Source organism: Capra hircus, chromosome 18, assembly GCF_001704415.2.
Source record: "Capra hircus breed San Clemente chromosome 18, ASM170441v1, whole genome shotgun sequence".
In the NCBI taxonomy this organism is placed as follows: Eukaryota; Metazoa; Chordata; class Mammalia; order Artiodactyla; family Bovidae; genus Capra; species Capra hircus.
The window spans coordinates 56,774,023-56,827,038 of NC_030825.1; the positions used below are offsets into that span (position 1 = coordinate 56,774,023).

The window sequence follows — 53,016 nt, forward strand, 5'->3', positions numbered from 1 at the left end:
CACATCTGCCAACACTTGTTATCTTGCAACTTTTTGATAATAGCCATATTAACAGATGTAAGGTGAGATCTCATTGTACTTTTGACTCGCATTTCCCTGATTAGTGATTTTGAGCATCTTTTCATATAACTATAGGCAGCCATTTCTATGTCTTCTTGGAAAAAATGTCTATTTTTGAAGTTGGATTTTTTTTTTTGCCAGAGTTGTATGAGTTCCTTAGTATATTTTGAATGTTAATACCTTATGGATACATGGTTTGCAAATATTTTCTCCCATTTCATAGGATGCCTTTGTATTTTGTTTATTGTTTCCTTTGCTGAGGAGAAACTTTTAAATTTAATGCAGTTGTTCTTGCTTTTGTCCTGTGTTTTTGGTATCATAACTCCCTCCCTCCAAATCATTAGTTCTAGGAGTTTTATGGCCTCTGGTCTTCAAACAACATAGAATTGTTTTGTATGGGGTTAGATAAGGGTCCTATTTCTTTTGCATGTGAAAATCCAGCTTTTCCAGAACCATTTATTGAACAGAATATCCTTTTCCCACTGTGTATTCTGGGATCCTTTGTTTAAGATTGGGGATTCTCTGGTAGCTCAGCTGGTAAAGGATCCGCCTGCAATAAGGGAGACCCCGGTTCAATTCCTGAGTTGGGAAGATCCCTTGGAGAAGGGATAGGCTACCCAATCCAGTATTCTTGGGCTTCCCTGGTGGCTCAGCTGGTAAAGAATCCACCTGCAATGCAGTATACCTGGCTTTGATCCCTGGGTTGGGAAGATCCCCTGGAGAAGGGAACAGCTACCCACTCCAGTATTTTGGCCTGGAGAATTCCATGGACTGTATAGTCCATGGGGTTACAAAGAGTTGGACGTGACTGAACGACTTTCGCTTCGCTTGTTTAAGATTAGTTGACTGAATATGTGTGGCCTTATATCCAGGTTCTCTATTCTGTTCCACTGGCCTAGGTGTCCATCTTTATGCCAGTACAATATTGTTTTGATTTACAATAGCTTTGCAATATAATTTGACATTAGGAAATGTGATGCCCCCAGCATTGTTCTTCTTGCTCAAGATAGCTGTAGCTATTTGAGATCCTTTACAATTCTGTACAAATTTTAAGATTGTTTTTCCTATTTCTATGAAAAACCATCATTGGAATTTTGATGGGGATTGCATTGAATTTGTAAATTGCTTTGGGTAGTATGGACATTTTGACAATATTAATTCTTTCAATACATGAACACAGGACATATTTCCATTTATTTGCATTGTATTCAATTTCTTTCATCAGTGTTTCATAGATTTCAGTGTATAGATATTTTACCTCTTTTTTTTAAATTGCATTTTTTCCTACAAACTGAAGGTTTGTGGCAACCCCACACTGTAAGATGATGGCTAACATTCTTTAGCAATAAAATATTTTAAAATTATGTACAACTTTCAGACACAATGCTATTGCACACTTAATTATATGGTAGTTCTACTTTAAATTTTTGAGGAAAATTTTTTATAAAAATAGAAAAATTCATCCTAAAATTCATATGGACTCTCAAGGGATCCCAAATAGCCAAAATAATCTTGGCAAAGAAGAATAAAGCTGCAGGACTCATACTTCCTGATTTCAAAACTTACTACAAAGCTGCAATGATCAAAACAGTGTGATACTGACATAAAGATAGACATATAGACCAGTGGAGTAGAATGGAGAACCCAGAAATAAAACCCTTACATATACAGTAAATTGATTTTCGACAAGGGTGCTAAGATCATTCAATGGGGAAAGAATAGTATTTTCAATAATTTGTGCTGGAAAAACTGGATCTCCACATGCAAAAGAATGAAGTTGGACCTTTACCTAAATACCCTATACAAAAACTAACTCAAAATGGATCAAAGACTTAAATATAAAACCTGAAATTATAAAACTACTAGGAAAAAACGTAGGGCAAAACTTACATGACACTGGATTTCATTTCTTGGATATGATACCAAAGGCACAGGCAATAAAACTATATGTAGATAAACTGGACTCCATAAAACAATTTTTGATTTGTGTATAAAAAATAATACCAACAAAGTAAAAATGTAACCCGCATAATAAGAGAAAATATTTTCAAAACCATATGTCTGACAAGGGATCAATATCCAGAATATACAGTGTGTATGCTAAGTCGCTTCAGTTGTGTCCGATTCTGTGCAACCCAATGGAGGTAGCCTGCCAGACTCCTGTGTCCATGGGGTTCTTCAGGCAAGAATACTGGAGTGGGTTGTCATGCCCTCCTCCAGGGGATCTTCTCAACCAGGGATTGAACCCATGTCTCCTGCTTTGGCAGGCAGGTTTTTTTTACCACTAGAGCCACCTAGAGAACACCACAAATTCACTCAAAAACAGTGAAAGGATTTGAATAAATATTCTGCCAAAGAAGATATATAAATAAATGATCAAGAAGCACATGGAAAGATGCTCAACATTGCTAATGTTGGTGGTTTCGTCGTTAAGTCGTTGCCATTTCCTTCTCCAGGGGATCTTCCCAATCTACGGATCAAACCCGGGTCTCCTGCACTGCAGGTGGACTCCTGCACAGGAGGTGGATTCTTTACCAACTGAGCTATGAGGGAAATACAAATCAAAACTACAATAAGATACTATATCACATCCATGAGAATGGCTACTTGAAAAAAAAAAAAACAGAAAATAACAAGTGCTGGCAAAGATGTGGAATGACTGGAGTCCTTGTGCACTGTTGGTGGGAATGTAGAGTGGTGGCTCAGATGGTAAAGCGTCTGTCTACAGTGCAGGAGACCTGGGTTCAATCCCTGGGTTGGGAAGATCCCCTGGAGAAAGAAATGGCAATCCACTCCAGTACTATTGCCTGGAAAATCCCATGGACAGAGGAGCCTGGTAGCCTACAGTCCATGGGGTCACAAAGAGTCGGACACGACTGAGCGACTTCACTTCTTCACTTCGCTTCATTGTCTGTAAAATATTATGAAGGTTCTGCAAAAAATTAAAAATACAAGTGCCACATGATCCAACAATTCCACTTCTGGCTATATACCTACAGTAATTGAAAATAGGGTCTTGAGAATTTTGTAGATTCATATTTATAACAGTATTATTCTCATTAGCTAGAACATGGAAGAAATCCAAACGTTCACTGACAGATAAATTGGTAAACAAAATGTGGTATATCCATGTAATGGGATATTATTCAGCCTCAAAAAAGGAAGGAAATTGTGACATATACTACAGCATGGATGAACGTTGAGGACATTATGTTCATTGCTAAGCCAGCTACAAAAAGACAAAGACTATATGTTTCCACTTGTATGAGACACTTAGAATAGTCAAAATCATAGAGACAGACGGCTGTAGAATGGTAATTGTTAGGGTTAGAGGGAGGGAGTAATAAGGAATATACTGCTTCATGGGCAGGGTTTCAGTTTCACAAGATGAAATAAATTATGGAGATGGATGATGGTGATGGTTATACAATATTATGAATGTATTTAACCACTGAACTGGACACTTGAGAATGGTTGAGATGGTAAATTGTATATTATGTGTATTTTTCCACAATAAAAAAGAGTATAGCCAGCTTAGAACTAGATAAGATTGCAGTTTTAAAATGGACCTTAGAACAGATTTTTAATGAACGAAAATGAGAAATTAAGGGATGTGGAACACAGGAAGAGAAAGTCAACATAAAGGTGAATATAATACTTGGGGGAAAACAAATCTTTTCATATTTGTAGTTTACCACTTCAGACTGTTAAAGAGGTTTCCTTTTTTTAATTAAGAGAGAAATAAAATTTGAAGTGGAAAATTCTGACTTTTAGACTGGCAGCTGCTTTTACCTACTTAAATATCAACTTCTGGGATTAATCTGTTCACTGAACAAATATTTGACTGTCTGTTTGTCCTTGAAAATATATGTCTGACACTGTTCCAAGCCTTATAGACAGAGCAGTAAACAAACAAAAGTCCCACCTTCCTTGAGCTTACTTTCTAGTAACTTAAAGTTATCTGTGTATAAAACCTGAAAAAAAATGTACAGATATAGAGAAAATTACATAATCTTAGCATACTATCACCTCTGTTAGCTCTTTAATTTTGTGATAATTCCCTTATGCTTAAACATTAAATTTACCCAACAAATCTGTGGGATTGTTTCACCATCTCCATTTGACACATAAGAAAGCTAAGAAAAAGAAGAAAAAGCAGCTTGCTGAGAGACTCAAGAGAATGACCTAAGGATATGGTGTAACATATAAACACAGATTCGTTTATCTCCAAATGCTATGTTCTTCCCACCAGGCCCAGAAGCCTCTCAAGACAGGGAGTGGAACAACAGAACCATCAGTGAGTACCTCTGGGATTAGTCTTGCTGCCCATGGACCTCTAACACAGTGAGAGAACATGTGAACATTTCCATTTCAGATGTGTACAAACCCTACCACAAAGAGTCTTAAAGCACGTTTGGCTCAATTTCCTACCTAGACTCTAGGCCCACCAGGTCTAGCTCCACCTGCCCTGCTTCCTAGGTGGAAACACACATGTAGGTCTGGGAACGGGGAGATTGATAAGAGACAACGATAAGAGACAATTTGGGGAGATGATGAGGGTGAGGGCATGTGGGCGCCAACTTCTAACTGAGAAACAAACAACAAGAGCCTCAACTGGTGATTTCCCTGGTGGTCCAGTGGCTAAGACTCTAAGCTCCCAATGTGGCATGGGGGGCCTGGATTCAGTCCCTGATCGGGGAACTAGATCTCACATGTTGCAACTAGGGGTTCACATGCCTCAACCGAAGATTCTGCAACTAAAGATCCCACATGCTGCAAATGAGACCTGGTGCAGCCAAATAAAGAGATTTTTTAAAAAGAGAGAGAATCTAAAACCACATAGAGAAAAAATATATAAAGTAAGATCCAAGAGGCTAAGTAAAAACTCTATGTCTTAAATTTGAATTGAAAAAACATAAGTAAGCATTTATTATATATTTTTAGGGGAAAAAGGATTTCTTACCTGTATCTATTAAAATGGCTTACAATGATCAATGCAATACAACAAACACTGCAAGCACAAAACTGTAATCTCTAAATAGAAAAAGGAGGATGTCAAGGCTGTATATTTTCACCCTGCTCATTTAACTTATAAGCAGAGTACATTATGAGAAACGCTGGGCTGGAAGAATCACAAGCTAGAATCAAGATTGCTGGGAGAAATATCAATAACCTCAGATATGCAGATGACACCACCCTTATGGCAGAAAGTGAAGAAGAACTAAAGAGCCTCTTGATGAAAGTGAAAGAGGAAGTGAAAAAGTTGGCTTAAAGCTCAACATCCAGAAAATGAAGATCATGGCATCCGGTCCCATCACTTCATGGTAAATAGATGGAGAAACAGTGGAAACAGTGTCCAACTTTATTTTTCTGGGCTCCAAAATCACTGTGGATGGTGAGTGCAGCAATGAAGTTAAAAGACGCTTGCTCCTTGGAAGGAAAGTTATGACCAACCTAGACAGCATATTCGGAGAAGGCAGTGGCAACCCACTCCAGTACTCTTGCCTGGAGAATCCCAGGGACGGGGGAGCCTGGTGGGCTGCCGTCTATGGGGTTGCACAGAGTCGGACACAACTGAAGCGACTTAGCAGCAGCAGCAGCAGCAGTCAAGGCTATGGTTTTTCCTGTGGTCATGCATGGATGTGAGTTGGACTATAAAGAAAGCTGAGCACCAAAGAATTGATGCTTTTGAACTGTGGTATTGGAGAAGACTCTTGAGAGTCCCTTCGACTGCAAGGAGATCCAACCAGTCCATCCTAAATGAGATCAGTCCTGAGTGTTCATTGGAGGGACTGATGTTGAAGCTGAAACTCCAATACTTTGGCCACCTGATGGGAAGAGCTGACTCATTTGAAAAGACCCTGATGCTGGGAAAGATTGAGGGCAGGAGGAGAAGGGGACGACAGAGGATGAGATGGTTGGATGGCATCACCAACTCGATGGACATGGGTTTGGGTGGACTCCAGGAGTTGGTGATGGACAGGGAGGCCTGGTGTGCTGTGGTTCATGGGGTCGCAAAGAGCTGGACATGCCTGAGTGACTGAACTAAACTGAACTGAGCTGAAATAGCATTTTCTATTAAAATAAATTAGGTATTCTTGGAAAAATAACTGATTTCAGATTTGGGCCATGAAATGTACAATAATTTCAAGGTTAATTTCATTGACCATTCAGTTAATACCAGAAGGCAAGGAAATTTTTATATATACTTGGGTCTTGTCAAAAGGACTCAGGAGTCAACTTGAAGATACTCCCATGGGTCCAAGATGAGATGATTTGAGCATCAATAAGAATGACTGCAATGGACTGAAATACATCAAATAAGTTTAAATCAATGAGTTCAGAGAGATACTAAAATAAAAAATCTCAGTGATCACATTCAGAGGATATTAGGCAATGAACTCTTTTTAAGCTGGTAAATAAAGGGAAAGAATAAAAATTTATTTTGCTTTTCCTGTACAAACTGTATGCCAGTGTAATGAATGTTTGATTTGACACGAAGTTCTCTTCCTAGGATTATTCCAACTAAGAAAAAAAGAAGGAATAATAAACTTAGAAGACCACATCTTATCTCTCGTTGAAAGGCGAATCTAGACAATGATCATCAATGGCTGCTAACACCACAAAAGGAGAGCCATCTGGGCATTTGAGGGGTTTTTTTGTCCTCCTAACTGAAATATATAAAACCAATCATGAAGTATTCTTGCCAGAATATTGAACCTAGAAGTAATAAACTTCTTCACCTAATTACCAATTTACTCGAAACACAGGAAACAAAAGAATATACTAAATAACATCACAAGAGGTAATCAGCAAATTCCAGATGGCCAGAAATTGTACAGGACAAATAACCCAGTTTTACCAATAAATACATTTCAAGGGGGGAAAAGAGAGGGAGGGAGACCTACCATTAAAAGATGCTTAAAAGGTATAGCAATGGATTGCCACATATAAATTTTATTTGGATAATGATTCAAACCAACTTTTTAAAAAGTTATGAGACAGTCTCTCAAATAGTTACACATAGAGTTAGCATATAATCCAGAAATTTCACTCCTAAATATACGTCGAGAAATAAGAACATATGTCCAGCCAAAAAAACCCACTTTTACATAAATGCTCATAATAGCATTATTATTATAATAGCCCCAAAGTGGGAACAAGCCAAATGCCCATCAACTGATAATTGGATAAATAAAATGTGTTCTATCCATACAATGGGCTGTTATTCATCAATAAAAAGAAATGTGTAACGATACATGCTACACATGGGTCAATTTGAAAACATGCTATGTAAAAGAAGCCAGTCACAAAGAATCACATATATCGCATGATTCCATGTACATGAAATGCGCAGAATAGGTAAATCTACAGGACAAAAAGATTAGTGTTCATCTAAGGCTGAGGTTGCCAGCTGGGACAGTTACAGTGCTGGCTAAGGAGTGTGGGGTTTATTTTGGGGGTAATGAAAATGTACAAAAGCTGTAATGATAGATGTACAACTCTGAATATATTAAAAGCCATTGAATTGCACATTTTAAAACGAGTGGATTGTATGGTGTAAGAATTATTGATATGTCTCAATAAATCTGTTAAAAAATATAAAGCTACCAGAAAAAAATTATGAAACAATCAGAAAATTTTAAATATTGAGTGGATATTTAATGATATTAAAGGGTTACTGTTATTTGTTTTTGGTGTGATAATAGTTTTGCCAGGTTTTTTTAAAGTGTTATTTTTTTAGAGAATATACTGACATCTACAGGTGAAATGATAAATTTGGGATTTGCTTCAAAATAATGGAGAGGCATGTAGTGGGGAAGGAGAGAGAGAAAATCATATTTGTCGCAAGTTGGTCATTATTGAAGATGTGTGATAAGTGCAAAGCAATTCACTACATTATTTTTTCATATGTGTTTGCAAATTTCCAAAATAAAATGGCCAGAGGCCACAAGTCAAGAATCTTTCTCAGGTTTTACCCCTGACTCCCCGTGTGAACCTCTTACTGCAGGGTTCCCGATTAAACTTGAAAATGACAATACCTTTATCTCACACCACTCTCGTGAGGAATAAATGTGAAGACGTGTAAGGTTCCCTCCCCAAGTAACAGGGCTCCATTTTGTCTAACACAGACAGAGATTCCCAATAACAATCCAAAAGAAAATCCGCTCATCACATATACTGTGTACGAAACCCAATTTCAGACCATATGAACCAGAGAAGAGAAACACTTACTGTAGAAATCAGTCTGCCTAACTCTAATCACTTTCCTTTACAGCAATGTGAGATATTCTCAATTTAAATATCCTTGACGTTAGGTGTCAACGGACATTCAACAAGCGGTGTGAGGAAAGATTTAGAGTGGGAGGCAGAAAAACACCAAGATCTTCATTCCTCTCCCTTTGGTTTATCCTGTAAAACCCTACTTTTCAATCCTCCCTGCACCGACAGGTTCTATTCCCAAAACTGGAACTGGAGCAGCGGGGTGTAAGCACAAAGGAGGATGAGCTCCCGGTTTCCCAGATAGGAGGAGGCTGAAAACTCAAAGACTATTTGATCATGAGACGGTGACTGCCTCCTCTCTCTGATTCCCACCTTACCCGACTCAATAGAACGGGACTTGAAGCGGACGGATCGTTTGGATTGGGGTGGGGAGTGGGGAGGCGCGGCAGGAAGGAAGGAGCTTGGGAGGGTGGGGCTACCAAGGTACCGGAGCCAATGGGTGATGACCTGGAGGCTCACATCCCTTCCAGCCCTGCAGTCCTCAAGCTTGAGCTCCAAACGTCCGAGGTCCAGAGATATCTGGGATCTCTGCTCTTCCCATTCACCAGACTCACCTAGGGGTCCCACGCTCCAGTGGTTGAGGATGTCCGCTCTTTCTTCTTTTGGCACATAAACTTAAACAGGGACAACCTCCCTGTGAGTCCTAAGCAATCTGAAGTCCTGGGATCTCTTGAGCGTTTAAGGGAAACCCATTCCCTGGATCTTCGGAAGTCTCCAAAACCTCCACCCACAGCCTCCAATCCCCAGTTCCTAAGGGACTGACTCCACCTCCTCCTGCGAAGTGCTTCAGCTGTTATGGAGTCACCCCCCCCACCCCCCCCACACACACAAGTTTTGAAATACTCAGTTATCATCCACTGTGGGGGTTCCCCAGCGGCTCAGCTGTAAAGAATCCGCCTACAAATGCAGGAGACACGGGTTCAATCCCAGGGTCGGGAAGATACGCTGGAGAAGGAAACGGCAACCCACTCCAGTATTCTTGCCTGGAGAATCCCATGGACAGAGGAGCCAAGTGTGTTAGTCATTCAACAGTGTTCCGCTCTCTTGCGACCCCATGACTGTAGCCGTCCAGGCTACTCTGTCCTTGGAATTCTCCAAGCAAGAATACTGCAGTGGGTTGCCATTTCCTCCTCCAGGGGATCTTCCTGACCTAGGGATCGAAACCCAGTCTTCTGCATTGCAGTCAGATTCTTTACCGTCTGAGCCACCAGGGAAGCCCTATCATCCACTAGGCAAATTCATTTGACGTAGCTCTGTGGTAAAACCTGCCATGTTTCTCTTACCAAGCAGATATGGGACCCTGATGGGCTCAGCAATACAATTTGGTAGTTCCCCAAGCTGGTTGTGTGTCAATTCACAGATACAGAGTCTGCAACAGTTCTGGAATCTATTGAAGATTAATTTTTAGACGAATGATAGGGTTACCACTTCCCATCAGCAAGTGTATTAATACCCTTTACATCTTTATTGAAGTCACTATTTCCTGGGTTTCTCCTGGCTCAAGGTCAATCCTTGGATAAAGCAAGTCGAGTAATCTAGCATTTAATTTACCATGGCAAGGAAAGGCAGGAACTCAGGGCTGGACATTTGGCTCTCAAAACAATGGAAGCCTCATGAGAGGAAGACTGAACATCTGAGATATTTATAGAAGAAAAAAAAATCTGCTCACACCCAGTGCTTAGAATCCCAGTGGACTAATTTATTGACCAACAGCATTATTCCTCTAGATTCATTCCAGAAACTGGGTAGACCCGTTGAGAAGCATGTTCTGTAGGCATCACCAATGGCATATAAAATGGTAAGTGTATATACTGAGGAAGGGATGGGGAAAACACAGTGAAAGCAGTAACCAGGGAAGATGTGGTCTAGGAGACAAACTGCAAAGCCAGGCTCCATGAGCTCTCCCACCCCACCCAAAAATGTCCCTATCCTTGGGAATAAAAGCAGCTCTGGGTCTAGAGACATCAACAGTTGCAATTTGACATTGACTTGCCTATTAAAAGCTGTTTTGAGGGATATATGATGTCAGGCCAAATAAATAGTTAGGAAGTCACACCACAGGTTGATCAGCAATTTCACTATCACCTTGGAGGATTTCTTCGTTTTCAACCTCTTTAATGGGTGTCAGTTGGAAACTTAGGGGTAAGGACTTGGAGGATATCATAGGCTTGTCCCAGCTGGTGGAGTTGAAAGGAATCCCATGAGTGAAGCAATATACAAAGTATATAGGGATGGGAAGGATGACAATGAGTAAAAAGCTGAACAATATGAATAGCCCCCATGATGGGTATTGTCGAACCATTTCTTTTGACTGTGGAGAGACGGGAAAGGGGTTCAGAACGTAGAAGTTCCCAGAAGAGGAAGGACTGGGGAAGGGGAGGGTCAGAGGAGAACCAGGACAGAGGACTAAGAGTTTTCAGGGAATCGGAGAATGAGATGATAGTCTTTAGACCAAGAGTGGATTGAAAAATCTAGCCCCCCACTCCCTATGAAGGTCAGGGGTCTGAAGAGGGCGACTTACAGTGCTTGAGTCCCAGGCCAGATACGTGACATTCTTCAGAGATAGTTGAAATACAGTGGTCGCAGACAGGGTTAGCAGCACAACTGGAATTAGACAGGACCACAGCCAACAAATGATGGAGTACATAGGACGGCCCCACAGGTTAGCCGTGTCTGCAAAGAAACTGGGAGGAAGGGCCACAAGACTGTAGAAGGCCCAGTTGGGCCTTACCCAGTCTTGGAGGACAAGATCAGCCAGACCTTAGCCCCTGCCTCAGCTCAAGCCTCATCCTCTATCTTCTTCTCAGTCAATCTTCTATCCCTACTCAAGAAAAAATTTCAAATATTCCTCTACTGCTCAAAAACATTTCATGGATATCAATGCCCTCAGGATAAAGGCCAAGCCCCTTTCATTCATTCTGTGAATATAAGAGTGTCTATGACACACCAGGGATTCTTCTAGTTGCTGGGTATTCATCCATAGTGAACAACACAGACTCTAAAAGAGTAACATTTGACCCTCCTTCAGCTTTTCTTCCCTGGAGAAGGAAATGGCAATCCACTCCAGTACTATTGCCTGGAAAATGCCATGGACAGAGGAGCCTGGTAGGCTGCAGTCTATGGGGTCGCAAGCTTTTCTTAGCTTCTTCCAGCCAATATATTCATCGTCCTTTACTGCATGTTCTCAATCTCAATGAATACACAAATGGAGTCCTTTGGTCTAGAGTGCCCTTCTCTCTCCCTCTTTGTCTGCATATTCATCTGTCCAGACTAAGCTCAACCATCCTCTACCTAGGATGCTTTCCCCGACTCTCCAGATGCCCCTAAATGTCCCAGGCTACCTCTACTATAGACTTTCCTTCTTGTACTGGGATTGTCTGCTCATACATGTCTTTCTCCTTGGACTCTGCACTCTTTGAGAGGAGCTTATTCCATTCATTTGTACCCCAGTACCACAAGACTTTCTTGACACAAAGACTCAAGATACATGTGAGTGAGTGAATGAGTGAGTAAACTGACTCCAAGAACCACTGTCAGCTGAAAACGCTGCCACCTGAAACTTCTACCCTTAAATTATACCATGTGGATGACTACACATCTGCCTGTTTAAAAATTGGGCCTGGGGGTTGTTTGTATTCCTTGTATTTTATTTGGATTTTCCCACTCTTTCTTCCACAGTTATGCTTAATGTTCCTGATTATCCTATTCCCTCTTCCTTAGTAGCTTTTCCTTGCAGAATTAGACCACATCTCTCAACCTACACCTCTCCCACCTTAGCCCAAGCCATTCATTAACTCCCATTTGGAATATTACAATAGCTCCTAACTGCTCTCCTTGCTTCACTCTTGATTCCTCATAGTCTATTCATCATACAACAATCAATCATAGGTATCTTTTTGAAAAAACAAACCTGATAATGTCAATCCCCTTCTCAAAACCCTTCCATGCCTCCTCTCTCATTCTACATAAAAAACTAAGTCCTGCCTTAGCTAAAAAGTCCTACATCATCTCCCATTACCTCTTTGGCATCAGCTCGTAACATTCTAATCTCTGATTTCCTTGTTGCTCAAAAACTTCAGGAATGATGCTTCCTCTTGCTTTGGTACTTACTGTTTCTCTACGTGGAATGCTCTCTCAAAATCCTTTCATGCTTCCTCCTCTCATTTCATTCAGGAGTCTGCTCAAATGTCACCTTACCAGAGAGGCCTTCCCTGTGATCCTATCAAAGTTATTGATAGCACATACTCCCACTCTTGATCATCTTACCTCACTTTTTGATTTTTCTGTCAGTTATCACCTCTTGCCATTTGTATTTGTTCATTTGGTTATTATTATGAATCTCTACCACTAGAATGTAAACTCCCTGGGGACAGGGAGTTTTACTCAATGCTTGTTTTACTCAATGCTCTGTCCTTGATTACTGAAACAGTTCCCAGAACATATTAAGCACCCCAGAAATATGTTAAATGAATGAATGAATAAAAAGGTTTTTCAGAGGGCCCTGGAGTTCCCTGAAGTTAAGGGTCCCTATGTCACTCTTGTCAAGTGAAAATAGAGGCAATAAGAAAGGGATCAACCTTCCCTATAGACCCAAGCTATCACCTGTTGGCCTCTCTGGACCATTTCACAGCCAAGTTTTCCAATATGATGACGATGATTATAGGGAGGATTGTCCAGTAGTCAGATAGCAGTCTGATGTAGTAGCTGCCTGACGGTCGAATGAAGAAGAGGCCACACAGGAACATGAGCATTAAGACAACCACTGGAGGGAACATTGGATTTAGATCAAGGTCAGAGGTTTGGCTGGGTAACAAGGGCTAAGCAGAGGTGATAGACTAGGGCCGTATAACAATCTGAATGAAGTCAGGGTCATTGATGGGTATACACATGTAGGTCAGAGTACCTGTAAACAGCTTTGTATATTTCTGGACAGAAATAAAGATGTCCTGGAGAGAGGTAATGATGCTCTCCACGATCCCTATCATGGTGGACATCTCCAGGTTCAGCAACATTACGAAGAACAGGAAGGACCAGAAGACAGACCCAGGAATAAAAGACATGGCTTCAACGAAGGCCAGGAAAGCAAAGTTTGTGCTCCCCTTAATCTGTGAAGGGGAGAAAGGAGAGGAGTTAAAGTGTCCTTGAATTTAACAAAAACAACACAAAGTATAGAGATATATTCTATCTTTCCTGAAAATTTTCTTAAAACCCCTGCATCACTGAGAAAACCAGATTTCCAAGCTGACCCTCTGACATGGAAAACCAGTCCACCTAGTATTACTCATAGAAGGGCATTCTGGAAACTGTAGTTCTTTGCATTACCAAGGTTGCAGCTTATCCTGGTGCTTCTGGGATTTTTTTCTTCTGGTGCCAATAAAAGCTGAAATTTCTGTTTTACAAAAGGTTTTGAAGGAACTCTAGGACTCATTCACCTATTTTTACTGACCTTCAAAAACTGCTCCTCTAAGTTGCACTCAGCCACATGGCTGAGGACCTCCTTCTTGATGGGGTTGGAGAGGCTGTTGAACCAGGAGGTGAAGATAGAGGTTGGGTTACCAATAAGATTTTGAGGTGGCTGGGCCTCAGGAGGCAGTATCCCCATGTTTACCAGCTTCAAAAGTGTTTCAGTATTCCTGAGGATAAGGAGTTGAATTACATAGAATCATTTTGCTCCTTAGAAAATGATCTGCTTTTCCCTTACCTTCCAGATAAGAAAGGACATCATGTTACTGATCTGGTTAAGGTAGCTGCTGCTGCTAAGTCGCTTCAGTCGTGTCTGACTCTGTGCGACCCCAGAGATGGCAGCCCACCAGGCTCCCCAGTCCCTGGGGTTCTCCAGGCAAGAACACTGGAGTGGGTTGCCATTTCCTTCTCCAGGGTAAGGTAGAGCCTTCTCCAGGGTAAGGTAGAGCCTGGGATTAAATCTAGAAGCCACCCACCTTCAAAGTCATGAATTTTTATGAGCCTGGATAATTTATGACCCTGAGGGGATGGGGCAGGAGAAGCCTTTCCTATAGTCTTCTTGAGTCTTATAGAGTTCTTGGAAACTCTGAGTCCCTGCTCTAATGATGGGGTCTCTTATTCACTCCCTACCTCTTATTCACACCCTACCTCTTTCTTAGACTAGCAGGTGAAAGTCAACCTTCTAAGCTTTGTATAACTGAATGTCAGGGAGCATTTACTTAAGTGTACCATATGCATAACAGTCCCATGAAGTTGTACTATGCTGTGAGAAACTTGCACTTTTTGATCTCGGTCCTGCTCTCTAACTTTTATCTTACCCCATGACCTTCTGCAGATCTGCTCTGCTCACACTTAACTTCTTACAGTTCCAGGGCATGCCATGCTCTCTCATGCTCAAGACCAACCCCACTCCCACCATCATTCTTCACTTGGGCTAATTCCTATAAATCCTTAAAACTTCAGCTCATTGCTCTATAGTAACTTCAATGGAAGGTTTGCTGATAATAGCAAAATGCAAGTGGCAGAGATCCAACCAGTCAATCCTAAAGGAAATCAACCCTGAATAGTCACGGGAAGGACTGATGCTGAAGCTGAAGCTTCGATACTTGGGCCACCTGATATGAAGAGCCGACTCGCTGGAAAAGACCCTGATACTGGGAAAGATGAAGGCAAGAGGAGAAGGGTAGGACAGAGGATGAGATGGTTGGATGGCATCATTGACTCAGTAGACATGAGTTTGAGCAAACTCTGAAAGATGGTGCAGGACAGGGAAGCCTGGCATGCTGTAGTCCATGAAGTCGCAAAGAGTCAGACATGACTTAGTGCCTGAACAGCAACAACAAAGAGGCATTTCTAATCACATTTTAGAAAATAAAATACTATATGCTCTTCTGGTAATAGGCAAGTTAAATATTTGGACCAAACTTCTCACTGGAAATAATTTAAAAGACTCAAAGATATTTTTAAATCTTGAAAAATAAAAATATTGATAAGATAATAAGGAATTACAGTATTGGACAAAAATCAGAGTACAAACAAAAGCAGTGGGGGAAGAAGACTTGCAAAGCAATTTTGCCTTGAAGGGTACGTCACATACATCAAACTATACCTGGAGTTTCCAGGCAGTTTGATGTAAAAGCACCAGAGCATGCCCAAAGTAAGGATAAGAACAGAAGGTCTTCCCCTAAATCTGGCATTTCAAAGGGTTGCACCTTCAATAATAAAAAATGAACCAGAAGCTTGCACCCAACTGTTCCACACCACAAGGAACACAAGGAAGGCTGCTTCAGAAAAGGACAAAACAAGGGCAAATTTTTAAGGTTCCTGAATGTCATAACCACAGCCAACCCTAGTTTAAACTTGGAGCCCAAATATTTGAGCCTGGTTGTCACAAAAGCTAAAGTTAGAGTCTTTCTAATGTCCCTATGTATCAAGTAAAAGCAAAAGTCCTATCTAGATGAATATACCCTCTACTTAGGCCTTAAAGAATTCTTACAAATAACAGTCAAATTAATAAGACATGGAGAGAACCACACACATAAAAACAAGACATCATGAGAAATAATACAATAAAAATATCCCCAAAGTTACTACAAATATTAGAATTATAAAAAATTATAATACAATTAAGCCATGAAATTAAAAGATGCTTACTCCTTGCAAGGAAAGTTATGACCAACCTAGATAGTATATTCAAAAGCAGAGACATTACTTTGCCAACAAAGGTCCATCTAGTCAAGGCTATGGTTTTTCCAGTGGTCATGTATGGATGTGAGAGTTGGACTGTGAAGAAAGCTGAGCACCGAAGAATTGATGCTTTTGAACTGTGGGGTTGGAGAAGACTCTTGAGAGTCCCTTGGACTGCAGGGAGATCCAACCAGTCCATTCTGAAGGAGATCAACCCTGGGATTTCTTTGGAGGGAATGATGCTGAAGCTGAAACTCCGGTACTTTGGCCACCTCATGCGAAGAGTTGACTCATTGGAAAAGACTCTGATGCTGGGAGGGATTGGGGGCAGGAGGAAAAGGGGACGACAGAGGATGAGATGTCTGGATGGCATCACCAACTCGATGGACGCGAGTCTGAGTGAACTCTGGGAGTTGGTGATGGACAGGGAGGCCTGGCGTGCTGCGATTCATGGGGTCACAAAGAGTCGGACACGACTGAGCGACTGAACTGAACTGAACAGGCAGTACAGAACTGTGATCCCTGCTGCTGCTGCTGCTGCTGCTAAGTTGCTTCAGTCATGTCCGACTTTGTGCAACCCCAGAGACAGCAGCCCACCAGGCTCCCCCGTCCCTGGGATTCTCCAGGCAAGAACATTGGAGTGGGTTGCCATTTCCTTCTCCAATACATGAAAGTGAAAAGCGAAAGTGAAGTCACTCAGTTGTGTCCGACTCTTTGCGACCCCATGGACTGCAGCCTACCAGGCTCCTCCATCCATGGGGTTTTCCAGGCAAGAGTACTGGAGTGGGGTACCATTGCCTTCTCCATGATCCCTGAGAGAAGGAAAACAAATGAGGTGCACCATATAATTATCCTGGTTTTCTGCCTGAAAGCACATTCTAATCTGCAGAGCAGAAAAGATCACAAGTAAACCATGGCAGTCTCACTGAGTTGGGGAGACAAAGAAGGAGTTCAGGGAGGCCAAAGAAGTTGAAGTTCCAAGAAAGAATTCTGGAGGAAATGTAGTTATGAAGAAAAAGAGTTCCAGAAATTTGCATCCAGTCTGTTGAGTGTGTGCTGAATTTTAAGAGTCACACATACAGGATGAAAATCCACAAAGCTATATATAAAGAACAACTCAGTTCAGTTCAGTTCAGTTCAGTCGCTCAGTCATGTCCGACTCTTTGCGACCCCATGAATTGTGGCACGCCAGGCCTCCCTGTCCATCACCAACTCCCGGAGTTCACTGAAACTCATGTCCATCGAGTCGGTGATGCCATCCAGACATCTCATCCTCTGTCGTCCCCCTTTCCTCCTGCTCCCAATCCCTCCCAGCATCAGAGTCTTTTCCAATGAGTCAACTCTTCGCATGAGGTGGCCAAAGTACTGGAGTTTCAGCTTTAGCATCATTCTTTCCAAAGAACACCCAGGGCTGATCTCCTGTAGAAAGAATAACTGGAAAACATCCAATCTGAATGGAGTATTCAGCAGAGAGTCCAGGAGAGCCATGCCTTCCAAATGGGACTGAAGGACTCCTGGAGAAAAGAGGGCTCTAGACCCACCATACTGAGGCTTAAAATCAAGCCTCAAAAGTATCAAACTGAATCACAAGTATCATTACTTGCTAGAACAAAACTCAATCAATACTCATTCAAGGAAGACAACAAAAAGTCAGACACGCAAAAATATAGAATTCACAAAGTCCAACCTCCAGTCAAAAATTAGTAAACAAATGAAGAAAGAGAAAAATGTGACCTTGATCAGTATAAAAACCAGTAAATAAAACAGTCATAAAATAGAGCAATAAATGACAGATGAAGGACTTAACAGTCAGGGATATTAAAATATCTTATTAAAAAAAAAACAATGTTAAAGTATTTTTTTAAAATATGAACCTAACAAGTAGAGAAATGGAAGACAGAAAAAAGAACCAGGGGAGACTTCCCTGGTTGGTACAGAAGATAGGAATCCACCTGCCAATGCTGGGGACAGTTTCAAGCTCTGATGTGGGATGATCCCACATGCCACAGAACAACTAAGCCCGTGTGCCGCCACTCCTGAGCTTGTGCTCCAGAGCCTGTGCTCCACAACAAAAGGAGCCACCAAAATGAGAAGCCCACACACTACAAATAGGGAGCAGCCCCCGCGCACCACAACTAGAGAAAAGCCCATACAGCAACAAAAACCTGTCATAGCCAAAAATAAAAATGAATAAATTTTTAAAATTAGTTTTAAAAAAATAACACCTGATGAAACAAAAAGAGCCCCACAATATACTAGATAAATTGAAGTATAATTAAGAACCTTCCCACGAAGAAAGTTCTAGGCCCAGATGGCTCACTGGCATGTTCTGTCAAATAATTTGAGTCAGAAATAATAATATTACAAAGATTCTTTTGGAAACCGGAGAAGGAGGAGGAACCCAGGTTGTTTTCTGAAGCCAGTATTACCCTGATAATAAAACCATGCAGGGACACCAGAAGAAAACAAAATACTGCTATCGCTCATCAACCTAGATTCAATGTCCTGAACAAAAGTCAACAGACCTAATCCGGCAACAGATGAAAACATAATACACCATGATCAAGCGGAGTTTATTTCAGGAATGCAAGAATGTTTAAACATTCAAAAATCAGCCAATATAATGGATCACACTAAAAATATAGAAGAAATAAACAATCAACTCAGTAGTTATAGAGTAACTGCACAACAAAATTCCAGCATTCATTTATGTAAAAAATTGCACAAAATAAGGAATATAAGGGAACTTGCTTAACCTAATTAAAGACATCTGGGGAGGAAATCCTTCAAATAATATGGTACATACTAGTGATTCACTGCTTTCCCCTGAAAATGTCAAAATGCGTGAATATCCATTCTCACTTTTTCTATCTTCTACTGGAGATTCTAGTCAGTGAAATAAAGCAAGTAAAATAATCTTGTTAAAGATTAGAAAGGAAGAAGTAAAAGTCTTCATATGCAGATATGTGATTGTATATGTAGAAAATCCTAAAGCTACAAAAATAAGTGAATTTATCAAGGCCAATACCCACCAATTAGTTATATTCCAATATACTAAGCAGTGAACAATTAAATGATTAAAATTTCAGAATTTTATTTACAATAGAACATAAAACACAAAATTATTACAGAAAAACTTTACAAAGTATTATAAGACATGCCATATATTGAAATTTACAGAATACTACTGAAAGAAATTAAAGAACATATAGGGATATATCATGTTCTTAAATACGAAGACAAAACTTTGTTAATTATTCATTCTTCCCAAAATGATCGATAGATTCAGTGAAATCTCAACAGCAGAGCATAACTCTTTTTGTAAAAAGAGAAAAAATTGACAAACTATTTCTAAAACTTACATGGGGGAAGTGGCCAAGAGGGTGGAATAGAAAGACCCTGAGCTCACCTCCTCCCACAGGCACACCAAAACTAAAATTATTTACAAGGCAATTATTGATATGAACGACAAGAAGATTAGTAGAAAAAAATCTTCTACAACTAAGGATATAAAGAAGGAAATACAACAAGATGGGTAGGAGGAGCAGAGGCAAGGCATAAGCAAGGCCCCAGGGCAGGTGACTCAGAAGTGCGAGGATAATTACAATTGTAGAGGTTCTGCCCAGGGAGCAAGGGGTACAACCCCCTCATGGGGCTCTCCATCCCCTAGGTTCTGCACTGGGAAGATGAGCCCCCAGAATCTTTGGCTTTGAAGGTCAGTGGGGCTTATTTTCAGGAGAGTCAGGGCTATGAGAGATAGAGATTCTACTGTTAAAGGGTACACACAAAATCTCATACACTCCAGGACTCAGGGCAGAAGCAGTTGTTTGAAAAAAGCTTGAGTGAGACTCACTTGCTGATCTTGGAGAGCCTCCCAGAGAGGAACAAGACAACTGGGACTCATCCTGAGGACAAAGACACTGGCAGTAGCCATTTCGGGGAACTCATTCTACCACGAGGACAGTGGAGCTGGCAAGTGCCGTTTTGGAAATGTACCTCTAGCTTATTAGTCCCAAGGACCCAAATCTACCCACCAGTCAGTTAGCATCAGTCCTGGGATGCCTCAGGCCAACCAGGTAGCTTGATGGAGACCCAGTCCTAACCACTAGAGGGCCCAGGATTCAACCCCACCCACCAGAGGAATCTTTTATGACCAAACACAAGGTGTCTAAAAATCAACTACAAGGAAAAAACTGCAAAAAAAAAAAACCCACAGACACATGAAGGCTACACAATACGCTACTAAACAACTGATGGGTCACTGAAAAAAATCGAAGAGGAAATTTAAAAATACCAGGAGATAAATGAAAATTAAGACATCACAATCCAAAACCAGTGACAAAAGAGGCAAGAATATGCAATGGGGAAAAGACAACCTCTTCAATAAATGGTATTGGGAAAACTGGGTAGTTATAAGCAAAAGAATCAAACTGAATGACTTTTTCACACCACATACAAAAATAAACTAAAAATGGATTAAAGACTTAAACATAAGACCTGAAATCGCTAGAAGAAAACTTAGTCTACTTTTTGACATCAGTCTTAACAATATATTTTCTCAGGTAACAGACACAAAAGCAAAAATAAACAAATGGGACCAAATTAAACTAAAAAGCTTATGCACAGTGAAGGAAACTATTAATAAAACAAAAAAAAAGGCCACCTATTGTATGGGAAAAGATATTTGCAAATGATATACCAGCAGGGGGCTAAAATCCAAAATATACAGAGAGCACATACAACTCAACTTAAAAACAATCCAATTAGAAAATGGGCAGAGGACTGAGGAGACATTTTTCCAGAGAAGACATACAGATGGACAACAGGCTCATGAAAAGATGCTCAAGGTCACTAATTATTAGAGAAATGCAAATCAAGAAAAGAGCAAGATACCACCCAACACCTGTCAGAACAGCTATTATCAAAAAACAATAAAAAGTGTGCTGAGGAAGTGGAGAAAAGGGAACTCTTATACATTGTTGGTGGAATGTAAACTGCTACAGCCACTCTGGAAAAGAGCACTGAAATTCCTCAATAAATTAAAATAGAACTACCATATGATCCAGCAATTCTACTCCTGGGTATTTACCCAAGAAAATGAAAACACTAATTTGAAAAGATATATGCACCCCATGTTCATTATTACTTACAATAGCCAAGATATGAACTCAACCTAAATGTCCATAATAGATGAATGGATAATAGGCAAAACTGAATCACTTTGCTGTAGACTCGAAACTAACACAACACTGTTAATCAAGTATGCTCCAATATAAAATAAAAAAAAATTTTAATTGATGAAAAGAAGATATATATATATATATATATATATGTATGTACACACACACCAAGCTTCCCAGGTGGTGCTAGTGGTTAAAAAAAAAAACCTGCCTGCCAACGCAGGAGATGTAAGAGACGCAGGTTCAATGCCTGGGTCTGGAAGATCCCTTGCAGGAGGAAATGGCAACCTGCTCCAGTATTCTAGCAGGGATAATCCCATGGACAGAAGAGCCTGGCAGTCTATAGTCCACAGGCAGTCCATTGTTTTTAAGTTGAGTCGGACACAGCTGAGTGACTGAACAACCCAACTACATATATATATATATATATATATATATATATATATATATATATATATATATAAAACGAAATATTTACTCAGTCACAAAAAAGAAGGAAATCTTGCCACGTGCAACAATACAAATGGATCCAGAGGATATTATTCTAAGTGAAATAAATCATATAGAGAAAGTCACATGTTTTATGAGATCACTCATACATGGAATCTAAAAAACAAATGAATGCACATACCTAACAGAAACGGAGTCACAGACACAATCATAGTTACAGAGAATAAACAGATGGTTGCTAGAAGGGAGGTGTTAAGGGAGGAGAGAAATTGGTGAGTTACAAAATAAATTAGTCATAGGTATAAACTGTACCATGTGGAGAATATTGCCAATATTTATATAATATCTTTGTATGGTGACAGATGACATCTAGACTTACATTTTGAAATGCAGAGAAATAGTGAATTACTGTGTTATGTGCCAAGAAAGAACACAGTGTTGTAGGTCAATTATACGCCAAAAACAAAGAAACTCATAGAAAAAGAGATTAGAAGTGTGGTTACCAGATGCATCAGGGCAGGGGGGTGGAGGAACTGGATGAAGATAGACAAAAAGTACAAACTTCCAGTTATAAGATAAGTAAGTACTAGGATGGACTGAATCAGAGGTAAGTTGGTGAACTTATATATAGATCAATAGTATTATACAATCTGAGGAAAAGAGGAAATCATATTTTAGAACATAGTGAACAGAGCCTTGGGGGCTTACAGGACGGTAACAGAGAGTTTAATACACATACACGTAATTCAGAGTTCAAAAAGGAGAGGAGGGAATGAGGCAAAAAAAAAATTTAAAGAGAGAATGACGGTAGAGTTCTCAAAGCTGGTGAAAAATACACATTTACAAAGTTACAAAGCTTAGCCAATTCCAAGTAGGATGAATATTTTTTGAATGCCTTCTCATCAGAAATAACAGAGTTCAGATGTACATTCTACCCTACTTTTATATGATGCAGTTGAAAGTCCTGTACATGAAAGGACTCTGAAAAGTAAATGGTAGCAACAAGCAGCTCGGAGAAGGAAAGCCAAATTCAAAGTACCACTGCATTAGCAATGAATTTACAATGATGTTTCTCGATAGCATCTCCAGACCTGGACTCAAAAGTAGCCTGAAACCAAGAACTGTCTGTCGAGTATGGACAAAAAGAATTCCAAGAGAAAAAGTCCAATATTTCTGGCCCAAGGAAAAGAGGCCTCAAATTTCAGAGAGAACAAGAGAAATCCCCTGATTTTTCTTGCTCTTTTCTGTTTTATCAAACATGTCAGACAATCCTGCAGCGACAGAGGTGGCTGGGCAAGTACCTATACATCTGAGATGGAAATCCACCCTCTGACCAAATAAACTGTGGTTCCAAGTACACGGATAACGGAGGAAAATCCCTGTTACTTTAAATATTCTTTCTATTGTCTCAATGTGTAGCCCGGGAGGCAGATGGAGTTGATGAAATGAGTCGCAGAACAGGGAAACTAAAGCTCTAGTTTTCTAGGCAGAAAGTCAAGTAGTGGGGCTTAAGAACTGGAAAGTGTTGGGGAGACTTCAGGTAAGAAGGAGCTGAAGAAGGTGATCCCATAAAGTGTTATATGAAATTCTTGGTAGCACAGGGTTATATCTGACCCTGAACAGCATTCCAAAGACTTGGACAACTAGAAAATAAGGTATATCACTGCCCAGCTTCCAAACTATTAGTGGCACACAACTAAATGGATCCAAACAGCACTGAAATTAAAAACTGAACTGACATTGGGTCCACAGCCCACAGAAGATGGGAAGAAACTTACAACATAAATCTAACCAGGGCAGTTGTCTCATAAAACTGTAAAAAAAAAAAAAATTATCCAAAGAAAATGAATACAGTCTCATATATGTTTAAAATAAATATATACAACACAAAATTACTTAATGTATAAAGAATCAGGAAAATCTCAGTATGCCACAAGGAAAAAGATAATCAACACATAACAACCCCAAAATGACACAGAAGTTTTAACTATCAGACTTTAAAGCAATTATTATAATCATACTCTGAGAAGTCAGAGCAAACACTCTTGAAACAAGTAGAAAGACAAACTATCAGCAGACAAAAGATACAAGAAAAATACTAAGTGGAAAATTTTATAACTGAAAAATACAGTAACAGAAAATTCACTTGAGTGGCTTGTCGGGAGCCAGCGTGAGGAATCCCACCCGTGACAAGGTCATGCAGAAGGAAGCCTGACAAAACACAAGGTTCGGCTTCAGGGATTCCCCCTGGAAATTCCTGAGCATCCACCCCCCAAGACCAGAATCTGCCTGCTTTACTATATTATGCTTTCCACCTACGCTTCTGTCGTTAACAGGGGACTGTCCCCCACCACCTTTTTCTGGAAAAAAATTAGAGCTTTTAGATAATAAATCTCCTGGGCATAATACGAGTGTTTCAATCCAAAAACCCCTCTGATGACTTTCTAGCCTGCCTGCAGGACTCGTACAGCTGCGCATGTGATTGTTTGAGGCCTCCCGACTGCGGGAGGCACAGGAAGCTTAAAACATCCTAGGAATGTCCAGGCTTCCGAGGAGTCAAAATCATTAGAATAGGACTGATTAAAGGTTTCATTTGTTGAGCCAATACTTGCTGCCAAATTTTCATATCTTTTATTTTTAGGTATAGTTGGTAAATAGAAAAACAGGTAGTAGACCTGGTATTAGCAACACTAGATCTTTGAGTTAAGTACTTTCTTTGTTATAACCCACTGCACCTTTGTTCTATAGGAATGTAACTTTTTTGTACTTTGAGGGATTGCAGAGTAAAGAAAAAACACTTCTCAGAAAAGGAGTTTTCTGGACAATTATCCAGGAAGAGAGCCATAAAAATGTTAACAAGCCTCTTGGCCAGAAGATAATGTAAACCACCTGAGACCTTTTGTATACAGGAGGGTATGCAAAAAGAAAGCCTTGTCTCAATGAGGGTCAGGACTGCTGCCCCTGCTTAACTCTATTTCTTTATGTACAACTTGGGGTATATAAGCTGATTTTGAAAAATAGTTTTTGGAGTCTTGCACCAATGCTGGGCTTCCCCATGTTGTTCTTTTCTTTTTCCGGCTGAATTCTCATCTGGAGCAGGGAGGCTCATCATGTCTACTTATTTGTCCTGGCTTCTAAGATCCGTAAGAGAGAGAGCCCAAGGCGGGGCACTCTCCGATATTCAAACGGGCGCCGGTGGCCTAACGTGGATGGTGCAAGTTCCTTGTCTGGAACTTTATTGGTCTTCCACATAATCCAAGTTATTCAGCCCTCTTTCTCTACTTAATTTTCCTGCTACACTATTGTTTCTTAATCTAATCTTATATTAATAAATAATTTTTTCTCACGCCAACGCCGTCCCCGCTTCGAATTCCCTGGATCCACCAGGGCAGGACCCCGGCAGTGGCTAAATATCAGAATGGAGATGACAGAAGAAATAGTCAGTGGCCTGGCTGAAAAAGTCCCCTGAAACTTTGGCATTTGGTCAAAGTCATAAAAACTTTAGATTCAAGAATCTCAATGAAACTTAAACAGGCGTTGATAAACCTGAAAAACCTATACTCAGACACATCAAAATCAAACAAATGAAAACTAAACATTGAAAAATCTGGAATATATGGATTTGTGTATTCAGTTTGTTGTATATCTGAAACTAGCAACACTGTATATCTAGTTCAATTTTTAAAAATTGTTTTTACTCTGAAAGCTGCCAAAGAAAAATAACACATTGTATACAGGGGAACAACAATTTGAGTGACTGTGTTTCTCATCAGAAATGTAGACCAGAAAGAAATAGTATATTTTTTAGGTATTGAAAGAGAAGGATTGTCAACACACAATTCCTCCAAGAAATAAGTGTAAAATAAAGGCATTATTAGATGAAGGAATCTCAAAAAATTCATGGCCAACATATCTTTAATACTAAAGAAATGCTAAAAGTTTTTCAGATGGAATGGAAATAACACTGGAGGAAAAATTCAAACTTCAGAAACTAAGGAAGTGCCACGAAAATGATATCCAGGTAAATATAGCAGGATATTTTTCTCCTCTTAAGTTTGAGAATACGTATGTCAGTTGAAAGTAAAATTTATAACATTGTTTGATAGGATTTTCAGTGTATGTGGTACATATGACAACCATAAAACAAAGTGGGGAAGATAAAGGGTCTTATTATGTTGATACAGTTTTACATGTCACTTAAAGTGAAAGTGAAGTGAAAGTGGCTGTCGTGTCCGACTCTTTGTGACCCCGTGGACTGTAGCCCACCAGGCTCCTCCGTCCATGGGATTCTCCAAGCAAGAATACTGGAGTGGGTTGCCATTTCCTTCTCCAGAGGATCTTCCCGACCCAGGGATCGAACCCAGGTCTCCCACATTGTGGGCAGATGATTTAACCTCTGAGCCACTTGAAGTCGTAAAATATTAATTCTAAATAGACTGTAAAAAGTTAAGTGCTCATTTTTCTTGGGTTGTTTGCCTTCTCATTGAGTTGAAAGAGTTCTTTACATACTCCAAGTAACATGTAGTTGATCCTTCAACAAATGGGGGTTAGAGACTTCCCTGGTGGTCCAGTGATTAAGAATCCATCTGCCAATATAGGGGACATGGGTTAGATCCCTGATCTGGGAAGATTCCACATGCTGCAGGGCAACTAAGCCGCTGCACCACAACTAGAGAAAGACATATCACAGCCAAAAATAAAATAATTTTTTTTTAAAAAAAGCTCATTGAAAGTTATCTATTTTTTAAAAATGGGATGTTGGGAGAGCCATCCCTCTGCACAGCTGAAATTCCACTTTTAACTTATAGTCAGACCTCCACATCTGCAATTCCTCAGTATCCAGTTCTGTATCCATGGATTCAGCCAATCGCAGATCATGTAGTACTGTAGTACTATTGAAAAAAATCCACGTATAAGTAAGTGGGCCTGTGCAATTCAAACTTGCATTGTGCAAAAGATCAACTGTGTACAGAACATATAAATTCCTCCAATTTTGTAACATGTACTTTCATTATCTTAATGGAATCTTTCAAAGAGAAAATGATTTTAATCCCAATGGTGTCCAATTATTAACTATAATAAGGGCTCTCTTACTAGCAGCAATGAGAACTCTATAAAGTATAGAAAAACAGCAGATATACAGAATGGCAGGCAATACCACTAGGCCTAAGGCAAATTAATAAGAAAGGAACCAATGTGAAGGGAGTTATTTCTAGGCTATCTTTTTAAACTCTTTAAAACTGAAAAGCAAGAGTATATATAGTATCCCATCTTCTGTATAAGAAAGAAAGTAAATAAGAAAATATACGTTTTTCTACTTATTTTTACAAATACCAGAAGGATAAAGTAAAAAAATAATGAGTTTCCTTCAGAGGATGGGTGGGAATTGGGTTGAAGTGATGGTCAGTTCAGTTCAGTTCAGTCACTCAGTTGTGTCTGACTCTTTGCAACCCCATGAACTGCAGCATGCCAAGCTTCCCTGTCCATCATCAACTCCCAGAGTCCACCCAAACCCATGTCAATCGAGTCGGTGATGCCATCCAAAAATCTCATCCTCTGTCGTCCCCTTCTCCTCCTGCCCTCAATCTTTCCCAGCAACAGGGTCTTTTCCAATGAGTCAGCTCTTCGCATCAGGTGGCCAAAGTATTGGAGTTTCAGCTTCAACATCAGTCCCTCCCATGAACACCCAGGAATAATCTCCTTTAGGATGGACTGGTTGGATCTCTTTGCAGTCGAAGGGACTCTCAAGAGTCTTCTCCAACACCACAGTTCAAAAGCATCAATTCTTCGGTGCTAAGCTTTCTTTCTAGTCCAACTCTCACATCCATACACGACCACTGGAAAAACCATAGCCTTGACTAGACGGACGTTTGTTGGCAAAGTAATGTCTCTGCTTTTTAATATGCTGTCTAGGTTTGTCATAACTTTCCTTCCAAGGAGAAAGCATCTTCTAATTTCATTGCTGCAATCACCATCTGCAGTGATTTTGGGGCCCCCCCAAAAAAAGTCTGACAGTTTCCACTGTTTCCCCATCTATTTCCCATGAAGTGATGGGACAGGATGGCATGATCTTAGTTTTCTGAATGTTGAGCTTTAAGCCAACTTTTTCACTCTCCTCTTTTACTTTCATCAAGAGGCTCTTTAGTTCTTCATTTTCTGCCATAAGGGTGGTGTCATCTGCATATATCTGAGGTTATTGATATTTCTCCCGGCAATCTTGATTCCAGCTTGTGCTTCCTCCAGCCCAGCGTTTCTCATGATGTACTCTGCATAAACTTAAATAAGCAGGGTGACAATATACAGCCTTGATGTACTCCTTTTCCTATTTGGAACCAGTCTGTTGTTCCATGTCCAGTTCTAACTGTTGCTTCCTGACCTGCATACAGGTTTCTCAAGAGGCAGGTTAGGTGGTCTGGGATGCCCATCTCTTTCAGAATTTTCCACAGTTTGTTGTGATCCACACAGTCAAAGGCTTTGACATAGTCAATAAAACAGAAATAGATGTTTTCCTGGAACTCTCTTGCTTTTTCCATGATCCAGCAGATGTTGGCAATTTGATCTCTGGTTCCTCTGCCCTTTCTAAATCCAACTTGAACATCTGGAAGTTCAAGATTCATGAAGTGTTGAAGCCTGGCTTGGAGAATTTTGAGCATTACTTTACTAGCATGTGAGATGAGTGCAATTGTGTGGGAGTTTGAGCATTCTTTGGTATTGCCTTTCTTTGGGATTGGAATGAAAACTGACCTTTTCCAGTCCTGTGGCCACTGCTGAGTTTTCCAAATTTGCTGGCATATTGAGTGCAGCACTTTCACAGCATCGTCTTTCAGGATTTGAAACAGCTCAACTGGAATTCCATCACCTCCACTAGCTTTGTTCGTAGTGATGCTTCCTAAGGCCCACTTGACTTTACGCTCCATGATGTCTGGCTCTAGGTGAGTGATCACACTATCATGATTATCTGGGAGACTGACATTTCTCTGTATCTTCTTGTATAATTTTGTCTTTGGAATCCATATTAATGGTTTAATAAAATAAAATTAGGGGTGCTAAAATGTCATATAAACAGAAATAAATGAACATAACTGTATTTCAAGTGAATAACATATCCACACTGAACTGAGGAGAAAGAACCACAGCATTTTGACCATAAAATTCAGGATAAAGACAAGTTTCCAGCAAACACTGGAACATAGGATCAGTGTAGTGTGTGTGCGTGCATGCATGCTCAGTCATGTCCTACTCTTTGCTACCCTATGGACTGTAGCCCACCAAGCTCCTCTGTCCGTGGGATTTCTCAGGCAAGAATACTGGAGTGGGTTGCTATTTCCTCCTCCAGAGGATCTTCCTGACCCAGCAAGTTGTGGGATCAAACCCACAACTCCTGTGTCTCCTGCATTGCAGGCAGATTCTTTACCACTGAGCCATCAGGGAAGCCATATTCTAGTATCAGAATTAAGCAATGGGTGTGTGTGAGAGACAGACACAGAGACAGTGTGTTTTCTATCAACACTGTGGAAAGCAATTTGCATTATCTAGTGAAGCAGAAGATAGATGCAGGAGATTGAAGAAACATGGTCACGGTATTTAGCAGCTCTTCCCATCAAGAGACAAAGTCTATTTTTCCACTCCTGGAATCTGGGGAGTCTTTGTGAATTCCTTTGACCAAAAAAATGTAACAGCAGTGACAACGGGAGCATTCTCATGCTTAGTCTTCGAGATATTTTTCTGATTCCACCTTTATTCTCTGTGAGCTGCCATATGAGGAAGCCCAGGCTAGCCACAAGGCGAGGCCTCCTGGAAGAGAACAGGCTTTGCTGACCTGCCAACCGTGCAAGCAGAGTGAGCCCAGCCACCACCATGTACAGCAGAGCAGTGCTGCTCCAGCTGGGCCCAGCTGAATGCAGACATGTGAGTTAACCCATCCACACCCAGGAGAAGAACTCTCCAGTCAACCCACAGATCAGAAGGAATTAACCACTGCTGTTTTCAGCCACTTACTTTTGGAGTGATATGTCTCACAGCAATAGATAACTGCTGCTGCTGCTGCTGCTAAGTCGCTTCAGTCGTGTCTGACTCTGTGTGACCCCATAGACGGCAGCCCACTAAGGCTCCTCTGTCCCTGGATTCTCCAGGCAAGAAAGAACACTGGAGTGGGTTGCCATTTCCTTCTCTCAATGCATGAGAAGCAAAAGTGGAGTCGCTTAGTCGTGCCTGACTCTTAGCGACCCCATGGACTACAGCCTACCAGGCTCCTCCGTCCACAGGATTTTCCAGGCAAGAGCACTGGAGTGGGGTCACTCCAACAATTTCACTTTTACACCCTTGAAAAATGTGCACACATGTAGTGCACTTAGGAAAATGTATAATGTTTAGAGAAACATTGTTTCAATAGCCAAAAACTAGAAAGATTGTACAAACATTCTCTAGTAGAAGAATGGGCAAATAAACTGTGGTATGTTCATTTACTGGAATATTATACAGCATTTAAAAAGCACAGACTAGAGGAAGATACAACAATACAGATGAATATTTCAAGCACATGTTGAATTTAAAAAGTAAAACACAAAAGAATACAAAGAAAATGTGTATGTAAATGAACAAATTAGACTACATAAATGGATACATTAAACTACTGCTTTGTATAAATGTTCAAATTAAACTATATTGCTTAGATAAGCATACATATTAGAAAACGTAAAGAAAACAAAGAACTAATTATCATAAAAGTCATGATAATGGGTACCTCTAGGAAGGAAGAAAAAAGATATAATTAGAGATAACATGAAGAGCTTCCAAGGTCATTCTAGTTCTTACAATGGGTACTACACATTTTGTTTTATGCATGTTTCTACCCCATGGACTGTAGCTCACCAGGCTCCTCTGTCCATGGAATTCTCCAGGCAAGAAGAATGGAGTGGGGAGCCATTCCTTTCTCCAGGGGGTCTTCCTAACCCAGGGATCAAACCTGGGTCTCCTGCATTGCAGGCAGATTCTTTACCATCTGAGACATGAAAGAAGTCCCTCTATATGTATGTAATATACAATAAACTGTTTTTTTAAATATTAAAAATACCATTACACTCCCACCAGGCTGGCAAAATCTTAAAGTTTGACCAAGTTCAATCGAGTGTTGTGTAGAAAGTGAAATACACTAATTCTCACGTATCATAAACCATGTTGAAAATCAGACAACGTATGTTAAGTCTATAGGTGTGCCAACCCTACCCAGCAATTCCATTCTTAAACATATACATTAGAGAACTCTTGCAGGTGTGCGTCTGAATATGCCCAACCTTCTAGAAGGAAAACAGTGGCCATTTGCATGGATTAGGATTACCAGCGATAAATTCAGCTTAGGTTTGCCTCCTCTGAGAATTCTTCTCTGAGTAGCTCAGGCAGAATGAATAGCTCTGTATTTTGTCCTCCCCATGACTTCTGCTGCTGGTTGTCATGAGTTTAAGAGCATATAATCAAGTATCTAATTCCCCTCCCGTTCTCCCTCCAAACCTTAAAACTCAGTGAAGGCAAGGTCTATGGTCTGATTCACCTGACCAATCTTCATGTTATACAAGGAGTACTTTCTAAATGTTTCAAGAGTGTTTTTGAAATTAATGGCTAAAGTATTAAAAATGGGGATGAATTAAAGAATAAAAAGAATTTTAAAAATAAAGGCTCTAGTTCTGAGAGTCCTTTTACGGTTTAAGTATGATAGACTGGGTGTTAACTGGAAGGACTGATGTTGAAGCTGAAACTCCAATACTTTGGCCACCTCATGCGAAGAGCTGACTCATTGGAAAAGACCCTGATGCTGGGAAGCATTGGGGGCAGGAGGACAAGGGGACGACAGAAGATGAGATGGCTAGATGGCATCACCGACTCAACAGACACGAGTTTGGGTAAATTCCGGGAGTTGGTGATGGACAGGGAGGCCTGGCGTGCTGCAGTCCATGGGGTCACAAAGAGTTGGACACAAGTGAGCGACTGAACTGAACTGAACTGATGAAAGACCAACAGAAATCCCTAAATTTAGGAGCTGACAGTAAAAAATGAAGGCATTCAAGAAGTGGAGAGTTCTACAGATGACTATGGTTCTGGATACGATCTGGGACTAGAGTAACCTTGAATGCTTTCCTATCTCTGTGGAGGTACTCTGAGGTGAACAGTTGGCATTCTCAGAGTTTGAAGATTTCTAGGACTAGAAAAGGGCTCTAAGAGGGATAATATATGACAGGGATTCTACTGTCTCTGTTTTCCACTATAGGGAAAAGTAGAGGCTTGCAAGTGCACCTGAGATTGAGACGTGTGACTGTGGGTCTTTGTAGCAACTTTAAGGTTAGGCTCTCTGTGTGTTGTAGTTCCCTGAAGTTGGGATCCTCAACTAAGAGGTTGGGCTTACTTCTCATTGCAGTGGTGCGTGAGCTGTGTGGCCCAGAAGCCCAAGATAGAGAAGATAAAAGGCGTGACAAGCAACATGGAGATCAGGTTAGCCAGAGCCACAGTCACGGCATCACTGAGACAGCTGCTGGATGACTGAATATGCGAGGCTATGGAGACAATGGAGCCAAAGCCGAGGCCCAAGGAACACAAGACTTGGTTCCCTGCTCCGCGCCATACGTTCACGTTGTACATAGCTGATATCTAAAAGGCAGAAGACAAGTGTTAGGGGAAGATGTCAAAGAAGGAGAGGAGAATCTTAAAAGGGTTAAAATGGGGGATAGGGGACACAGAGAGAGATAATGGGGAAAGGATGCCCTAAGAATAGGCAGGAAATGTCCTCCAAGGCCTGACAGGGGAATGAGGAAGATGCACCTTACCTTGACAACTGTCATATGGTGAAGGCCAAATACTGCCCCTTCTAGCATTATACTCCGCAGGACAAAACAGAGCATTATGAGACCGCTGGTTGATACCAAGACACACATTACCTGAATTGAGAGTGGGACAAAGCATGTACCAGTGGGAGTTAACCAAAAATCAGCAAAGATCAAAAGTTCTGAATCAGAAATAAGGAGGAGTTAGAAGACAGCTTCTAGCAGGGGTCAGGGGCTACTGGGAGTAAAAAGTCAGAGGGAGTGAAAAATTAGCAAATCAAAGAGTAACAAATTTAGGTGAGGGCCAAAGCATCTGAGAACGTCAAGATATCAAAAAAATGGGTGGCTCACCTTCCCAGTCCACTTGAGGCCATTAAGCATGAAAGTACCAAGAAGACACACGGACATGAATAAAGGCAGGCACAGACTGAACACTGGTGGCCCGTTATCCTCAATCCTGTCTGAGGCCTTCAGAGTCATCCGGTACCAGAAGTACAGGGAGGGTGTCGTCCGTGCACATTCAGGATCTGAGGGGACCTGGCTCTGGACATGTCTGCTAGACAGGATGACCCCTCCCCTCTTCTTTATCCGCCCCCACTGCCCCCTCTTCCTTTCCCCTTTCCCCCCATTTCTTCTTCCTTCCACAATCTTCCTCTTCTTTATCACTCCTTGCTCCTTTCTCCTCTGCCAAATTTCCTCCTACCTCTCTGTTTCCCCGCTTCTCATCTTTCACTTCCTCCTCACCAAAGCCACTGGCGTTCTCCAGTAAGGGACATTTCTCCCATGGAACGGGATACTGGAAGGACTGACTCAAGTAGAACAGGATCCAGGCAATGATCACATTCACGAACAAGGCATTGATGAAGCACACCTAGGGGCCAGGAAGGAGGTGGCTGAGGAGGAACGGAAGGGTCGGGAAAAAGGAGGGGATTTGACAGAGGACTGGGGAACTGAAGGGATCTGACCCATGGAAGTGCAGCCTTGGGACCCATTCCAAGATGAGGGTTAGGATGGGGAAGGGGTGTAAAGGGTAGGCCTGGGCAGCCCAGGGCTCCTCACCATTAAGCTTGTATACCCTATACCACCAATCCAGGGGCTGATGACCTTCCACACACCAATGTTGCCCTGACGCATCCTCTGACCAGCTGCCATCTCCAGGAAGAGGAGAGGAACCCCAATCAAGAACAGCAAGAAGATGTAGATGATGAGAAAAATGCCTGTGGAGGGGATTCAAGGAGGAGCTCTCAGAACCAGCTGGCTTTTTGGTATCTGGACTTCTTCACGGGTACAGAAAAACTCGTTCCCCGCCAGTGATCTCCATCGGGGCATCTCATCAGGGGTCAACTGTTTGCACATCCCTTACAGTTCCAGGTGTCCAATTCTTTGGTCTCTAATTCCTGGAAGACCCAAACATCTAGTCTTCACCTCCACCCTTGACCCAGGCTTCTAGCCCCACCATCCTCCTGTTCAGATATTCTATACCTTTACCCATCTCATGATCCTTCACGTTCAGGCATCTGACTCCGATCCTGCTCAGGATACCAAGTCTTTATCCTCTACAGGCCCCAGAGACCTTGGGAGTTTGAAGTCTAGACAGGCCTCCATCTTATTAGCCCCTTGTGGATCCGTGGCTCCTGGTACCCAGACTTACCACCTCCACTGTGAAGCCACAGGTAGCAAAAACTCCAGAGACTGGCAGGCCTCATGGTATAGCCCATCTGGACCAGGAGGTACTCAGCCTTGTTGGACCAGAATGGACGAGTAATGAGGACTTCATTCTTCTCCTCTGGCACCTGAACTTTCTCAGGTAAGAATCTCTGTCTCAGGACTGGGGCAGCCTCTGCCCCCATGACAGGGGTTGCCTTGGGATGGCTGGCCCTGCTCTGAGCCTCAAAAGCTTGCGTCTCCCAGGCCTGAGCCCTCATAGCCCGGGCCTCAAAAGCCTGGACCTCAGAGACCCAGGCTGTCAGAGACCAGGTGGCTGTGCTCCTGTCTTCCAAAGAGTGACCTCCGGGGGAGCTTTCAGCAGATGAGACTTTGGCCAATGACGTTCCTGAAGCCTGGGCCTCTGTTGTCATTTCAGGGAGACTTTCAGGAGCAGCTCCAACTTTCACAAGGGAGGATTTGATTTTGTGAGTAGACCTGAAGGACACCAAAAACTAGATTTTAGGTTTTAGAGTAAAAAGATGACTGAGTTACAAAACAATCCTCAATACCTCCTAAGGAAACCTTCCATTTCTGTCCCTGTTGTGTATATGCTAAGTTACTTCAGTCGTGTCCGACTCTGTGCGACCCCATGGACTGTAGCCAGCCAGGCTCCTCTGTCCATGGGATTTTCCAGGCAAGGATACTGGAGTGGGTTGCCATGCCCTCCTGCAGGAGACCTTCCCAACCCAGGGATCAAACCTGCATCTCCTGCACTGGCAGATGGATTCTCTGCCACTGAACCACCTGGGAAATCCCAGATTCTACCATGCATGTGTGCATGCTAAGTGGCTTCAGTCATATCCAATTCTGTGCAAGCCTATGCACTGTAACCTGCCAGGCTCCTCTGTCCATGGGATTCTCCAGGCAAGAATACTGGAGTGGGTTGCCATGCCCTCCTGCAGGGGATCTTCTCAACTCAGGGATCAAACCCGTGTCTCTTATGTCTCCTGCATTGGTAGGTGGGTTATTTACCGCTAGCTCCACTGGGAAGACCCATTTCTGTCTCTTCCACCACTGAAATTCAAAGCACAAAAGAATCTTTCACATAAGTTTTACTTCTTAGAAACATTTCAGTGCAAGGGATAAAGACAAATAGCCAAGCTAATAGTGAGGAATTCCACTCAAAAAGTTTCTGAAAACTTTGCGGTACACTCCATACAGAGGACAGTACTATTTATAGTGGGCTTCTGAATCAAAGAAAGGACTTTAATACTAAATCTGCCTGGTAAGCCAATCTTAGGAAAGCTGCTGTACTTCTCTGAACTGTTTCACCTGTAAAACACTCAGGTTTCTGCTCAAATATCACCTCACCAGAGACGCCTTCCCTGCCAGCCTATCTAGTAGCTACCTACCCACAACTCTCTCCATCCAACCTACTTTTATTTTTTTTCATAGCATTTCTCACCTCCTGATGTGATTATCTCTTGATAATCTAGTCACAGTCTAACTGTGCTCCCCACCCCACTGCTCTGTCCCCAACAAGTGGATGGTGCTTTACCTCATATCTGGGGCCACTTTCCTCTCTGTTCTCTGTGCTTCCACCACTCTGATCTGTTGTTGGCTCTTCAAATGCTCTACAAGAGAATAGGCAAGGATCGTGATGGAAAAGAAAAGGAAAAAAAAACAGGATGTGGAAGAGGGGAAGAGAGGGAACTGGAGTTTTCTTTCAGAGGAGGAAAGAGTACGCCACCCAAAAGCAGAGGCAGCGAGTAGGTGCCAAGCCAGCACAGGCATATCTGGGTCACAAGGATAAATCATCTGTGACACACTGCTTACAGAGAGTTCTTAAGTAGCTCAGGAAATGCTTACATTTCAATGATAGGTTAAAAAAATAAAACTCATGTAAATTTCCATCTTTAGTTCTATTTCTACTACATTTTAAAATGCAATGAAAAAAAAAAAGAATTTAAAAAAATGCAAAGAAAGAAAAGGCCAAAAGAAAATACATTAATATATAGAAGACGAGGATTATAGGTATTTTTCTAGCCTTCCCTCTGATTTTAAATCAGTCTAGTAAATTGTCTAAAAGTGTTACTTTAATAATCAAGAAAAAATATGTAACTAAATAAAAACTAAAAATAAAATGATGATACTGGACACAGAAGTCAAATTGAAAGAGCTCCCATCAGCCAAATCTTGGACAACTGGAGCATCAAGATAAATAATAACAGATAAGAACCCACAGAATAAAATAAGAATCTATGAATCCACAGTGATATAAATAAGGAAAAGGAAAATCTCTTCCTTATAGTAAAATACAAACTAATAAATGCATAGGAATGATGAAATTAGAAAATTATCATTTGCCATGAGTAATAATTGACTTGAGCAAGAATTGTTCATCATTGCTCATACAAGAAAGTTTGACAGGGACAAAAATAAGTGCTTAGTATTAATATGTCTCCCCACAAGATACTCTCCTCTCCATCAAATAGAAAAATAGTATCTTTACAGTGTTAAACACTACCTTAACCACATAATGAAAGTCAATTGATACCATTTGCTTCCTGATATGAGGCACTGAGAAGAACACAACATCACTTCAGTGGTATTCTTGCCAAAAATATACAACCAGAATCTAATTATGAAGAAATATCACCAACCCAAACTGACGGACATTCTATAAAGCAACTGACCTCTATTCATTAAAAATGTTGAAGTCAAGAAGACAAGAAAAAACAAAAGAATTTTAAGTCCAAAATTACAATTGTAAGCCTGAAAGTATGACAAAATAAGAAATTAATGCTGGAACTTGAAAAACATCTGGGTTTGGACTTGTAGTGTCTGATTTTCATGTAAGGAGCTTGTAAGGAGGGCCTGCCACTCCATCTTAATAAGTAAAAATCTGAACAGACTGAAAAACCAGCAACTCTTGTTGGATCCCTAAGGAAAGTGAGGACAGAGGGAAAATCACTGCCCTTAAGACTGGAGGGACAGATAGGCAAATACAAAAATTCACTGAATAACAATATCAGAGGAAAAAATCCCCTTGGGTTTCCAGCAAGGGAAGGGGGAAAAAGAACCATGTTAGTGTTATCATATTTTCATAATTTTAAAATGAAGAAAAAGAACCATTTTGAACCAATCTAGAACACTCTGTTCTTAATAATGCTTGCCCTCAAGAGAAACTAGTTAACCAGAGACTCATCTGTTAATATCAGAGTCAAATTGACCTAGGGTAAGGAAATATCCAACTCCAGCCCACTCTAGACACCCTGTCCTACCTAAAAGGGAAGGGGAAAACCAAAAACCTGAGAAACATTTGTAAAGTTCACAGTCCAGAAACACAGGCACTAAAAGACTGACATCTAGTCACAGGATTACTGAACATTTCCCCTCGTCCTACAGCTCACCACATTACTAAAGGCTGATTTACAGCAGTTTACCGTTACATCAAGCTCACGCTATCAAGGGAAAAATTAAAAGGCACACCAAAAAGTAAAAAAAACAATTTGAAGAGAGAACAAGGACTAGAACCAGACATGGTTGAGATGTTGAAATCATCAGACCAGGGATTTGAAATAATTATGATTAATATGTTAAGGGCTCTAATAGATTAAGTAGACAGCACGCAAGAACAGATGGGCAATCTGAGCAGAAAGATGCAAATCTGATGAAAGAACCAAAAAGGACTGACAGATTAAAAAAAATACTGTAACAGAAATGAAAAACATTTTTGATAGGTTTTATTTGTAGACCAAACATGGCTGAGAAAATAATCTCTGAGCTTGAGAATATCTCGAATAGAAGCCTCCAAATCTGAAAAGCAAAGAGAACAAAGACTGAAAATCAGCAGGCAGAAAATAAGTAAAGATATAGTTAAACTCAACAATACCACCAATCAAAACGATATAACTGGCATTTATAGATTACTTCATCCAGTAACAGCAGAATACACATTTTCCTCAAGTTCATTCGCCACAACAGACCACATTCTGAGCCATAAAACACCTTAACAAATTTCAGATTTGTTATTTGAAGTCATACAATGTCTGCTTTCAGTCCACAATCAAATTAAACTAGAACTAGATGAGATAGACTGATTCCTTGAAAGACACAGCCTTCCAAAACTCATACAAGAAGAAACAATCTAAATAGGTCTGTCTCTATTAAAAAAGTTGAACATATAATAACCTTCCAAAACAGAAAGCAGAAGAACCAGATGGGTTCACTAATGAATTCTACCAACAACTTAGGGAAGAAACTATACTGATTTTCTACAATCTCTTGAAGGATAGAAGCAGAGGGAATAATTCTATGAGACCAGCATTACCTAGACACCAAAACAAAGATATTACAGAAAAAGAAAACTATTAATTAATATCTCTCATAAACATAGTTACAAAAATCCTCAACAAAATATTAGCAAATACAACCCAACAATGTATAAAAAGAATTATACATCTTGACCAAGTAGGACTTATCCCATGTATCCCACGTATATAAGGCTGAATGAATACAACATTCAAAAAGCAATTAATGCAACAACAGGCCCATGAAAAGATGCTCAACATCATTAATTATTAGAGAAATGCAAACTAAAACTATAATGAGGTACCACCTCACACCAGTCAGAATGGCTATCATTTTAAAAATCTACAAATAACAAATGCTGGAGAGGGTGTAGAAAAAAGGGTCTCTACCCCTCCTACACTATTGGTAGGAATGTAAATTGGTGCAAGTCACTATGAAAAATAGTATGGAGGCTTCTCAAAAAACTAAAAATAAAGTAGCCATATGATCCAGCAATCTTGCTCCTGGGTATATATCCAGACCAGACAAAACTATAACTCAAAGAGATACATGCACTCTAATGTTCATAGCAGCACTACTTATGATAGCCAAGACATGGAAGCAATCTAAATGTCCATCGACAGATAACAGCATAAAGAAAATGTGGTATAAATACACAATGAAATACTACTCAGCCATCAAAAAGAATGAAATAATGTCATTTAATGGGTGGACCTAGAGATTATCACGTGTGCTTAGTCGTTCAGTTGTGTCTGACTCTGCGACACCATGGACTGCAGCCCACCAGGCTCCTTGGTCCATGGGGGTTCTCCAGGCAAGAATATTAGAGTGTGTTGTCATGCCCTCCACCAGGGGATCTTCCCAACCCAGGGGTCAAACCCAGGTCTTCCACACTGAGCCACCAGGGAAGCCCAAGAATACTAGAGTGGGTAGTCTATCCCTTCTCCAGGGGATTTTTCCCAACCCAGGAATCAAACCAGGTCCTCTCGCATTGCAGGTGGATTCTTTACCAGCTGAGCCCAGAGATTACCAGCTGAGTGACCAGGGAAGCCCAGATAAGCGTAAATCAGAAAAAGAAAGACAAATAACATATGATACCATTTATATGTGAAATCTCTCAATAAAGTAAGACACAAATGAACTTAGCTATGAAACAGAAACAGATTCAGAGACATAGAGGACAGACATATGGCTGCCAAGGAGGAGATGGGGTGGGGGAGGATAGGACTGAGAGTTTGCAATGAGTAGATGCAAACTGTATATGAAAACCATATACAAGATGAATAAATAACCATGTCCTATTGTATGGCACAGGGGACTATATACAATATCCTATGATAAAACCTAATGGAAAAGTATATGAAAAATATATACATGTACAACAGGATCACTTTGCTGAACATCTGAAACAAAAAACATAGCAAATCAACTTTACTTCAGTAAAATTTTAAAAAAATAAAATAAAATTGTCAAGCAGAACTGCATTAAATTTCACTGCATGGTCTAATGATATAACAGAAAAAACAGTCAGTAAACTTCAAGATGCACTCATATAAATCATCTAATTTCTGAAAGAAAAAGAGGGAGGAAAACATGAAAGTCATAATCTTAGGGACCTGGGTGGCCAATCAAAAGATCTAACAATGGATAAGTAGTGGCCTTAAAGGAGAGAAAAGAATGAAAATAGGTCAGAAAAACATATTTGAAGAAATAATGGCAGAAAACCTCCCAAATTTGGTGAGATAGATTTTTATTTAAAGAAGCTTAAAGAGTGCCACATAGGATAAACACAAAAGGAAAAATGTCTAATATGAGCACCGTAAATCTGCCGGAAATCAAAGATAAAGAGAAAAATCTTGAAAGCAGCCAGAGAAAAAGAACACATTACATACAAAGGAACAATACTAAATACTATGTACTTGTCATCAGAAGTTATGGAGGCCAAAGGGAATGGAACAATATCTTCAAAGCACAAAAAAAGGGGAAAAAAGACTGCCCATCAGAATTCTATAATCAATAAAAATATCCTTAAAAAAAAAAAGAAGAAGAAGCTGCAGACTTTCCTGATGGTCCAGTGGTTAAGAATGGACCTGGCAATGAAGGGGTCACAGGGTCAATCCCTGGTCCAGGAAAATCCCACATGCTGCAGGGCAGCTAAGCCTGTGGGCCACAACTACTGAAGCCTGTGCATCCTAGACTACTCCGCAACAGGAGAAACCACCACAACGAGAGAGAAAGACCACATGCAGCAACAAAGACCCAGCACAGCCAAAAATAAATAATTAATTAATTTTTAAAACAGACTTAAAAATTTTTTTAAAGTTTGTTCTTTAAAAGGAGACCAAACAAAAACATATTCAAATAAAGAAAGACTCAGAGAATTCATCATAGCAGACCCACAAAACAAAAGATGATGAAATTAGTTCTGAGAATGAAGGTAACAATATCAGAGGGAAATTCAGATCTTCAAGAACAAATAATGTTGGAGACTGTAGGTGGGAAACAGTAAAACTATATTTTCCCCTTACTTCTTTAAAATACATATGAATTTTTAAAACAAAACTTACTTGTGAATTTTTAAAACAAAATTATAATTTTAAAAAACAAAAATTATAATTGTACCAATCATAAAAAAGAACAAAATAATGCCATTTGCAGCAACATGGATGGACCTAGAGATCGTCATACTGAGTGAAGTAACTCAGACAGACAAAGACAAATATCATAAGATATCTCTTATATTTGGAATCTAAAAAATGGTACAAATGAACTTATTTACAAAACAGAAATAATGTCATAGATATAGAAAATAAACTTATGGTTACCAATGGGGGAAGGGAGGGACAGATAAATTGGGAGATTAGGACTGACGTATACATACTACTATATATAAAATACATAATTAACAAGCACAAGGAACTTTACTTAATACTCTGTAATGATGTATATGAGAAAAGAATCTAAAAAGAGTGGATATATATATATATCTATGTATAACTAATTGAGAGTCCCTTGGACTGCAAGGAGACCCAACCAGTCCATCCTAAAGGAGATCAGTCCTGGGTGTTCACTGAAGGGACTGATGTTGAAGCTGAAATTCCAATACTTTGGCCACTTGATGCAAAGAGCTGACTCATTTGAAAAGACCCTGATGCTGGGAAAGATTGAGGGCAGGAGGAGAAGGAGATGACAGAGGATGAGATAGTTGGATGGTATCACCGACTCAATGGACATGGGTTTGGGTGGTCTCTGGGACTTGGTGATGGACAGGGAGGCCTGGCGTGCTTCGGTTCATGGGGTCACAAAGAGTCGGACACAACTGAGCGACTGAACTGAACTGAATTGATTCACTTTGCTGTACAGCAGAAACTAACACAACATTATAAATCAACTATACTCCAATCAAAATTAATTAGAAAACAAACAAAAAGTTTATAAGTTGTAGGCTTTATACTGCATAGTGGATTGAAAGTAGAAAAAATGTGAAAAACACATTGAAAGCAGTGGGGCATACACTGGACATATACAATTGCAAGATATCTACATTATATGTGAATTGATAAAATATTCCCTCTAAATAGACTATAAAAAATTAAGAATATGACTTGTAATCCCTAGACAACTGCTAAATAAATGTTACAAAGAGTTACAGTTACCAAAGCAAAAGATAAATTAAAATTAATACTAAAAAACTATTCAAACTATCTAAAAGAAGATAGAAAAAACGGAAGCCTAAAATGGACAAAAAGAAAAATAATAAAATGGAAGACTAAAATCCAACCATATCATTTACATTAAAGGTTTTTAATTTAAGCATTCCAATTAAAAGGCAAAATTCGTCAGGATGAATAAAAAAGCCAGACCCAATTATATGCTTGTGAAGAGATATGCTGTTGAGTTCAAAGATACAGATAGATGAAATTCAATTACTAGAAAAAGTTATATCATGCAAAACTTTTTTCGAGTAGGTAAGTCTTTATTTTCCACACACCATTCTCAAACACACTATTGTGTGTGTGCATGTGCTCAGTCACTCAGTCATATTCGACTTTGTGACCCCATAGACTATAGCATGCCAGTCTCCTCTGTCCATGGAATCTCCCAGGTAAGGAGACTAGAGTCGGTTACCATTTCCTTTTTCAGGGGATCTTCCCGACCCAGGGATTGAACCTACAATGGCAGGCGGATTCTTTACCACTGAACCACCGGGGAAGCCCAGTGGCCCTATTAGTATAACAAAATTATGTTTGAGATAAAGAATATTATCAGATATAAAGAAGGACATTTATTCATAATAAAAGGTCAATTCATCATGAAGGTAATATTTACAAATGTGTTCAAACATAAACGTCTCAAAATACATGAAGCAAAGGTTTACAAAAATTAAAGAAAAAATAAATTCCAAAATCATAATATTAATAGAAGTTAGCACTCTTTCAGTAACTGGCAGGAAAAAAGAAGATGAAAATATCAGCAAAGATGAAGATCCAAAAACGCTATCAGCAGCTTTGGCCTAATTGATATTTATAGAACCTCAGAACTGCAGAACACATATCGACCATAAAACACATATCAATAAATTCTTGAGGATTAAAATCACACAGAGTATATTCTCTGACTACATGTTAGTAAATTTAAAATCAATAACAACACATTTAAGAAAACTTCAAATACTTGGAAATTGAAGAAAACTGGAACTTTCCTTGATGGTCCGGTGGCTAAGACTTTGTGCTCCCAATGCAGGGGGTCCAGGATTCAATCCCCAGTCAGGGAAGTAGATTCCACATTCTGCAACTTAAGATCCCGAATGCCACAACAAAAATCAAAAATCCCGTGTGCCACAACTGAGACTTGGCACAGCCAAATAAAGAAAATATTTTTAAAAAGAATATATTACTAAACAATCCAGAGGTCAAAGAATAAATCACAAAAAATATTGTAAAAAATTTGAAACTGAAGGATAATAAAATTATAAAATGCCAAAATTTGAGGAATATAGCAAAAGCAATGCTTTGAGAGAATTTTATAACTTTACACGCTGATATCAGAACAGAAAAGAGGTTTAAAATCATTGTCTGAGGGATTGCCCTGGTGGTCCGGTGGTTAAGAATCCACCTGCCAAGGCAGTGGACACTGGCTCAATCCCTGGTCCAGGAGCTCAAATCCCACATGCCACGGGGCAACTAAGCCCATGTCCCACAGCTGCTGGGCCCACGTGCCATAGAGCCCATTCTCCACCATAAGAGAAGCCACCACAGTAAGAAGCCTGGGCACCGTGACTAGAGAGTAGCCCCTACTCACCACCACTGGACAAAGCCCAAGTGCAGCAACAGAGAACCCGAGCACCACCCTGAAGACCCAGTGCAGCCAGAAATAAATGAATAGAGGGTGGAACAGAAAACAGACAGCTGAGCAAAGCAAGAAAGCCAAAACTGGTTCTTTGAAATGATCAACAAAATGGGTAAACCCCACAACAGATTGATTGTACAAAAAGAGATATGTACATCACCAATATTGGGGATGAAAGAGGATTATTACTACATATCCTATAGACATTAAAAGGACAATAAGAAAATATTTCATGCCAACAAACTTAACAACTTAGATGAAATGGGGGAACTCCTTAAAAATACAACTTAACAAAATTGATATCCAATGACATGGGAAATCTGTATAGTCCTATGACTATTAAATAAATTGCATTCCTTATCAAAATCCCTCCCACCAAGAAAACTTCAGGCCCAGATGGTTTCAATTAGTGAATTTCATAGAATATTGGAAGAAAAAAAATAACACCAAGTTTAAGTACTTTCGAAAACAGAAGAAAAGGAAACACTTCCCAGTCCATTTTATAAGGCTACCATCACCCTAATGACTAAACTCGATAAAGATATTAGTAAAAGAGACCATTTAAGACCAATATCTTCATGAACATCGATGAAGACAAAAATCCTCAACAAAAATTACAAAGCAAATCCTGAAGTATACAAAAGGGATAATAACTAATGATAACATGGAGTTTGTCCCAGAAATGCATGGTTGATTTAACATACAAAAGTAGCAATGTAGCGAACCTCCCTGGCAGTCCAAAGCTTAAGATTCCGTGCTCCCAATGCAGGTGTGCTGCTTTGACCCTTGATTGGAGGACTAAGATCCTGCACATCCCACCACGTGGCAAAAAAAGTAGCAATGTAATTCGGAAATAAACCCATAAGCATATGGACTTTGATTTTTGAAACAGAGTACAAAGACATCCAACTGGAAAAGAAAAGTCCTTTCTGGAATAACTGAATTATCCAAATAGGAAAAAAAAAGAACGAAACTCAAATCCTATTTCATGCTATACACAAAGACTAATTTTATATGAATCATCAATCCAAATGTAAAATCTAATACTAAAAAGCATTTAAAAGAAAACCTAAGAGCCTCCAACAGGCACAGAGTCACTTCTGGAAGTAACATCATGATGGCTGCCCAAGGAGAACCCCAAATTCAGTTCAAACTTGTATTGGTTGGTGATGGTGGTACTGGAAAACTACATTCAGGAAACGTCATCTGACTGGTGAATTTGAGAAGTATGTAGCTACCTTGGGTGTTGAGGTCTATCCTCTTTTGTGTTCCATACCAACAGAGGACCGATAAGTTCAAAGTATGGGATACAACCAGTCAGGAGAAATTTGGTGGACTGAGAGATGGCTATGATATACAAGCTTAGTGTGCCATTATAAGGTTTGATGTAACATCAAGAGTTTACTTACAAGAATATGCCTAACTGGCATAGAGATCTGGTACGAGTGTGTGAGAACATCCTGATTGTGTTGTGTGGCAACAAAGTGGATATTAAGGACAGAAAGGTTAAGGCAAAGCCAATTGTCTTCCACCAAAAGAAGAATCTTCAGTACTATGACATTTCTGCCAAAAGTAACTACAACTTGGAAAATCCCTTCCTCTGGCTTACCAGAAAACTGACTGGAGACCCTAACTTGGGGTTTGTCGCCATGCCTGCTCTTGCCCTGCCAGAGGTGGTCATGGACCCAGCCTCGGCAGCACAGTACGAGCGTGATTTAGAGGTTGCTCAGACAACTGCTCTCCCGGATGAAGATGATGACCTGTGAGAAAGTGAGGCCGGGGCCCCGCGTCAGAAGTCTAGTTATATAGGCAACTGTCCTGTGATGTCAGCGGTGCAGCTTGTTTGCCACTTTATTAAATAGCTAAGCAGAACGTGTGCTTAATCTTTGGATGCTAAAGGAGATGGATGGGCTTTGGAGTGAATGTGGCAGTTTGGAAAAAAAAAAAAAACCTTCATTTTTTGGACCTGCATATTTAGGTGTTTTGGAACGCAGTTGTTTCCTCCTTGAGTTTCAAATATAAGACTGCTGTAGTCACATGACAATAATGAGAAGTGGAACCTTGTTTGTTACTGTCATTCCCATTCCTTTTCCTTTAGAATCAGAATAAAGTTGTGTTTCAAGTATCAGAAAAAAAAAAAAGAAAAGAAAACATGAGAGAGTACCTTCATGACTTAAGGGTAGGCAAAAGTTTCAAATGTAGAATATAAAGTGCAATAATATTTAGAATTAATCATTTAGATTTCACAAAGTTAAAAAACTCTGCTCATCAAGAAACTTAAGAAAATTAATAGGCAAAGTCAGAGACTAGAAGAAAATGATCCTGAGATACATAGATGACAAAAGACTTGTGTTTAGGGAATATAAAGAACTACTGCTTAATTAAAAGATATAAACAGTAATAGGGGTATAAGAGGTACAAATTACTATGTACATAATAAACTACAAGGATATATTGTTCAACACATGGAATATAGACAATATTTTTTAATAACTATATAAAGAGCATAACCTTTAGAACTTGTGAATCACTATGTTGTACATTTGCAACTTATGTAATATATCAACTATATGTCAAATTTTAAAAGATGTACAATTAGAACTTCCCTGATGGTCCAGGTGTTAAGAATCCACCTGCTAATGAAAAGAACACAAGTTTGGTGCCTGATCCTAGAAGATTCCACATGTCTCCAGGCAAACAAGCCCACGCACCGCAACTACTGAACCCACACCCCCTAGAGCCTGTGCTCTGCAACAGGAGCCACCACAATGAGAAGCCCTTGCACTGCAACTGGAGAACAGCCTGTACAGCAACAGACCCAGCAGAGCCAAAAAGAAAAATAAATAAGTAAAAATTATTAAAAAAGGAAAGAAAGCACAAATAACCAGTACCAGAAATAAAAGAAGGGGACATTATTATAGATGCTGCAGATATTAAATAATAATAATAAATATTAACATTACTGTACCAATAAATTTTAAAAATAGATGAGATACTCAAATACCTTTTAAAAATTAACCAAAGAACTATCTCAGGAGAAATAAAGAACCCCCAAAGTCCTGTAGCCATTAAATAACTGGAAAATCTTTTAAACACACATGTGTTCATGTACACACTTACACACACATATATACAAACCTTTCTAATACCAGGTTGTCCGTAATGGCAAATTTTACTGATGTTTAAGAAAGATATGCTTGTCTAGAAAACAGAAAGGGGAACACTCCCCAACTTATAAGACCACCTCAACCTTGATACCAAAATTTATCTGAAAATTTTGAGTTTCAGCCAAAAAATAGCTGAAATACTTCTGAATAAAAACAAAGTGAGAAGTCATGCTCTAACAAGTGTTAAATTTTATTATAAATTTGTAGTAAGACAGTGTGGATACAAGGATACAAGGACAAACAGACTAGTGGAAAAGAATAGAGAGCCTGAAATTAGACCCATCTTTATACGGAGTCTGATACACGAGAGATATGCCTTAGCAGATCTGTGAGTAGGGGGTGAACTTCTCAATAAATGGTGCTGGACCAACTGGGCGTCCAGACAGAAAAAAAAAAAAATTGGCCCCTACCTCAAATGACAGTTCATGGGGTCGCAGAGTTGGATACAACTGAAGCAACTTAGCAAGCACCTCAAAGGACGTGCAAAAATCAATCTCACATGGAAAAAAGAAATAAATGTGAAAAACAATACTATGAAATTCTAGAAAAGAATGGAGGCTCACTGTTATATTACTCCAGGGGACAATATTACTGATGATGCAAACGGTGCCCTTTAAAGCACAACACCTTGGTGTTTCTCATAAAAGATACAATGACCATAAAATTTCAATTTGGGGACATCCCTGGTGGCACAGTGGATAAGACTCCACCTGCCAATGTAGGGGACGGGAGTTCAATCCTTGGTTAAGAAAGAACCCACAGGCTGTGCAGCAACTAAGCCCGTGCACCACAACTATCGAGCTTGTGCTCTAGAGCCTGGGAACCACGACTGCTGAAGCTGGCATGCTGCAGCTACTGAAGCCTGCCCACCTAGAGTCCGCGCCCCACAAGAGAAGCCACCGCAGCGAGAAGCCTTCGCACCACAAGGCAGGCACAGCGCAGCCAAAAATAAAACAATGAAATTATTTTTTAAATTTCCATTTGATACATTCCACTACATTAAAATTTAAAACAGCTTTTCATCAAAAGGCTCCAGAAGGAGAAAAGAAAGAAAAACCGTAGAGTGGGAGAATATATCCGCAACCTACATAACAACAAATGACTAATATTCAAAAGATACAAAGAACATGTACAAATTAAGAAGAAAAGGACAGACAACCCAATAGAAAAATGGGCAAGGGGCTTGAGAAGCACTTCAAAAACATTTTATAATATTTAAATATGTATCAAATAATTCATTAAATTATTCCAATAAATATTATAAATTCTATGTCATTAACAGTCAATGAAAGGTAATTAAAATAACAATGAAACACCACTGCACACCAACCAGATTGGGGAAAAAATGGAAAAGTTTAATAATACCAGGTATTGGTGAGATGTAGAACAACCAGAAAGTCTCATCCTTAATTAATGTCAGTGTAAATGGCTATAACTACTTTGGAGAACAACCTAGTACCAGTAGTAAAATTGAATACACACATACACTATGGCCCAACAACTCCCAATATATACTCCAGAGAAATTCTTTCACTTGAGCCAAAGAATACAGTAATAATTAATGATAACATATTGTGCTTGCTTTGTGTTGGGCACTGTTCTAAATGCTCTATATTTTTAAATTACATTACTCTTCACCATAACCGCGTAAGGTAGGTACTATTATTACTCCCATTTGACAAAAGTGAAAAAACTGAAACACAAAGAAGTTACACAGCTTCTTCAATTGTACACCACCCATGAGTGGTAGTCAGGATTACAGTTTGGTTTCAGAAACAGCTCTTAACCAACTATGTTCTTCTACTTCTCACAAGAATGTTTTCAGAAACATTATTCATAATTGTCACAAAGCTGAAAAAACACAAGTGCCCATCAACAGCAAAGTGCATAAATCATAGACTTTTCAATCAAAAGAATACTATCCATATGTGAAGAAAATAAAGGAACTATAGCTACATGCAACAGTATAAATAAATTTCACAGTGTTGAGCAGAAGCAGCACAATATAAAATATTCTAGACAGAGAATCCATAGTTCTAAGTTGAAAACAGAAGCAAAACCATGGCAAAAGTATAAAGAAAATCAAGGAGATGATCAGCACAAAAGTCAGACTTGAAGTTATCTCTAAAAGGTAAGAAGGGACTATGAAATGATAATGACAGATCTTCCAGAGTCATGGTAACATTCTATTTCTTGATCTGGGGGGCAGTTACACCGATACAAGCTTTATAATTATTCATTTAAACCTGTTTATACATGCTAAGCCCTTTGATGGCTGCAGATTTCATGATTTAGAATGTTAGAAATAAAATAGAAAAGAAGAAATGGCCAGAGAACAAGGAGAAACACCAGAAGGAAATGCTGTCACAAAAAGGAAAAAGTAACAAAGAACCTCCAATTATCAATGCAAATCAAGTAAGATAAATCCTAAAGTGTATCCATAGGGAATTCTTTCATTTGGGTTTTTCTTTTAGTGACTTTTATTCTTCAAAGGTAGTGAAAAACCCATGTAGCATATTATGTTATCAAATGTTAAATCATTCGTAACAGTATGTGTCTTAATACTTCTTACTTTTTTAAAATTTATTTTAATTGGAGGCTAATTCCTTTACAGTATTGTGGTGGGTTTTGCCATACAGTGCCATGAATTAGCCACGGCTGTACATGTGGCTGTACAAATGTGTCCCCTGCCTCCCCCCACCCCACTCCCACCTCCCTCCCCATCCCATCCCTCTGGGTTGTCCCAGTGCACCGGCTTTGAGTGCCCTGCTTCATGCATCGACCAGAAATCTTAATTCGATTTGTTCAAAAATTAACCAAGTTGAGGAAGCTGGAGACATTTCTCAGATAGCCGGCAGCTTACTTAAGAAACGCAAATCTTCACTATTACCAGATGGTTTGCCTGCAACTGAAATGAACCATATCTCAAATAACAGGAAGTACTTCTGATTCCCCTAATTCATGTTAACACTTACCCCGACACTGAGTTCCACTAAAAAAAGGAAAACTGTGTTCATGAAAAATAAATCCACCTTTCTTGGAAACATTCAAAAAGTGTAAACTGGTCAATTTAGCAGAATCTACATGTTTTCTGGTAAATTGGTAAATTTGACTCTTACTGAGAGAACTAATTTTCGGCGAACAGATTCTGCAAACGGGCCACCTGCGACCCCGTGAAAGCCCCTTTGTGTCCTTGCAGCCGAGAGGCCCTGATGGTGGCCCAACGCCTGACACCCTACCTCATCCTTCCCGGCAAAGACTCTCCTCAACCATTGCTTCCAGGAAGCTCTCGGAGCTCCTGGAAATGCCACTTTGCCTCTTTCCCTGTGACTATAAACCCCAAAACGAAAGGAGGGAGCTGGTGTCCAGCTTCCTCAAGAAAAAAGCAATAACTTCGTCCCCAACAGGCCGGTGAAGAGGTTGGACCCGGTCTCTGCAGCCTGGGAGCCTGAACCCATCGGCTTCCCTGGTTGGGCGGGGACCGCTGGCCTGCGGCCCACGAAGGTCGCGCCTTGGGACGGCCTCAAAGTCGAATCCGGTGAGCCAAGGGGCTGACACCAGTTTCCCAGGTTCTAGGGGAGAAAAAAGGAGGGTTCTCTCAGGCCGTTTGACCCCTCAGCTCCACAGAGCCCGCGCAGTCTGGGAGGCTCCGGCCGGTGGCCTGTTATCCCTCGGCGGAGTCCGATGACCTCAGGGCATGACGTCCAACCTCACACACCCGAGATTTATGAGCGTTTCAGGGATCCCATAGGCGCCAATTTCACCTCACCCTCGAGGCCTGGGCTCTTCAGTCTGGTCAGTCAGGCGAAAATGAGGGTGTACAAGGCTCAACTGAGAAGCTTAGCGACCGGGGCCTCAGGCCGCACAGGCCTCATCTCGCGACGCTCCTCGCTCTACCTCTTGGTGCCTTTGCCGCATTCTTCTGCGCGCATGCGCGTCCCACGGACAGGCGCGAGCGACTCCGGGCGCCACTCTTCAACAGCTATCTCCCTCCCTGCACATGTAAGCGCATGTACACACGTGCGCCTACTTCCACGCATGCGTCCGTCCATCCCTCCTTTCCTTATGTTCCCATTTAGACCGGGTGCCCAATCCCTTCCCTTTCTACCTCCCCGCACGGTTCAGTCCAGCTCTAAGGGGAGTCCCTAGGCTGGAGCACTGGCTTCACTTCCACTTCCCCAAGTAACGTGGAAGCCCTAAGGGTGAGGTGGAATCGTTCTTCCCATTCATTTCTTCTTGCCTTCTAACCTTTTGACAGTAATACTTAAGGCTTCCATACTACTAGCCAAACCTTAAATATATGTCCAATAAGACAGATGGGGACCTTGCCTTCAGAGTTCAGTAATTTGCTGGGCTTACAGAGAAGAATCGAAAACCCAAGATTTACTCAAAATTGCTGGTCTTAGGACTGCTTTGATATTCTTAAAAATGAAGGACCTCAATTATTTTTGTGGGTTATATTTATATAGATTGTGTTTATGTGAGCTATATTTATCAATATTAAAATGAGAAATTTCTGGAATGTGTATTGGCATCATAACACAAAAATCCATTGCGTTAACATAAATAACATTTTTGATAACTAATTTCCACACCAAAAATAATTTAGTGAGAAGAGTATTTTACATTTTTGCAAATCTCTTTTAACACCTGGCTTAATAGACAGCAGTTGCATTATCATATGTCCTTGGGGTGTGTGTGTGGGGGGGTGTGACTTGTCAAAATAGTTCACATGCTGTAGCTTCCAAAACACATCACTGTATACTCAAGAGAAAGTGAGAGTGAAAAGGCAAATAACATCTTAATAGTATTATGAAAATAATTTTCACTTCATGAACCCGTGAAAGTGTCTCAGTCCCTAGGCCACATTCTGAGAACCACAGGCTTAGATCATTATGACTGAACAAAAAGATATAAAGAAAAATGCTAGGTGCTATAAAAACACATCACAATCTGGGGGAAATTATCCAATCCTTCAACTCAGAGACCTAATTTGGAGAAACCATGACTGAGCCCAAGCTCATACTACTCATCACACAACAGGCCAAAAAATCCAGAGACAAATTGTTGGGGCAGAAATAGAAACTTTATTTGGAAAGCCAACATACCAAGAAGATGGTGGACTAGCGTCCATAAGAACCATCTTACCCAAGTTAAAATTCAGGCTTCTTTTATATTAAGAGAGGAGGTGGGGTGTAGCTGGTTGTTGCAAACTTCTTGGTGTAGGAATCTGTTCTTGAAGCTACCCATGTAGGTCTGGTCACAGTGTTCCTATAAGCGTCCAACAAGACAAGTTATTTTCTGTTCTGCAGCTCTTTATCTTCATATGAACGGAAGAGTGTTATACTTCTAAAGGTCAGAGCTTTGAGAATGGACTATCATGTGTTTTTCAGGCTATAGGCAACATTCTTTTACAAAGGTGCAGAGCCAGCATGACTAAGCACAGGGAATACAGCACAAAGGTTAGAGCTAAAGGAACAGATCCAATATGCACTTAGGGTTGTTCTTCTCTGTTACAAGAGGAGTTCTCTGAGGAAGTAACACTGGAACTGAGACATAAAGGATGATTTACTAAGTGTAAAATGGAATATGAACATCTGAGTCCCTGAGGCTATGCAAAGGCCCTGGAGCAGGAAAAATTGTGAATTCTAGACACCAGGAAAAATGTCAGTCAGTAATTGCTTTAAATTGGATATTTTTATTTATTTTTGGTTGTGCTGGGTCTCTGTCACTGCTTGGGCTTTTCTCTAGCTGCAGAGAGTGGGGGCTACCCTGTAGTTATGGTTCAGGGCCTTCTCATTGCAATGGCTTCTCTTGTTGTGGAGCACAGGCTCGAGGTGCATGGGCTCAGGAATTGCAGCTCCCAGGCTCTAGCGCACAGGCTCAGTGGTTGTGGCACACAGGCTTAGTTGCTTCATGGGGTATGGGATCTTCCCGGATCAGGGCGCTAACCCTTGTCCCCTGCATTAGCTAGTGGATTCTTGACCACTGAGCCACCAGGGAAGTCTCAGTAAATATTTAATAAATGATGTACCCTACACTGCCCTAGACCCTCAGGATGCTGTTGTGAAAAAGATTTTACATTTTAGTTGCAAAAGCAGGAAA

The 53,016-nt window shown here is 40.3% G+C and overlaps 1 protein-coding gene and 1 pseudogene across 1 annotated transcript; one reads left to right on the forward strand and one right to left on the reverse strand.

Annotated features, from left to right (window-relative positions):
* SLC6A16 (solute carrier family 6 member 16) lies at nt 10,394-34,284 on the reverse strand. The gene is made up of 11 exons (XM_005692839.1): nt 34,086-34,284; nt 33,494-33,651; nt 33,179-33,305; nt 32,786-32,961; nt 32,438-32,548; nt 32,020-32,261; nt 13,790-13,976; nt 13,247-13,448; nt 12,946-13,105; nt 10,865-11,027; nt 10,394-10,654 (listed from the first exon to the last, which is right to left on the reverse strand). The coding sequence occupies exons 1-11, from the start codon at nt 34,282-34,284 to the stop codon at nt 10,394-10,396; spliced, it is 1,986 nt and encodes a 661-aa protein (XP_005692896.1).
* Nucleotides 44,862-45,521, forward strand: LOC102190633 (annotated as a pseudogene).

What these genes read in the sequence shown, in the direction of transcription:
- SLC6A16 (XM_005692839.1), bottom strand. Translation starts at nt 34,284, where the DNA reads ATGGGGGCAGAGGCTGCCCCAGTCCTGAGACAGAGATTCTTACCTGAG. An exon ending in GGAGAACGCCAGTGGCTTTG is followed by an intron (nt 32,962 to 33,178) that starts GTGAGGAGGAAG and finishes AGGTCCCCTCAG; the next exon opens with ATCCTGAATGTGCACGGACG. An exon ending in GCCTCAAGTGGACTGGGAAG is followed by an intron (nt 32,549 to 32,785) that starts GTGAGCCACCCA and finishes CTCTCAATTCAG; the next exon opens with GTAATGTGTGTCTTGGTATC.